This window comes from Mercenaria mercenaria, chromosome 7 (genome assembly GCF_021730395.1).
Source record: "Mercenaria mercenaria strain notata chromosome 7, MADL_Memer_1, whole genome shotgun sequence".
NCBI lineage: Eukaryota > Metazoa > Mollusca > Bivalvia > Venerida > Veneridae > Mercenaria > Mercenaria mercenaria.
The window spans coordinates 56,518,452-56,580,091 of NC_069367.1; the positions used below are offsets into that span (position 1 = coordinate 56,518,452).

General features: G+C 36.6%; 2 protein-coding genes across 2 annotated transcripts; both read left to right on the top strand.

The window, feature by feature from the left end:
- Positions 1–557: 557 nt before the first annotated feature.
- Positions 558–17,720, top strand: LOC128558286 (remodeling and spacing factor 1-like). Its single transcript, XM_053547205.1, has 8 exons — positions 558–705; positions 2,234–2,334; positions 5,955–6,047; positions 9,309–9,443; positions 10,124–10,203; positions 11,145–11,287; positions 15,848–17,599; positions 17,695–17,720. The coding sequence occupies exons 1-8, from the start codon at positions 564–566 to the stop codon at positions 17,718–17,720; spliced, it is 2,472 nt and encodes an 823-aa protein (XP_053403180.1). The 5' UTR covers positions 558–563.
- LOC128558619 (remodeling and spacing factor 1-like) lies at positions 17,673–58,568 on the top strand. The gene is made up of 9 exons (XM_053548464.1): positions 17,673–19,455; positions 24,912–25,035; positions 28,062–28,177; positions 29,520–29,624; positions 33,532–33,611; positions 41,373–41,424; positions 45,076–45,163; positions 47,229–47,469; positions 51,517–58,568. Exons 1-9 carry the CDS (start codon positions 17,725–17,727, stop codon positions 51,638–51,640), a joined length of 2,661 nt encoding a protein of 886 aa, XP_053404439.1. The 5' UTR covers positions 17,673–17,724; the 3' UTR covers positions 51,641–58,568.
- The last annotated feature ends 3,072 nt before the right edge of the window (positions 58,569–61,640 follow it).

Here is a 61,640-nt window from a genome sequence, read left to right on the forward strand (position 1 = left end):
TAACCCAAAATGGCGAATCGATAACACAGAATAATACGGCAGACATGAAAAATAGCTATTTTAAGTGAAACAAGTAAGTTAACAACATCATTTATGCATGTCCTAACACATATATTTGATTCATCTTAAATACTTCCGTAATCCTAGCCTATTCTCATAGGGTTGTCTAGAAATACGGAACTTCCGTAATCCTAGAATCGGAGGCTAGGATTACGGTACCGTAACCCTAGCCACTGCCTAAATTTTACGCTATTAATTCTAAAAAGAAAAAACCCAGTGTACATATATTAAACTTCAGTCGTCAAACTGTGCCGCCAAAATTTTTTTTCAATTTAATGACGGAATTTAACGGAGATTGCCGACGAATCCGTTCCTAGCTTTCTAATAGTGTATTCGAATGAATTTTTATTTGTTGTGCGCATAATTTTCTAAAACATTTTCTTTGAAGTTTATTTTTATATGATTAATGCAAATTCAATATTAAAGAAAAGTGATCGGAGTTCGTTTCAAATTAGATATTTTGCTGAATTCTAGCGTTGATGATTTAGTTACGCATTTTTAAAATGCAGGACTCCGAAAATTACGAGTTGGATCCGAATTTTGCTGTTGTTTGTTCATTTCTCGAACGATTTGGAAAATATTTTGGTGACAGATATGCTGATATTTCCATAGAAGATCTCAAATCATTTTTAGAGGCACCAGAAGGTGAGAAAAATGATGATGTAGAAAATCCAGTTATGTTCAAGGGAGACAATCAAAATTTCATGTTTGTAGAACCGGGCGGGGTATCTTTGGCCGGAATAAATTATAATTTGTATGGGACATTTATCATTAGTGATGCATTGCCATCTATCCACATAATTTAAGTATGAAATGATAATGCCTGAAATGTATTGGCAGACAAAAATTTTGGTCAGTCCTAACACTAGGCCTAACCCAACTAAATTGTGCACCCAGGCTGTTTGATATTTAATAGAGACTAAAATGCCCTCCATGCACAACCCACTTCAAAACAATGCAGAAAGAATATATATTGAAATGTAAATGCTGTACGCAGATTCTGATTGGTCGATAAGGATCAAAACAACGTAAAGTCATATATCATAATATATCATAGCTGAAAAGCAAGGTCAATATTGCGATGTAGTTGGGGATTCATGGCTGGTATAACATGGTTCGCACAGGTCTTGAAAAGTACTTGAATTTGAAACTGCCAAAATCTCCTTGAAAAGTACTTGAATTTTGAAAAAAAAAAACCAGTAAAATTTTGATTGATAAATTGTTCTTGAATTGATGTTCTGCAAATAGAATATCTGTTAAAAATAACAGATCAGACCAAAATATCAAAGAAAAAAACACAAACAAATGACAAACCTATCTTCGACGGGGGCTAACCGACGAGTGAATGATAATATAGTACGGTACCAAGACTGGTTTTAGTAAGTACTCTAAACACACAGCAAAGGTCATTTCGTGGGGATGGGTGGGGGGGGGGGGGGTGACACCTTATGAACCAGTCACTTTATGTAACACTTTGACACTTAGTGTACCACCTATATATTATATAGGAATTGTATCTCATTGTGTAGGCTGCTCTGTCGATATGTGATAATTACCTGTGAAAACAACTTTGATTTAATCAGCTTAAGTCCATAGAATGTTGTAAACATTTCTATGTGCATATAATTTTACCTTATTAATTATGACAATTAACATTTAAATTTAGTAAAAAAACATTTCAAGTAGACATAAAATATAACATTTCGGGGTATTGTCATGGTGTTTATTTTGTAGAAAATCAGTGGAATTCGTCGGGAGTAAAAGAAAAAGAATGCGACAAATGTGATTTTGTAGTCCTTGAAAATGGGGAAAAAATTCTTGAAAAGTACTTCAAAAGTACTTGGAATTTTGTTTTAAAAGTTCTGTATAAACCTTGTATAAGGTAATACTGTGTATTTTTAAGGGATGGCTTATTTAATGATCTGATATTTTATAGTTGCCATCCCTCCAAGCCTTATAATCTGATGCTATTTTTACTTTGTGATCAGATTGTTGTGACTGTTCTGGTACAGACAATGTCAAATTTAGTGGAGAATATTGATCAGGCAACCAAATGAATTAGCTCTGTGGTACAGTACATCAGTTTCCATTGAAACGAGTGATATTGATGATATAAAAGGGTGTAGTTAACTAAGCCCAGAAGTATAATTTCTGTTCAAAATTTTCTTTTCAGTTGATGAAAAGAGTAACTTTGTGAGTTTACATGTTGCCCTGTTTCGTGGGATAGGATTCAACCATTATAGACCTGAGCAATGGTTCAAAGATGTCATCAGGGTATAACCTTGTTATCAATCAAAAATATATATATATTTGTATTATACTATACCAGATTGACGTAGTGCCCTTTTCATTATAAGCATGTTTAAAGGCGCTTGATATAAAGATCATAACAGAAATTCTATGCAGTAATTTTCAAAACATCTGTTGGCAGTCTGAAATTAATTCAAGTATGATGAATGTACCTTAGAACAACATGGCTGACTAGGGCTCTTTGTATCTTTTCATAATAGAAATTTGAATTGTATATTTACATACTTTGTCTTTTTACTGGCCACAGTTTAAGTGTTATCAAAAATATCATAGGACAGTATATTATAATAGAGCAAAACTGTAGCGCAGTATGCAGGGTTCTAGCCAGGCTATTATCGCCTGTCGCGTGCAACATGCCTTCAGGCTTTGAGTTGTCTATTCGACATCCCTTATTTCCCCCGTCATCCCTTAATTGCCAAAGCGACATGTCTTAAACGCATTCCAATAAACACCTCAATTAATCCGATAGTGTATTTGAAAGTTTACCACGTGCTCACCTGATAGTTCAGGTAAAGCGATGTCAGTCAACTTAAGATATACGATAAACCAATGACAGCTTCCTATGTAGAAACGTGTGACGTAAATTTCATCATAGCTCCGCCTTTAAATCCTTTGACAGACGGTATCTTGTGATGTGTACATGAAAGTATTTTAAGATTTTTTATGTAATCAGAAATAATGACAGATGACTTTCAACAATTATTGTCCGAATGTTTTTCGCAATCAAGGAAAGACAAGGGAAGGTACTAAGTCAAAAATGGTGCAACACATTAAAATGATTTTGAACAATTCTTGGCGTAATATTAATGTTTTTCACATGTATGAATTGTGTTTTCTCGAGTGGAATATCGAAAAGACAATGCCAGAATTAATGTTTTCTGTCGTCACTTTCAAAATAGAACTTGACATGTAGAGAAAAGTTTGAAATATTGTGGATTTATTACTTAATAAGTTAATTATTGATGATGCCTGGAAATAAACGTAAATCAGAGAGTGGGACATTGTTAAATATGAACTGTTTCAAGAAGAAAGAGAACAGTGTTTAGTGTTTACTGTTAGTGACTCAGTAATAGAGGAGCAGTGAGATGTGAAAAGCGAGACGAATCTGTGAATGACATTCTTCCTGGACCAGGTACACCTGAGAAAACGGTCACAAATTCAGAATCCTACCCAGCCACGCCAGATGGCCAAAGGAAATCGGGCATTGATCCAAAATGGAAACAACCATTTCCCTGGATGACAGTCTCAGAGAATGGTAATTTAAATCAATTTCAGTAATCCCAAAAATACTGAACGGTCTATTGAATGTATCATATCATATGTATCACACGATCTGTGAACGTATTTTAAAAAAGTGCAAACTATCAGTTGTTAAACAAATTATAAGAATACCACATTTTATTTTTCAAATCTGATTCCTTTGGGGGGGGAAATATTGGACATGGATACTTAGAAAATAGGGAGGAAGAGTTGGTGACTAACTAGAAATTAAGTTGTCATGGCTTTACACACGGGTCTATGTTTTATGTGTTTGTGTCTTTTTTACATATAAGTTTTTGAAATTCATTAAAAAAAACATTTAGATCTCTTATCATAGCAGTGACGGATCCCTTTGGCTATGCAAAAAACAAAATTGTTTTAAATTCTTTACTTCAGGCAAAGGTATGTTGTGTTCAGTATGTGTAAAGCACCAGAGAAGACCAAAGAAGTGTGTTCCTGATAGAGCCGTGTGGGTGGACATTCCATGTACTTCAATAAGGCGATCATCTTTATTAAATCATAAGGACTCGGACTCGCACAAGAAAGCAGTGGTATTTGAAGTTGCAGAAGCAAAAACAGGTGGTGGGATCGAGGCTTGTTTTGTGAGAGAAGAAAACGTGAACTGTGAGGCAATGACAGCATCTATGACACTGCTTTACTTTCTGTGTAAGGAGGAAATTCCCCACACCACCAAACACAAATCTTTAGTTGATGTAGCTAAGACATTAGGAATGGATGTTCTAAATAGTTTGGAGAAGGGGGATAACGCCAAGAACACAAAATTGATACGTTTATGTTGTCATTCAGCAAATAAATTCCACAGGAATAGAAGACTGAAACTTTAATGTGCAGTGCTAAAATTGTGTTGTTGTATTTAAAGTAAAATAAATAGTGAACATTTTCAGAAACTTAAAATGGATAAGTTTACATTGTCATTCAGCAAATAAACTCCAGGGGAATTTTTTATGATACATTATCTCTATTTGTTCTTGTTGAGCATGTAAATGATGCTTATATATGAAGTTATTAAACATTGAAAATAACACTATGTTTTTCACTCTGAAATGCACCAGAATGCACCAAAATGAGTTGTAGTAATACAAATTTTTCTGGGGGTGACCCCCCATACCACCCCCACCCCCAACCCCTTTGTCGTCTACGCTCTTTTCAAAAATACCCTTCAGCAACATCATGCCTTCAGAAAATCCTGGCTAGAACCCTGATATGCATCATAATATATTAAAATAATTATCTGAAAGTGAACTCCATCATACAGCTGTACATGTTTCTATGTGCCAGTCTGCTAAAAAGTTTTAATACTAAAATTAACACAGATAAATTTCAATAAACTTCACTTGAATTAGCTGCTGTTGTTAGAGGTATAATTAAGTCGTGCCATGAGAAAACCAACATAGTGCGTTTGCGACCAGCATGGATCCAGACCAGCCTGCGCATCCGCACAGTCTGGTCAGGATCCATGCTATTCGCTTTCAAACCTATTGCATTTAAAGAAACTGTTAGCTAACAGCATACATCCTGACCAGGCTGCGTGTATGCGCAGGCTAGTCTGGATCTATGCTGGTCACAAGTGCACCATGTAGGTTTTCTCATGGCGTGGCTCAGTTATATCCATTAACATGTGGGCAGGTATACACAAGTAATCCAGTAACCTGTCTGGTTATCAGTCAGTAACATGCCACTGATTTGCTCTAACAAATCTATATGTAGATGCACAAAAAATAAGTTGTGATTTTGTTATCTTTGTGCTTTATTGTCTGCAAAGGAACATGGTTTTCTTCCAACTGCTGTATTACAAAGAACACAAGGTATATGACATACAGAGTAACCTTGATAGAAAGCTATTTTTTTTAGTGTTCTTTGAAAGTACAGTTATTTACATCACTAAAAATGCAAAACACACAGTGCTAGGATTTGTCAGTTTGCGGATTGTTTATGCAGATTGTTTAAATGATAGCTGCTGCAGAGAGTGATTGTTAAATAGCAGTTCAAAGATATTTATTTTTCCTTTTGAATGCATACATTTTGTATCCTTGTACATGTAAATGAGCTACGGTTATACTATATTGATGATTAAAGAAAAAGTAAAAATCAAGATTATAGGAGTCGTGCCATGAGAAAACCAACATAGTGGCTTTGCGACCAGCATGGATCCAGACCAGCCTGCGCATCCGCGCAGTCTGGTCAGGATCCATGCTGTTCGCTAACAGTTTCTCCAATTCCAATAGGCTTTAAAAGCGAACAACATGGAGCCTGACCAGACTATGTTGGTTTTCTCATGGCACAGCTCATATATTTATTTTCAGTTTAGCAGAGATTTTCCTGATGGTGATGATGTACTTATCAAGGACAAGGGTTATGCCAACATTCCAATCTCTGCAAAGCTTCGCATTTTAAAGGTAATTGAGTAGTCACTACCCCTGTATATGTTGAACAACTCTTGCAGCTCTACTGGGAAGATAATGCAAGAAAATTTAAGACAAAGTGCAATTACTTACGTGCCATTTTGTTGTTTGGTTTTTCTTATCAAATGATCTTTAGGGGTATCAGATTGTTGCTATATAACAGTATTTCCTGTCCAGTGTATTCCTCTGCAGCCGCTGGCTGGAATTTAGAGAAACTAAATGGGAAGCTTCATTTTCATGAGGAGATGGGCGTATTATCTACGTGTTCTGGTCAGATTTTTCACTGTGATTTTGCTCTATGATTATTCAGCATCAGTAAACTAGAAAGCCTTCCTTATTTGAAGTATTTCTTTGGTCAAAGTTCAGTGAAAATTCAAAGGAAGCTATACTCTCAAGCAGAATACACATATCTTCATGTCAAGGGCAGATGATTTTTCACCAGTTACTACACCTTGATAATTCAACATAAATATACAGGCTATATATACATCACCATGTCTTGTCTAGAAACAAGCTCTTGCTGGAATTCAGTGAAAGTTCATAAACTTGAATCCTTACTCTCGACTGTGGATGTACATGTAAATATTATCTTCATGTTTTGGTTAGATGACTTTTCCCTGAGTTATTGCCCATTGATTATTCAACATTAGTAAACTGTTACTGTAGCACTATCATTGTTCAGACTATTCCTCAGCAACCCTTGGCTGATTCTCAGTGAAACTTCATAGGAAGCTTCAGCCTCAAGAGGAGATGCACCATATACTTTGTGCCTGGTTTTTAGCTCACCTGTCACAAAGTGACAAGTTGAGCTTTTGTGATCGCGCAGTGTCCGTCGTCCGTCCGTGAGTGCGTGCGTCCGTAAACTTTTGCTTGTGACCACTCTAGAGGTCACATTTTTCTTGGGATCTTTATGAAAGTTGGTCAGAATGTTCATCTTTATGATATCTAGGTCAAGTTCGAAACTGGGTCACATGCCGTCAAAAACTAGGTCAGTAGGTCTAAAAATAGAAAAACCTTGTGACCTCTCTAGAGGCCATATAGTTCACAAGGTCTTCATGAAAATTGGTCAGAATGTTCACCTTGATGATATCTAGGTCAAGTTCGAAACTGGGTCACGTGCGGTCAAAAACTAGGTCAGTAGGTCTAAACATAGAAAAACCTTGTGACCTCTCTAGAGGCCATATTTTTCACAAGATCTTCATGAAAATTGGTCAGAACATTCACCTTGATGACATCTAGATCAAGTTCGAAACTGGGTCACGTGCCTTCAAAAACTAGGTCAATAGGTCAAATAATAGAAAAATCTTGTGACCTCTCTAAGGGCCATATTTTTCACGGGATCTCTATGAAAGTTGGTCTGAATGTTCATCTTGATGATATCTAGGTCAAGTTTGAAACTGGGTCACGTGTGGTCAAAAACTAGGTCAGTAGGTCTAAAAATAGAAAAACCTTGTGACCTCTCTAGAGGCCATATATTTCAAAGATCTTCATGAAAATTGGTCAGAATGTTCACCTTGATGATATCTAGGTCAAGTTCGAAACTGGGTCACGTGCCATCAAAAACTAGGTCAGTAGGTCAAATAATAGAAAAACCTTGTGACCTCTCTAGAGGCCATACTTTTCATGGGATCTGTATGAAAGTTGGTCTGAATGTTCATCTTGATGATATCTAGGTCAAGTTCGAAAGTAGGTCACGTGCCTTCAAAAACTAGGTCAGTAGGTCAAATAATAGAAAAACCTTGTGACCTCTCTAAAGGCCATATTTTTCATGGGATCTGTATGAAAATTGGTCTGAGTGTTCATCTTGATGATATCTAGGTCAAGATCGAAACGGTCATGTACGTCAAAAACTAGGTCAGTAGGTCTAAAAATAGAAAAACCTTGCGACCTCTCTAGAGGCCATACTTTTGAATGGATCTCCATAAAAATTGGTCAGAATGTTCACCTTGATGATATCTAGGTCAAGTTTGAAACTGGATCATGTGCCTTAAAAAACTAGGTCAGTAGGTCAAATAATAAAAAAACCTTGTGACCTCTCTAGAGGCCATACTTTTCATGGGATCTGTATGAAAGTTGGTCTGAATGTTCATCTTGATGATATCTAGGTCAAATTTGAAACTGGGTCAACTGCGATAAAAAAACTAGGTCAGTAGGTCTAAAATTATTAAAATCTTTTGACCTCTCTAGAGGCCATATTTTTCAATGGATCTTCATGAAAATTGATCTGAATGTTCAGCTTGATGATATCTAGGCAGTTTCAAAACTGGGTCACGTGCGGTCAAAAACTAGGCCAGTAGGTATAAAAATAGAAAAACCTTGTGACCTCTCTAGAGGCCATATTTTTCATGAGATCTTCATGAAAATTAGTGAGAATGTTCACCATGATGATATCTAGGTAAAATTCAAAACAGGGTCACGTACCTTCGAAAACTAGGTCAAATAATAGAAAAATCTTGTGACCTCTCTAGAGACCATATTTTTCAATGGATCTTCATGAAAATTGGTCAGAATTTTTATCTTGATAATATCTAGGTCAAGTTCAAAACTGGGTCACATGAGCTCAAAAACTAGGTCACTATGTCAAATAATAGAAAAAACGACGTCATACTCAAAACTGGGTCATGTGGGAAGAGATGAGCGATTCAGGACCATCATGGTCCTCTTGTTTGAACAACTACTTGGTGGAGTTCTTAGAAACTTCTTCAGAAGCTTCACTGTTAAGAAGAGATAATGGACCGAGTTGATGAATTGTGCTCTTGAAATGCAATAAGCATCTGTCAGTTTTACCAGTATCGTCTTGTTTTTAAATATTTCGTCTTAAGTAAGGACATTGTCTTCAAAATTAAAGAATTCTGTTCAGAATGTTCATTTCTCAACTATACACAAAGAATTAGGCATTGTACTCATAGTAATCATTTTCATACATTTATTTTGCATTCAACAACAAAGTTGTACCTTTGAAAACTTTTGATATGGTTTAAAAGTTACCATTTTATGGGTATGTCATTGACACTAAAAGTTACCAGAAGTAGAGTTCATTTCATTTGAAGACAAAATCTAAAATGTAGAAGAAAAATGCAGAGTAATGTATCAGTGATAACAGTTTCCAACCAAAATAATAAATATATCTATCTCAGTACCTTATGTAATGTGTAGCAAAATACTACAATGTTGTATGTACTGAATATATAATGAAACACTATAAACTTAGATGTTGCTATTACTGTGTTTATTTACATTCTCTAAATGTTACAGAATCTTTGTGAGGATCAGTTTGAGTACAATGATCGTTTTAACAGACATGTCAATGAGGAACTGGAAGAGGGGTCCAATCTTCGTCATGAACCAGTTGGAAAAGATAAACTTGGTCGATCTTATTGGTTTATGCTGGTACAACTTTATTGATCTTTTGTTTTACTTCTTCTGTTTATGATACTGTTACTTAGTATTTACTTGAGTATTTCGTATTGATTTTATATAAGCTTGACCATTCTATGAATTACCATCAACAGCGGTTTTTTTTCTTCTTTATAAAGTACTCTTAAAAGGACCTTTTCCCAATTGAAAAATGCAATCTTTTTTTCCCAATTATCATCCAAAAATTCCCCAAATGACCAAATTAAGTTTGCATTTTGATGATTATACAGAAGGAAAACTTAGTTACAATTGACATTCACCATGATTTATCCATTTAAACAGGTTTTTTTAATGCTATTTACATGGAAATAAAGGGAGAGGCATTCTAAATGATGTTATTAATTAACTATAAAAATTCCCAATCTGAGTAAAAACCCTGCTATTTTTCCCAGTTTATCCGGTACCGGACCTTTTCCCAAAAGGGAAAAAAAAAACACTGCTTAATATGCCTCAAAGAAATGTTTAAATAGCAGAGATGTCATATTTGATAAGCTAGAGAGGTTGAATGCTTATAAATTTGGAAATTGACTGTTTTGTCATTTAATTAAGGTAGGGTTATTAGCCCTGTACTGAAGTTAAGTTTTGTGTAGTGAATGTTGCAAATATTTAACAGTATACATTTCACTTTTATGTTGGTTTATATTTATATGTAGGACAAGGAAGGTGGCCTACGACTGTTCAGGGGATGGCGAAATGACTTGACTAAAGATGAAACTTGGAACATAGTTTGCTGGTAACAGATATAACTATTTTGCTTATTATTTAAAAAAAAAATACTTTTTTGAGGACTTTGGTTTGTTTTTATTCTTTATGAAATATTAGTCAAATCCATCATAAGGAAGTGGTGTTCACTGCTCAATCTGTAGGGTTGTTGAGTTGAGCCCCATTGTGATCGCAACTTCACCCTTTCATATGACACCAGTATTGGATTTCCAGGACTGTAGAGTGATAAATAATGTTTGAAATTGTTTTCACAGTCAAGTTAAAATTAGTATAAACTGAACTAAATTCAAGATACTTTCGTATAAAGCTGACTTGTTGATTTACAATTTGAAGGATAAAGAAAGCTATAATTGTGCTCACGTTGGTTTTGCTGTTGCCAGTGTATTTAGCTTCGAAGTTTTACGGCAAGCTTAACAATTTCTTTGTCTTCTTTATTGCTGCCCCTATAACCATCGTACTTTGCAGAAGGTTTGGTCTTAGTAAGGGACAAATGTCTTGTGGGTAAGGATCAGGGACTGCCAGATTTTAAGACTCTATCACCAGTGTTAGCTGCAGGTGGGAATAACTGGCACAATGGTATCTGTTTTGGCAGTAATAAGGCTGTACAGAATTAACGCATAAACAGTTACTCGCGAGTCAGATATATACATCTGCCCATAAAACTAGTGATTGAATATTTTTCTTGCATGCCATACTTGACAAATAACAGTAGAATTAAGTTCAAACAAAACACTTTCTTGGAGCAATCTTTTTACGTTAGCTTATTCACAAAGCATGAGAACTTCATGTCCATAAGCAGGAAGTATATCATGAGGTTACAAAAATAAAAGCAACTTAATAGGTCCTATTTCATTTTATCATCTGCAGTGAAACATTTACTGGTATGATTTTATGTAAAACAACTGTTTGAATTCAGTTCTTACTGAACAACATAAAAGATTTATTCTTCAGTGAGGTTGATGAACTGGAAAAGTTGATAGAGGCTTTGGAAGATGCTGACAGTTTAAAACAGATGGACCCTCCAGTACAAAAGCGTCCTGATATGTCTCCACAGAAAAAAATCTCTCCAAAAGATCTTCTTTCCACTGCCACAGGTAAAACTAATGTAGATGAGTTAAAATTGAGCCTAGTTTACAATGATGTTGCAAGATGTGTTATATCATCCTATAGAGTACTGTGATTAACCGCACTATCACTTTTGGTGGAAATGTTGTGTATGTAGAACTCAGTGTTGCAGCTGGACATTAATAATGGGGTGCTCTCCTCCCTTCTAGATTTGACCCTTCCATTGACTCCCAGCACTCTACAGTCAGTTAACATGTAGAGTTACCCAGTTTTTACAATTTGCTCGTGTTATTAAAGTCAGTGAATCTTTAAATACCATAAAAGGTATTTTGGGCGCAAAAGATTACACTGTCTTTGGATATGCTTTCCTCTGTTTTTAGCTCACATGTCACAAAGTGACAATGTGAGCTTTTGTGATCACGCAGCGTCCGTCGTCCGTCCGTGCATGCGTAAACTTTTGCTTGTGACCACTCTAGAGGCTATATTTTTCATGGGATCTTTATGAAAGTTGGTCAGAATGTTTATCTTGATGATATCTAGATCAAATTCGAAACTGGGTCAACTGCGGTCAAAAACTAGGTCAGTAGGTCTAAAAATAGAAAAACCTTGTGACCTCTCTAGAGGCCATACTTTTAAATGGATCTTCATGAAAATTTGTCAGAATGTTCACCTTGACGATATCTAGGTCAAGTTCGAAACTGGGTCACATGCCATCAATAACTAGGTCAGTAGGTCAAATAATAAAAAATCTTGTGACCTCTCTAGAGGCCATATTTTTCAATGGATCTTCATGAAAATTGGTTAGAATTTTTATCTTGATGATATCTAGGTCAGATTCAACACTGGGTCACATGAGCTCAAAAACTAGGTCACAGTGTCAAATTATAGAAAAAAACGACATCATACTCTGTTTAAAACTGGGTCATGTGGGGACAGGTGAGCGATTCAGGACCATCATGGTCCTCTTGTTATCTCATCTGTCACATAGTGACAAGGTGAGCTTTTATGATCACCCTTCGTCCGTCGTCAGTCCGTGTGTCCATCAACAATTTCTTGTCTGCACGATAGTGGTTTCATTTATAATTTTATTTTAACCAAACTTGCACACAACTTGTATCACCATAAGATCACGGTTCCTTTCTTGAACTGGCCAGATCCCATTATGGGTTCCAGAGTTATGGCTCCTGAAAGGGCCAAAATTAGCTATTTTGACCTTGTCTGCACAATAGCAGCTTTATTTATAATTTGATTTTTACCAAACTTGCACACAACTTGTATCACCATAAGATCTCGGTTCCTTTCTTGAACTGGCCAGATCCCATTATGGGTTCTAGAGTTATGGCCCCTGATATGGCCAGAATTAACTATTTTGACCTTGTCTGCACAATAGCAGCTTCATTTATGATTTGAATTTAATCAAACTTGCACACAACTTGTGTCACCATAAGATCTCGGTTCCTTTCTTGAACCGACCAGATTCCGTAATGGGTTCCAGAGTTATGGCCCCTGAAAGGGCCAAAATTAGCTATTTTGGCCTTGTCTGCACAATAGCAGCTTCATTTATGATTTGATTTTAACCAAACTTGCACACAACTTGTATCACCACAAGATCTTGCTTCCTTTCTTCAACTGGCCAGATTCCTTCATGGGTTCCAGAGTTATGGCCCCTTAAAGGTCCAAAATTGGCTATTTTGGCTTTTGCAGCCATATAGAGACTTCATTTATGGTTTTATTTGATACAAACTTCCAAAATATCTTCAACAACAATAAATCTTGGATTCCATGACAAATCAGATCCAATCATAGGTTCCAGTTATTTTATATCTGATTACCTCCCCTAAAGTCGCCATATGACTTAAAATGTGTCGGTGCGACGTTAAACCCAACAAAAAAAAATGATTACCTCCCCTGATTGTAATCAAAATGGATTTTAATTATGATTTATATCGGTAAGTACTTACAGGACTTATTTGAAATTTCATTATTGTTATTAGTTGGACTGAGACAATCAGGGTAGATAACTATGGACTGATTTTATGTCAAATTACCTCCCTTTATTTCAAATTAAAATTGTTATATCTCCATAACTAATGAAGATACTGATCTGAAATTTCATTTATGTCAACAGATTTATTTGGTAGATCCTTCTTTTGTCCACTTACAATATTTTTTTTTTATTACTTCCCTTTTACGTTACTATAAATAACTTATTTTTAGTAACTTTTTTACTATTGGCCATAGGGAAAACACGAGACCAGTTGTCTGTGGTACAACATGGATGGTACCTCCAATTTTTAGGTGTATTTTAACGTATCTATACCTTGTAAGATTTTTTTTTTTGGTTAAATTTCTTCCCTTTGTTGCTCCTGTCCTTTGGACTTAGATGTTTTTTCTGAGGACCTTCTTGTCCTCAAGTGCAATGATAACAGGTGAGCGATATAGGGCCATCATGGCCCTCTTGTTGAATTCTAGCTGTAGCACTGGGGAAGCAACTCTTAAAAAAAAAAGTGGAGCATTGGCCATTATCATTTGATAGACCACCCTTGTTTCTGATCAGAAGACTGTAGCTAAGGAGTTTACAATGGCCAGATTTCAATTGCTTGTGATAGTAGACAGCCCCTGTTGTTTTAGGGAACGGAAGGTCAATGATCAAGGTCACATTGCATCAAGACTGAAAACATACTTTGGCCTGCAGTCATCAAACTATATAGAATGATTACCTGAGGTTAGTAGATGATGATCTCTTTAGTTTTTTGGGGGTTAGTATGTCAAAGTTCAAAGATCAGGATGAACTTGAGATTTCTCATTAACTAGAAAAAGCCTTGGCCTACAGTCCACAAACATGATTGGACAATAGCCAGTAGTCAGTAAAGTACACAAAGTTACATACCCACTTGCTCCGACAGGTCATCATGGGGGCATATGTGTCTAACAAAGTGATCTCTGGATAAAAAATGAGACGGGTCACCATGGGGTCTATAAGATATTTGTAAAAAATGCATGTAATCATCTTCCTGTCAAAGTTAAAACCATTTTTTGGGGGGAAAGGCATAGTTATGCTTCATCTGTTTGACAGTATTGATACAAAAAATATTTTGAATGAATGAATTTGAAAGACTTTAAATATACTCTATTGCACATTGCTTTGACAGGTATTTTTTTTATGTCCCCGAAGGGAGGCATATTAGTTTTCAACTGTCCGTCTGTTAGTTTGTTAGTCACAACGTTAACTTTTGAAGGCACTTTACTCACGAACCACTGCACCCAGGACCTTCAGACTTCACATGCTGATAGTACTTACTGAGTACACCACCCCAACTGACTTTGGGGTCTCCAGGTCAAAGGTCAAGGTCACAGGGGCCAACGTTAACTTTTTGCATGAAGGCACTTTACCTCGCGAACCACTGCACCCAGGACCTTCAAACTTTACTTGCCGATAGTACTTTATGAGTACACCAACCCTACTGACTTTGGGGTCACCAGGTCAAAGGTCAAGGTCACAGGGGCCAACGTTAACTTTTTGCATGAAGGCACTTTACTCGCGAACCACTTCACCAAGGACTTTCAAACTTCACATGCTGATAGTACTTACTGAGTACACCACCCCAACTGACTTTGGGGTCTCCAGGTCAAAGGTCAAGGTCAAGGTCACAGGGGCCAACGTTAACTTTTTGCATGAAGGCACTTTACCTCGCGAACCACTGCACCCAGGACCTTCAAACTTTACTTGCCGATAGTACTTTATGAGTACACCAACCCTACTGACTTTGGGGTCACCAGGTCAAAGGTCAAGGTCACAGGGGCCAACGTTAACTTTTTGCATGAAGGCACTTTACTCGCGAACCACTTCACCCAGGACATTCAAACTTCACATGCTGATAGTACTTATTGAGTACACCACCCCTACTGACTTTGGGGTCACCAGGTCAAAGGTCAATGTGCTGTGGGGGCATTTGTCACCATTAGTGACAGCTCTTTTTTTTTTTCTTTTTTTTTTATTTTGTTTGGTTTAACGTCGCACCGACACAATTTTAAGTCATATGGCGACTTTCCAGCTTTAATGGTGGAAGAAGACCCCAGGTGCCCCTCCGTGCACAATTTCATCGCGAGCAGGCACCTGGGTAGAACCACCGACCTTCCGTAAGCCAGCTGGATGGCTTCCTCACGTGAAGAATTCTATGCCCCCAAATGAGGTTTCGAACCCACATCGATGAGGGGCAAAATGGTTTGAAGTCAACGACTCTAACCACTTGGCCACGGAGGCCCCTTGACAGGCATTTTTGACATTTTGTAATAGAGGTGAATGTGCAGGTATTAGACTCTACCTTTGCTACCTACTCTGGCCGCAAAGGTAGAGTCAATTATGTCCAGCATGATCATGGTTATAGTCTTGGTGTTTGAGGTTAAGCTCATACATTGCTTGAAACTGAAATTTACTCAGTGACAATGGGGGCATCAAGTTGAATAGCAAATGATACATTAAGCACAATTCTTCAAATTGATATCACTAGCAATAATAATTTGAAATTTATCAGCCTTTGGTTTTACTAACTTTTGTCATAGATGTAAATTATCTATGTTTTGAACAGAGGATGCTGCCAATGTGATGTATTTCTCAAGCATTATGAGCTCTCCGCGATTTTATAAACCTCCAAAAGCAAGAACGAAAGCTCAGATTCTACAGGATGAGCGGAAGTTTGATTTACCCCACTGTGATGTTGAAATAACGAGACTTAGTAAGAGACAGCTAAGGAAATATAAGAAACAGAACAAACCATCTCTGACAGCTAAAAACAAATCTCAGGACAGTAAAAACAAATCTCCTCTAACTGATAAGATAAATTGTGACAATGAGAAATTGAACATGGAGGATTCTCCAGTAAAAGAGGACTTGCACACTTACTCAGAACAGACAGGTAACTCCTCTGAAAATCTCAATACTGATACTGAAATTACAGCGGGTGATAATCGTGGCAATTCTAGTTCAAACAAAGAGAGAGACTGTGAAAATAGCGAAAGAGCAGATGTTGAAAATAAAATTGCAGCAAATGTTTCTAAAGAAAGGACTTCTGAAGAAAATGATAGACGTGCTATAGATCTTGTAAATGATTCTTCAGAGATGGAAAAAGAAATTGTTTGTGACAAAATATCAAACAGAAATGATGCCAGCGATTCTAGTGAAGTAGATAAATGTGATAGAGTTCTGTCTGATAAAAAGGTAATTTCTAATTGTGGAAAAGAAAACAAAGAAGTGGAACCCTTATGTGATAAAAGTACCTGTCAAGCTAAATCAGGTACATGTGTATGCATAGAAGGCAGAACTGATTCTAGACATAAAGGTAAATGTAACACAGAGGTAGCCCAACCTGTTGAAAATGAGATACAGAAACTTGAGAAACAAACCAGGGAAAATGTTAGTGCTGAGAAAGAGGAAAGTCGTGTTTCATTGATAAATAATAAGGGAGATGCATGTAGTCAGCAAGACGTAGCGAACATCATTGACCAAAAAAAGACGCATGTCATTGATGATACATTTAATCAAAAAGATAGTTCTGGTTCTGGCAAACATAATAAAGTTCCTGAGGATGACAAAAATGTGTTTGACAATGCTATTCAAGACCTAATACAGTTGGAAGGCAAACCTTTAAACGAGTTCAAATGTGAAAATGGGAAGAACAATAAAGCATTTATTAAAGAAGTCTCAGAGAAGAATGATATCAAAAATGTGAAAAGATTTCTTGAGGGGGAACAAGTAGACAATAAACAAGACCTGAAAGGAACGTGTGAACCAGACAGCGATCGCTCTATAGATAATGATAAACAAGTTATTGATCATGCTTTAAAAGATCTGATGCAGTTGGAAGAGATGATTAATCAGGGTAGTCCTTCAAGTACATGTTTATCTCCAGCTAGTTCAAATGATCTCAGTTTATCAAAAGGGGAAAACAGAACTCCAAAAACTATTTCTTCTAAGGAAAATGAAAGTACCTCTGTAGAAAACACTGTAACTTCTGTTGATGAAGAGAGTGAAAAGTTTAGTAGTAAAAAGATTTTACCATCAAGGAATGATGCAAATAATGATGAGAAATCAAGTTCAGCGGAACATGATGACTTAGTATGTAAGGCTGATGAATCTAAATCAAATAGTGGTACAGAAAATAAAGATAATGAAGAGGGAAAACTAAAAGATGAAGATGTATCAACTGATAAGTTATGTGATACAAGGAAAAGCAATGATAGAGAGAAAAAATTAACAGACAGTATTAAATCCTCTAAAATAGAGGAAGGATTGGAAGTTCAAGACAGTTCTGTGAAAACTTTATGTAATGGAATATGTGACCGTGAAAATTCAGACCACTCACTTGCTTGCCAAGACGAAATTGTTGATGATAAGGAAGTGGTGAGAGATGTAAGTGACAAAGGTTTTCAATGCCAGAAAGCCCAGAAGAAGTTGGATGCTAAGACAATGGCCAACGAAGAAAAGCCCGAGCTGAGCACAAAGATTAAACAAACCTGCCATAACTATAAAGAAGAATTGCCTGTCCTAACTAAAATGTTGAATGTGATTGAAGGTAAAAATGTAGTTAAAAGTGAAGAAAAATCTGAAACTGCTGGGCAGACAGTGCCTGTAAAAACTGAAAATATGAAAATGATTAACAGCAAAGAAAATGTCTTGAATGGAGAAAATATAAAGGAAACTGTACAAATTGATGAAAAGAAACCATTGTCAATGATGGTTGGAGAGGAAATGATTCAGATTGAAGTAGCATCAAATAACTCAGATGAGGAAAGTGAATCAGAAACTCAAAAGAATGTGAATAACTCTGCTCCAGTATCTGATAAGTCAGTGAAACTAGAAGGAGATCACATTTCAGGAACAGCTAAACATACTGGTAGTTCAATGAAAGAAAATGTTGGTAAACATGAAAAAACGGTGAAAGTATCAGAAGTTGTGCAAAACAGAGTTTCAGAATATCTTAAGCAGTCACTCCAGTCGAGTAAGTTGAAAGCGAAAAGTGGACAAGAGTTACCTCATGCTCCTGTAATAGACTTAACTGCAGAAAAACAAATGGTAAAAGCACTCTATACTCCTAAGTCTAGTGCAATAAATACGTCGATGCCAAATATCGTTTTATTACCTGCAGGAAATAGTTCCCATCTTCCTGTAAATCAAAGATCACTACTTGTAAGCACTACACCAGCAGTGCCAGTATCAAATGTTCAGACAACAGTCTCATCAGTTGCTGACCTTTTAAGAACTATATATGTTCCAACTTCCGTACCTTCGACAATGCGCACTACTTTACCTGCAAGTGGGGTTCAGTTTAAGACGTTAAACTCAGTGCTTGCCAGCCCAGTAGTGTCCTCCAGAAGTAGCACTTACCCAGTCATTGGAAATATGCCAGGTCTAAGAATGATTTTACAAAATAAACCGAGTGGAGGTCCAGTAACATTACCTTATATACAAACGAATGCTCCAAGAATTATTTATGCTCCTTCACCTCGACCTACTATTATTACTTTGCAAAAGCCAGGAATTGTAGGTTCTAGTCATATTATACAAGGAAAATCCATGCAAAATAGTTCTACACCAAAACAAGGTAATGATACTGCTGTGAAGTCATTACTTGCCAAAAGTCTTGCAACTCCTCTGAATCAGAACTTACAGACAGCAAAAATGAACACAGTTGTACAACCGAATGTTGTGAATAAGGGAATCATTCCAACTACAGTTTTACAGTCCAGTGATATGAAAAAGAAAGAGCCAACTGTTTCAGTTCATAATGTGACAATAGTTATAGGAAGGGATGGAGTGCATTATGATAAAGCAACAGGAAAACCCTACGTATATCCTCCTGACCAGAAGTATGTGATTGCTGGGCCTAAGGGTAAATTCTATGACAGAGCAACTGGTTATGAGGTGAATGTTCCACATTCAGAAAACCTCAAACATGTGCCAGGTACAGTTTATTTAGCATCTGGAGTCTCTTTTACACAAGAGGCATTGAAAAAGATTATGGCTAAGAAAAGAGCAAAAACTAAAAAAGTGAAAAAACAAAAAGAAGAAATAACCACTTCTGATGAAGAGTTTGAAAAAATGTTGGATCTCGAAAAATCAAGTGGGGATGAAAATGATGACACCAACTATGATTATGAAAAGATCTCGCAACATGTCAGGGCAGCTAAAGATAAAAAGGTAAGAAAGGTGTTTATTGTTGTAATTATTGTACTTTAGAAATGAAGTCCATGGATTAAATGAGTCATCTTTAGGTAGATTTGGTGAACTTTTAAACCAGAAATTAAAAAAAACTTCATTCACATGGTCAGAGTTTTGTAGTCTGAATTCCCATTAGAAGAATTAGTAAATGGTGATATTCAAATCACAAAAAATATAATAAAAAACATTTGACCCCTTTTTAGCTCACCTGAGCCCAAGGCTCATGGTGAGCTATTGTGACCGCTCAAAACTGGCGTGCGTCGTCCGTCCGTCAACATTTCCCTAAAAAATCTTCTTGAAAACCACAGGGCAGAATTACACCAAACATCACAGGAATGATCCTTGGATGGCCCCCTTACAAAATTGTTCAAAGAATTGAATTCCATGCAGAACTCTGGTTGCCATGGCAACCGAAAGGAAATTTTTAAAAAATCTTCTTGTCCAAAACCACAGGGCCTAGTGCTTTGATATCTAGTGTGTAGCATCATCTAGTGGTCCTCTACCAAAATTATTCAAATTATCCCCCTAGGGTCAAATATGGCCCCACCCCAGGAGTCACATTGTTAATATAGAGTTATATAGGGAAAACTTTGAAAATCTTCTTATACAAAACCACATGGCCTAGGGCTTTGATATTTGGTATGTAGCATCATCTAGTAGTCCTCTAATAAGATGGTTTAAATTATCCCTCTAGGGTCAGATATGGCCCCGCCCCAGGGGTCACATGGTTTATATAGAGTTATATAGGGAAAACTTTGAAAATCTTCTTGTACAAAACCACATGGCCTTGGGCTTTGATATTTGGTGTGGAGCATCATCTAGTGGTCCTCTAGTAAGATTTTTCAAGTTATCTCCCTAGGGTCAAATATGGCCCCGCCCCGGGAGTCACAAGTTTTAATAAGAAAAAAAGTTAAAAAATCTTCTTGTCTGAAACCACAACTCTTAGACCTTTGATATTTAGTTTGTACTATTGTCTTATGATACTCAACCAAAAGTGTTCAAGTTGTTCCCCTGGGGTGAAAAGCAGCCCTGCCCTGAGGGTCCCAAGTTTTATATAGACTTATATAGGAAAAAGCTTTAAAAATCTTCTTGTCAGAAACCATACAACCTAGGCTTTTGATATTTTGTATGATGCATTGTCTAGTAGTCATCTACCAAAATTGTTCAAATTATGCCCCTGGATTAAAAGTGACCCTGCCCTGGGGTCACTTAGTTATATAGGAAAAATACTTAAAGAATCATCTGATCCTATTTCCGAGACTATTCAATTATAATTACTTGATGACCCCAACTAATATGATGTCATTTGATTTTGACCTTGACCTACTGACCTACTTTCTTGCTTTTTAAGATACAGCCTTGAAATATTGATGACATACACAGTTTTGCACACAAATGGTAAAACAATTTCATTGATTATAAATGTGACCTACTGACTTTCTTAATATTTTATCATTAGTTTGGCATTTGAAACATGTAGCTCATATTACTCAGGTAAGCGATCCAGGGTCATCATGGCCCTCTTGTTAAATATATAATATGTTATTGCACTGGCCCTGAATGAATACATATCAACAGCAAGTCACATCACACAGAATAAACAGGTTCCTTTGTTCCCGCTGTCATCAGCATGAATGCAAAGAAAAAGTTATCAGACAGGTCTTGCCCAGTATCTGATGCAAGTATCAAAAAATGTGCCGTGTATTAAACCCCCAACTGGGATATAAAAGCAGGAAGATGGCACTGGGGCAGGTTTCTTTATAAAATATGCATGGTAAACATCAGAGAACCCTTTTTTGAAATCCTGAAAGAACGCCTGAATGAAAAAATTTTAAAGCATGCACATTTATACTTTGATATGTATCATTTCTATTGGTGCATTTAATTTTTTCAAAAAATGTCTAGAAAGTATACTTATAGATTTTTTTTTAAATCTCAACTATCAAAAATTTGAATTTCCCGGGAGGGGCTTAGAGGTCATAACCTCAGAGAGCAGAGAAATGTAAACAGAATATGCACGTGGCTTTGTTTATCAACAAAAATACTGCAGCAGAAGATTATTCACTACATTCACAGTCACCTGTTTACCTGCTTTTTTATCACCTTTGTGTTTATCTCAGAAAATGGTTTACACTTATTATGTGCATGAAGTGAATAAATACTTGTTATATAACTAGTACATGTAGTACATAAGTGTTTATTTACTGTAATTTCTGACTGTTCTGTTTCCACAGTAACTATTTTCCATTTTCCCCACTCAATGCATTATATTCAATTGAATTTGGGAATAATCTAGTATGAAAGTCCAGTTGCAAAGTGCTACAAACTTATCAGTAAATTTGATGCCATGAATATGTATTGTTTTGACAGTCCTCCCTAATTGCCTATTATCTTGACTTTCTTGATAATACATTGACTGAAACAGGCCTCCAAAAATTCTGCCAAATTTTCATTTCATGTCTTGACACTGTGTTTCACAGTCCTGGTGTTACATTCATCTTGATTAATTTGGATTTAATTAAATAATTTCTCAAACGAAACAACATATCAAATGGGAATAAATTTTGCTTTGTTGACTGGAATGATAACATTGATAGGGAATCTACTTCCTATAGAACAATGTCTTTTAAAAGAAATCCCACAAAACTTATCAAGTACCTGTGAAGAAAAGAAAAACTAGTGATTTTAAAGAAAATATTTACAAAAATTGGATTAATAACATTTACAACTGAAAACAGCAAGTAAGTTGCATGCTCTTCTGTATTTTGAAAGATCGTCTGCTACAAGCTACCTGTATTTACAATGGTTATTTTTAGCTACTGCTTCTGAGTAACAAAATGTAGCTCCTCCCACTATTTTCTGTCTGCCCCGGTAGGAAATGTTAGGGAATATAGTGATTCAAAATTTCAGAGTTTTAGATTTAAAACAAATATGTATAATTTTCCAGTTTTACTACTCGCGATATTTATTAGCCACTTTGATCGCAAATTTGCCAGTTGGATCAAGTGGTGATTGACAGCATTGGCCCTCTGTATGTGACATTTTTAGCTCGCGTGTCACATAGTGACAAGGTGAGCTTTTGTGATCACATTTCGTCCGTCTGTTCGTGCGTCCATCCGTCAGCAATTTCTGTCTGCATGATAGTGGTTTCATTTATGATTTTATTAGCTCACCTGTCACATAGTGACAAGGTGAGCTTTTGTGATCACCATTCGTCCGTCGTCAGTCCGTGCGTGCATGCGTCCATCCGTCAACAATTCTTGTCTGCACGATAGTGGTTTCATTTATGATTTTATTTTAACCAAACTTGCACACAACTTGTATCACCATAAGATCTTGGTTCCTTTTTTGAACTGGCCAGGTCCCGTTATGGGTTCCAGAGTTATGGCCCCTGAAAGGGCCAAAATCAGCTGTTTTGACCTTGTCTGCACAATAGCAGCTTTATTTATAATTTGATTTTTACCAAACTGGCACACAACTTGTATCACCATAAGATCTTGGTTCCTTTCTTGAACTGGCCAGATTCCATTATAGGTTCCAGAGTTATGGCCCCTGAAAGGGCCAGAATTAGCTATTTTGACCCTGTAGCAGCTACATTTGTGATTTTGTTTTAACCAAACTTGCACACAACTTGTATCACTATAAGATCTTGGTTTCTTTTTTGAACTGGCTAGATTCCATTATTGGTTCCGGAGTTACGGCCCCTGACAGGGCCAGAATTAGCAATTTTTAGGTGTATTTTAACATATCTATACCTTGTAAGATTTTTTTTTTCTTTTTGGTTAAATTTCTGCCCTTTGTTGTTCCTGTCCTTTGGACTTAGTTATTTTTCCGAGGACTTTCTTGTCCTCAAGTGCAATGATAACAGGTGAGCGATATAGGGCCATCATGGCCCTCTTGTTTAATGTTGATCTTAATTATCACATGATTCAAAATTAACTGTTTCATACTTTCTGTCATGGACTTGTATATACCAATAACATTTGTTATAAAAAACTCTGTAATTTTGCCTTGGAATACATATATGTATATTAACACATTTTAGAATACATATTTTTTTAGCTCACCTGTCACAAAGTGACAAGGTGGGCTATTGTGACCGCTTGATGTCCATCGTGCGTAGTGCATAGTCAGTCGACCGTCAAGAATTTCTAAAAAAAAATCTTCTTCTTGAAAACCACTGGGCATAATTACACCAAACAGCACAGGAATGATCCTTGGATGGCCCCCTTTCAAATTTGTTCAAAGAATTGAATTTCATGCAGAACTCTGGTTGCCATGGCAACCGAAAGGAAAAACTTCAAAAATCTTCTTCTCAAAAACCAGAAGCCCTAGAGCTTAGATATTTGGTGTGAAGCATTGCCTGGTGGACCTCTACCAAATTTATTCAAATCATGACCCCCAGGGTCAAAATTGACCCTGTCCCAGGGGTCACTTGATTTTACATAGAAAAATCTTCTTCTCAAAAACCAGAAGCCCTAGAGCTTAGATATTTGACATGTAGCATTGCCTAGTGGACCTCTACTAAAATTGTTCAAATTATAACCCCGGGGTCAAAATTGACTCTGCCCTAGGAGTCACTTGATTTTACATAGATTTCTAAAGGATAATTTTCAAAAAATATAAAAAAAAATAAATAAACCAGAAGGCCTAGAGATTAGATATTTAACATGTAGCATTGCCTAGTGGACCTCTACAAAATTTGTTCAAATCATGACCCCGAGGTCTCTTGATTTTACATAGGAAAATCTTCAAAAAATTTCTAAAAATTAACCAGAAGGCCTAGATCTTAGATATTTGACATGTAGCATTAGCTAGTCATGGTAGTAGACTTCAGCAAAATTTGTTCAGATCATGACCTCAAGGGTCATATTTGACCCCGCCACATGGAGTAACTTGATTATTTGGTTATACATAGAAAAATCTTTAAAATTTCTAAAAATAAACCAGAAGGCCTAGAACTTAGATATTTCACATGTAGCATTGCCTAGTGGACCTCTACAAAATGTGTTCAAATCTTGACCCAGCCCCAGGGGTTACTTGATTGTACATAGGAAAATCTTCATAAATTTGCATAAAATAAACCAGAAGGCCTAGATCTTAGATATTTGATATGTAACATTGCCTAGTAGATTTCTACAAACTTTGTTCAAATCATGACCTTCGGGTTAAAATTGGCCCTGCCCCAGGGGTTACTTGATTGTACATCAGAAAATCTTACAAAATAATTCTAAAAATCATCAGTTTGACATTTGAAACATGTAGCTCATATTACTCAGGTGAGCGATCCAGGGTCATCATGACCCTCTTGTTTAAAATTCTATCAATTTCACTTCAGTACACAAAAAATAAGCAAGTTAAATTATTGCAATATGGTAACCTGTGTAAGGTCTGCATCATTAATACCTAAATATAATTGTTTGTGATTGATGTAGTTACCAGCAAGAAGGGCGTCGCTGAAAACATCTGACAGCGAGAAAGAGGAGGATAATGGGAGTAATGTGGAGAATGTACCAGTTAAACTCGGCAGAAACGCTAAACGTGCTGCAGCAAGAAAATGTAAGTGTTTTTAGCTCGACTATTCATAGAATAGTAGAGCTATTGGACTCGCCCATGCGTTGACATCCGCGTCCCGATTTGGTTAAGTTTTTGTATGTAAGCTGGTATTTCAGCAACCACTTGTTGGAATGGATTGAAACTTCACACACTTATTCACTGTGATAAACTGACTTACACTGCACAGGTTCCATAACTCTATTTTGCTTTTTTACAAAATTATGCCCCTTTTTTGACTTGAATTTTTGGTTAAGGTTTTGTATATAAGCTGGTATCTCAGTAACCATTTGTGGGAATGGATTGAAACTTCACACACTTATTTACTGCGATAAACTGACTTACATTGCACAGGTTCCATAACTCTGTTTTGCTTTTTTACAAAATTATGCCCCTTTTTCGACTTAGAATTTTTTGGTTAAGGTTTTGTATGTAAGCTGGTATCTCAGTACTTACTAATTGGAATGGATTAAAAATTCACACACTTGTTCACTGTCATGATCTGACATGCACAAAGCAGGTCCCATAACTCTATTTTGCTTTTTTACAAAATTATGCCCATTTTTCAACATAGAAATTTTTGGTTAAGTTTTTGTATGTAAGCTGGTATCTCAGTATCCACTAATGGAAAAGGATTGAAACTTCACATGCTTGTTCACTGTCATGATGTGACATGCAGTGCAAAGGGTCAATAACTCAACTTTGCATTTTACAAAATTATGCCCCTTTTTAAACTTAGGAGTTTTGGGTTAAATTCTTATATGTAAGCTGGTATCTCAGTACCCACTAATGGGAATGGATTGAAACTTCACACACTTGTCCACTGTCATGAGCTGATAAGCACTATGCAGGTTCCATAACCCTATTTTGCTTTTTTTAAATTATGCCCCTTTTTCGACTTTCGTATTCAATCAATCGACAAGGCTGTTGAATAGTCGAGCGTTGCTGTCCTCCGACAGCTCTTGTTTGCTTAGATATCAAAAATCCAATTACAAGTTTGTTGTGGCAGAAATAATTTCAAATAGAACGAAACTTATTACTTAAAATTTATCATGGCTCTTGCTGCAACAATTGTGGGATTTGTATATTGTGACTTGTATTTTTTTTCTACAGTTAACATGGTTAACACAGAGGAAAAAGTTACTAGTTTGGATTAATGTATTGAAAGTTTGGCATGGCCTATCAATAGCTTAGAGAACAAACAAGGTTGGGATTGCATATAGGATCATTTGGGTTCAGTTCAGTTCAGCAGAACTTAATTAATTTGCATACTGTGAAATCATTTAATTTCGTCGGCACGAAATTTCGTGGTTTTGGCCAAAACGGCTGTTTCGTGGGGACGTAAATTCGTGGATTTTCAATTTTTGAAAACAAAAAATCATAATTTCCACAAGAATAGATCTACTAGTACTTCTGTACTTACATATGAAGCCTACCCGTGTCAAACATCGCTACCATGGTTACCGAATTTGCAATCTACGCCGCGGGAGATTAGCGAGTGATCTATGATGATGTGCCAATTAACGACCGCGTTATCTATAATTATACGACCCCTAATTTGCAAAACTTTTTAAAACTGTGAAATATTCAATAAGAACAGTCGGCGCCGATTAAAAAGTGTCAAAACCATAGCACCTTGCACAACTAGCATTCATAATTGAAACAAATATAAAATTGATCATTGATCATTTGATCGTGTTTTAAACAAAAACTTGTTATTGTACTGCAAATTAAAACGAACTGTTATAGCTTTAAATAATGTTGTTTTTATTCCGTAGTACTAGTGTAACTATAGTACTAGTAGTCCTTACACAATCTATTATAAACTGGTCCGATGTTTTTTTTCTTGTTTTTTTTTTTTTGAAAAATGAATGCGCATCTGCATCTAAAATTACAAGCTGTTGAACTTGTGCAGGTGTTATTTCCTGCTGAAAAACGTGTAATAGGTATTAATGCATCTGACGTAAATCTAGAAATTAATTTATAATATTTAATAGTTCCAAAGTCGTAGTATTTTACTACATGTCAGTAAAAATAAGGCTAGTGTATGCACATTGCATAGCCAGACCGAAAAAATCAAAGAACAGTCGTATTATAGTGCGGGTTGGCACGAGACGCTACATCAAACTTCCATATTTAGTATCTACTTTCAGTTTGACAAGCATGTCATAAACATACCACGGGTACATTTCATTTAGAAATAGTCGGTTTTGTTTCCAAGCATACTTATGTTTATCGTTGATGTAGCCTCCATAAACTACACGAAAGCTGTAGGTTAGTACTACCACATGCATACAACTACAGGTCAGATCGAACAGCTATGGTGTCTTTTTTGACGACTTTGCGTACAATTAAAAATTATTGTGGGCACAATTTGTTCGTTGGGACTTAAATTCGTGGTTGAGCTCAACCACGAAATCCACGAAAATTAATCCCCCATGAATAATAATGATTTCACAGTACTTTGAAAATTCCGCTGTTGCATAGTGATCTACTTTGTTGTCTATTTGTACCTTTTGGAGTGCAGAAATTTTGAGAGTAGTGGTTGAGTAATGGTTCAAATCCAGGTCTTTTTTTTTTCAATTTTCTTTTAGTTAAGAAGTAATTTAGATGTCATAGTGTCATGGTTAAAGTCACATTAACTGAAAAAAGAAGATTTTTTTTCGCTGTGATCATAAGCAGGGTGGTTTCAAGTTAATAACTTTAGTATAGATTGACATGTATTCTTAGCAAACTTGTACGAAGTTCTTTTTTGGATTAGTTACTAAAAATAGAAAATGTTTTGTTGTTTTTTTATTTTAAAAAAAACCCCACTATTTTTGTGGAATTTCCATGTCTCTTGCTATGCGATTTATTACACTAAAATGTAGTTAATTTCACAAATATATGCAGGCAAATGAAAATTTGAAGTGTGTTTTATACAAGAACAACTGTATGTAAAAGGAGCACTACACAGAGTCTACCTAGCATTCCCTGGTGACCAGATTGTTTATATATTCTAGGTATAACTATTGCGATTATTGGTTATTTAGGTACTAATTATGCGGAATCATTAGGACAGTTAAATTTCACCGAAGAAATCATTGAAGAAGAAGCAGCAGTGGAAGAGCCATGTAAAGCGTGCAATAAAAATGAGGACCCTTCAACCGTAAGTACATTGATAATACTTGTCATCCCAGATTCTGGCTGCATCCAAATACTTGTTTGGGAAGTATTAGAGTAACAAATAAGCTGTTGAAATTAATCTTTTTTTTTTTTATTTACATTATACTGTTATCATGGTTATAAGAAATTAACATTTCAAAAGTGACGTCCACCCATAATACAGTGTACAATTTCATGTCTGCTCTGTAACTCTTGAACCCCTTGAAGGATTTCAAAGAAACTTGACACAAATGTTCACCACACCGAGATGATGTGCAGAGCGCATGTTTTGGATGTCTCGCTTCAAGGTCAAGGTCACACTTAGGGGTCAAAGGTCATATATGACTGCTTTGTGTATATTGCTTTGCTTTGCACTGCTCTTTTTTGTACCCCCCGACAACAAAGTTGTAAGGGGGGTATACTGGTTTCAGGTTGTCTGTCTGTCTGTCTGTCCGTCTGGCCATCTGTCCGTAGATGCAATCTTGTGCGCACCATCTCTCCTTATCCCCTTGACAGAATTTAATGAAACTTCACACAAGTGATCAGTACCAACAGTAGTTGTGCATTGGGCATGTTAGGTTCTTTTAGAAAAAAAAATTTGCAGAGTTATGGGACTTTGTTTTTTGTTACTATACTATATACATAGACACAATCTTGTGCGCACCATCTCTCCTCATCCTCTTCACACAATTTAATGAAACTTCACACAAGTGATCAGTAACAACAGTAGTTGTGCATGGGGCATGTTAGGTTCTTTCAGCGACAAAAATTGCAGTGTTATGGGACTTTGTTTTATGCAGTTTTGTGCGTGCCTAATCTACCAAACCCTTGCACACAATTTAATGAAACTTCACACAAGTGATCAGTACCAACCCTAGTTGTGCATGGTGCATGTTACATTCTTTTAGATAAATATTCTGCATAGTTATGGGACTTTGTTTTTTGTTACTATACTGTATACATACAGTCTATATATACATACAGTCCACATAATTATGCAATCTTGTCTGCGTCAAATTGCAATGTACTGTGTCAGTACATGCGGGGGGAGGTGGGGGGGTGGGTACATTCATCACCTTTAGTGATAGCTCTAGTTTTATTTGGCAGATCCCTTTTTTGTTCACTTACAATAAAAAAAATTGAATTACTTCCCTTTTATGTTACTATAAAGAGCTTATTTTAAAACTTTTTTTAATTTTGGCCATAGGAAAAAACCAAGACCACTTTTCTGTGGTACAGTATGGATGGTACCTCAAATGCTTAGGTGTATTTTGACATATCTGTACCTGGTTAGAAGTTTTTGTGGAATTTTTTGGAAGATGTGGCTCATGTGTTCTGTATTTCAGATTTTACTCTGTGATAAATGTGATGGCAGCTATCATATGTCGTGTCTCTCACCACCCCTGTCACTTGTGCCTTTAGAAGACTGGTTTTGTCCACAGTGTGAACATGTAAGTTAACATTTAGCAGACTGGTATTGGTTTTACTCTAAGCAGATGTAGTAGCAGAAGAGCATCATTATTTAACTTTAAAATTAGACTGACTTGCTGTACAGTCAAACCTGTGTTTAATAGCCAGCCAATGGAAGCCAAGTTGAAGCTAATGAAAATGTCAATTTTAAAAATTAACTGACGTCTTCTTAAGACAAATGGTTCCTTAGTACAGATGACTGCAAAAGCAGGGCTAACTGTAATGCTGTATGTTTGGATTGCAGTATTTTTTGTCAAGTTTATACATACAAATGTTGACAAAACTTTACATCAGTGTAGCTGATGTTACATCAGCAAAATACCACAGGAACATGATTTTACATTCTAGGTGAAAGCATGGTAAATTAGAGATTATGTTCTTTCAATTCAAGTACTGTATAGCTGGTTAATTCTGTGGGCAAAACATTCTGCGGTTTTGTCCTAAAATGGGCCTAGTTTATTTCTGCAATTTTTAGCTTGACTATACGAAGTATAAGGAGAGCTATCCTACTCGCCCGGCGTCGGCGTCGGCGTCTTTCCGCGTCCCCACCTTGGTTAAAGTTTTGGTGCACTTTCTCTTTTTTTCAACTTATCTCTGTAATTACTTGATGGATTTGATTCAAACTTGAAATACTTATTCCTCATCATCATCCACATCATCTGACATAAGGGCCATAACTCTGGCTCCAATATTTCATGAATTATCCCCCCTTTTCACTTAGATTTTCAGGTTAAAGTTTTGATGCACTTTCACTCTGTCTCTGTTATTACTGAATGGATTTGATTCAAACTTAAAATAATTGTTCAACATCATCACCCACATCATATGACACAAGGTGCATAACCCTGGCACCATTTTTTTAGCTCACCTGTCACAAAGTGACAAGGTGAGCTTTTGTGATCGAGCGGTGTCCGTCGTCCGTGCGTCCGTAAACTTTTCCTTGTGACATCTCTAGAGGTCACATTTTTCATGGGATCTTTATGAAAGTCGGTCAGAATGTTCATCTTGGTAAATTCTAGGTGAAGTTCGAAACTGGGTCACGTGCCATCAAAAACTAGGTCAGTAGGTCTAAAAATAGAAAAACCTTGTGACCTCTCTAGAGGCCATAATTTTCAATGGATCTTCATGAAAATTGGTCAGAATGTTCACCTTGATGATATCTAGGTCAGTTTTGAAACTGGGTCACGTGCGGTCAAAAACTAGGTCAGTAGGTCTAAAAATAGAAAAACCTTGTGACCCCTCTAGAGGCCATATATTTCACAGAATCTTCATGAAAATTGGTCAGAATGTTCACCTTGATGATATCTAGCTCAGTTTTGAAACTGGGTCATGTGCCTTCAAAAACTAGGTCAGGCGGTCTAAAAATAGAAAAACCTTGTGACCTCTCTAGAGGCCATATATTTCACAAGATCTTCATGAAAATTGGTCAGAGCGTTCACCTTGATGATATCTAGGTCAAGTTCGAAACTGGGTCACGTGCGGTCAAAAACTAGGTCAGTAGGTCTAAAAATAGAAAAACCTTGTGACCTTTCTAGAGGCCATATATTTCACAAGATCTTCATGAAAATTGGTCAGAATGTTCACCTTGATGATATCTAGGTCAAGTTCGAAACTGGGTCACGTGCCATCAAAAACTAGGTCAGTAGGTCAAATAATAGAAAAATCTTGTGACCTCTCTAAAGGCCATATTTTTCATGGGATCTGTATGAAAGTTGGTCTGGATGTTCATCTTGATGATGTCTAGGTCAATTTCGAAACTCGGTCACGTGCGGTCAAAAACTAGGTCAGTAGTTCTAAAAATAGAAAAACCTTGTGACCTCTCTAGAGGCCATATATTTCATGAAATCTTCATGAAAATTGGTCAAAATGTTCACCTTGATGATATCTAAATCAAGTTCGAAAGTGGGTCACGTGCCGTCAAAAACTAGGTCAGTAGGTCAAATAATGGAAAAACCTTGAGACCTCTCTAGAGGCCATATTTTTCAATGGATCTTCATGAAAGTTGGTCTGAATGTTCATCTTGATGATATCTAGGTCAAGTTCGAAACAGGGTCATGTGCGGTCAAAAACTACGTCAGTAGGTCTAAAAATAGAAAAACCTTGTGACCTCTCTAGAGGCCATACTTGTGAATGGATCTCCATAAAAATTGGTCAGAATGTTCATTTTGATGATATCTAAATCAAGTTCGAAAGTGGGTCACTTGCCATCAAAAAGTAGGTCAGAAGGTCAAATAATGAAAAAACGTTGTGACCTCTCTAGAGGCCATATTTTTCATGGGATCTGTATGAAAGTTGGTCTGAATGTTTATCTTGATGATATCTAGATCAAGTTTTAAACTGGGTCAACTGCGATCAAAAGTAAGGTCAGTAGGTCTTGAAATAGTAAAACCTTGTGACCTCTCTAGAGGCCATACCCTTGAATGGATCTTCATGAAAATTGGTCAGAATGTTCACCTTGATGATATCTAGGTCAGGTTTGAAACTGGGTCACGTGCCTTAAAAAACTAGGTCAATAGGTCAAACAATAGAAAAACCTTGTGACCTCTCTAGAGACCATATTTTTCAATGGATCTTCATGAAAATTGGTCAGAATTTTTATCTTGCTAATATCTAGGTCAGGTTCAAAACTGGGTCACATGAGCTCAAAAACTAGGTCACTATGTCAAATAATAGAAAAAACGACGTCATACTCAAAACTGGATCATGTGGGAAGAGGTGAGCGATTCAGGACCATCATGGTCCTCTTGTTTATGAATTATTCCACCTTTTTACTTAGAATTTCAGGTTAAAGTTTTGGTGCACTTTCACTCTACCTCTGTTATAACTGAATGGATTTGATTCAAACTTAAAATAGTTGTTCAGCATCATCACCCACATCATATGACACAAGATGCATAACTCTAGCATCAATTTTTCATGAATTATTCCCCTTTTTACTTAGAATTTCAGGTTAAAGTTTTATGCACTTTCACTCTATCTCTGGTATTTCTGAATGGATCTGATTCAGACTTAAACAATTGTTCAGCATCATTACCCTTATCATATGACACAAGGTGCATAACTCTGGGACCAATTTTTCATGAATTATTTCCCCTTTTTACTTAGAATTTTAGGTTAAAGTTTTGATGCACTTTTACTCTGTCTCTGTTATTACTGAATGGATTTGATTCAAACTTAAAATGGTTGTTCAACATCATCACCCACACCATATGACGCAAGGTGCATAACTCTGGCGCCAGTTTTTCATTAATTATTCCTCCTTTTTACTTAGAATTTTAGGTTAAAGTTTTGATGCACTTCCACTCTGTCTCTTTTATTACTGAATGGATTTGATTCTAACTTAAAATAGTTGTTCAACATCATCACCCACGCTATATGACACAAGCTGCATAACTCTGGCACCAATATTTAATGAATTATGCCCCTTTTTGCTCAGGATATACTTATATAGCGTTTTGATACATTTTATCTTTACCTCTCTTATTACTTTAAGTTGATATTTTTGACATAGACTCAGGCTATTGTGCAATATCTTCATCCACAATTGGAGTCATTAAACACTCCAGTGACAGCTCTAGTTTCCTCAGATGTGCCCATTTTCACTATCCAGCATCGAAATAGTCGAGCGCGCTGTCTCCTGTGACAGCTCTTGTTATTTCTGCGACATTCGAGAAAAGCAGGAATTAATTTTGCGGTTTGCATAAATCGGAAGTTATATACGGTATATATATATGGTATACCATGTCTGACATCAAACTAATAAATGTTAATAGTACTTTCAAAAATTGTAGCTTTTCTGTTCAATTAAATGTGGATAGATATGAATAAAAGATGTGGTCATGCAAAACCAGTTATGATGATAGCTATTAATGAATGTCTGTTTTGTAGAATATGCTGATTGAGAGCCTAAGAGAGAAAGTGAAAGAAGTGAAAAAAGCTAAAAGGAGATTCAGCCGAGGACAAGACAGGTATAGTCAATTAACATTCATGACCTGTTCTGGTCTTAATGTCATTTTAGAGCAAGTTGTTTATAATTGAAGTTGATTGTTGTGGAATTGCTGTCAAAATTTTCTGTATCTGTATTTTTTAACTCACCTTATTTCTGAAAAATACTTTTTGAATTCTCTAGCAGAATATTGACATATATCTGCTCCATACTATCTTAACCATTTGAAAAGATTTTCATAAAGCTTGTTAACCTTATCAATACAACATGCAGGATTCACCACCCATGCCTGTAGGTTGAAGGTCAAGGTCACATTTTTAGGTCAAAGGCCATTTAATTTTCCTGTTTCAAATCGATATATGGTGGTATTAATCACATTCAGTGATAGCTCTACAAATCTACTCCAGACTAAATTAAATTAAATTAGATTAAAATAATAAATCCGTCACCTCAATGCAACAAAGTCATATCTTATTATATATTTATAATAAGATACGACTTTGTTGCGTTGAGGTGACTGTATGAGTAGAAATCAGCTTCAGGTGAGTGGAACCGATTTTAAAATAATTTTACACAAATGGTTTTTGTGTGACCCTCTTCCAAGATTGTTCAAATTATTCTGATTCATCAAAAAAACACGGCTGCCAGGGGGCGTGGTCACTTTTCTTCTCTGAATCAATAATAGGTAGAGCCTTAATATTTGGCATGTAATATCAGATTTGTAATGTCTACCATAATTGTTCAAATTATTGCTGTAGGGTCAAAAGTGTGTGTGACATGTGTATAATATAGGCTAATATAAAAGGAACCTGGGACCTCCGTGGCCGAGTGGTTATTAGGTCGCTGACTTCAAATCACTTGCCCCTCATCGATGTGGGTTGAGCCTCACTCGGGGCGTTGAATTCTTCATGTGAGGAAGCCATCCAGCTGGCTTACGGAAGGTCGGTGGTTCTACCCAGGTGCCCGCTCGTGATGAAATAATGCATGGAGGGGCACCTGGGGTCTTCCTCCACCATTAAAGCTGGAAAGTCGCCATATGAAGGGCCAGAATTAGCTATTTTGACCTTGTCTGCACAATAGCAGCTTCATTTATGATTTGAATTTAACCAAACTTGCACACAACTTGTATCACCATAAAATCTTGGTTCCTTTCTTGAACTGGCGAGATTCCATTATGGGTTCCAGAGTGATGGCCCCTGAAACGGCCAAAATTAGCTATTTTGACCTTGTCTGCACAATAGCAGCTTCATTTATGATTTGAATTTAATCAAGCTTGCACAAAACTTGTGTCACCATAAGATCTCGATTCCTTTCTTGATCTGGCCAGATCCCACAATGGGTTCCAGAGTTATGGCCCCTGAAAGGGCCAAAATTAGCTATTTTGACCTTGTCTGCACAATAGCAGCTTCATTTATGATTTGATTTTAACCAAACTTGCACACAACTTGTATCACCACGAGATCTTGCTTCCTTTCTTCAACTTGCCAGATTCCATCATGGGTTCCAGCGTTATGGCCCCTTAAAGGTCCAGAATTGGCTATTTTGGCTTTTGCAGCAATATAGAGACTTCATTTATGGTTTTATGTGATACAAACTTCCAAAATATCTTCAACAACAATAAATCTTGGATTCCATCACAAATCAGATCCAGTCGTAGGTTCCAGAGTTATTTTATATCTGATTACCTCCCCTGATTGTAATCAAAATGGATTTATATCAGTAAGTACTTATAGGACTTATTTGAAATTTCATTATTGTTATTAGTTGGACAGAGACAATCAGGGTAGGTAACTATGGACTGGTTTTTTGTCAAATTACCTCCCTTTATTTCAAATTAAAATGGGTATATCTCCATAACTAATGAAGATACTGGTCTGAAATTTCATTTATGTCAACAGATTTATTTGGCAGATCCTTCTTTTGTTAGCTCACCAGTCACAAAGTGACAAGGTGAGCTTTTGTGATCGTGCGGTGTCCGGCGTCCGTCGTCCGTGCGTCCGTCCGTGCGTAAACTTTTCCTTGTGACATCTCTAGAGGTCACATTTTTTGTGGGATCTTTATGAAAGTTGGTCAGAATGTTCATCTTGATGATATCTAGGTCAAGTTCGAAACTGGGTCACGTGCCGTCAAAAACTAGGTCAGTAGGTCTAAAAATAGAAAAACCTTGTGACCTCTCTAGAGGCCATATATTTCACAAGATCTTCATGAAAATTGGTCAGAATGTTCACCTTGATGATATCTAGGTTAAGTTCGAAACTGGGTCACGTGGGGTCAAAAACTAGGTCAGTAGGTCTAAAAATAGAAAAACCTTGTGACTTCTCTAGAGGCCATATTTTTCATGAGATCTTCATGAATATTGGTCAGAATGTTCACCTTGATGATGTCTAGGTCAAGTTCGAAACTGGGTCACGTGGGGTCAAAAACTAGGTCATTAGGTCTAAAAATAGAATAACCTTGTGACCTCTCTAGAGGCCATATTTCTCAATGGATCTTCATGAAGATTGGTCAGAATTTTCACCTTGATGATATCTAGGTCAAGTTCGAAACTGGGTCACGTGGGGTTAAAAACTAGGTCAGTAGATCTAAAAATAGAAAAACCTTGTGACCTCTCTAGAGGCCATATTTTTCATGAGATCTTCATGAATATTGGTCAGAATGTTCACCTTGATGATATCTAGGTCAAGTTCGAAACTGGGTCATGTGGGGTCAAAAACTAGGTCAGTAGGTCTAAAAATAGAAAAACCTTGTGACCTCGCTAGAGGCCATATTTCTCAATGGATCTTCATGAAAATTGGTCAGAATGTTCACCTTGATGATATCTAGGTAAAGTTCGAAAGTGGGTCATGTGCGGTCAAAAACTAGGTCAGTAGGTCTAAAAATAGAAAAACCTTGTGACCTCTCTAGAGGCCATATTTTTCAATGGATCTTCATGAAAATTAGTCAGAATGTTTACCTTGATGATATCTAAGTCAAGTTCAAAACTGGATCACGTGGGGTTAAAAACTAGGTCAGTAGATCTAAAAATAGAAAAACCTTGTGACCTCTCTAGAGGCCATATTTTTCATGAGATCTTCATGAATATTGGTCAGAATGTTCACCTTGATGATATCTAGGTCAAGTTTGAAACTGGGTCACGTGGGGTCAAAAACTAGGTCAGTAGGTCTAAAAATAGAAAAACCTTGTGACCTCTCTAGAGGCCATATTTCTCAATGGATCTTCATGAAAATTGGTGAGAATGTTCAGCTTGATGATATCTAGGTCAGTTTCGTAACTGGGTCACGTGCGGTCAAAAAATAGGTCAGTAGGTCGAAAAATAGAAAACCTTGTGACCTCTCTAGAGGCCATATTTTTCACGAGATCTTCATGAAAATTGGTGAGAATGTTGACCTTGATGATATCTAGGTCAAGTTTAAAAGTGGGTCACGTGCCTTCAAAAACTAGGTCATAAGGTCAAATAATAGAAAAACCTTGTGACCTCTCTAGAGGCCATATTTTTCAATGGATCTTCATGAAAATTGGTCAGAATTTTTTATCTTGATGATATCTAGGTCACATGTGCTCAAAAACTAGGTCACTATGTCAAATAATAGAAATAACGACGTCATAATCAGTTCAACACTGGGTCATGTGGGGATAGGTGAGCGATTCAGGACCACCATGGTCCTCTTGTTCACTTACAATATTTATTTTTATGCCCCCGAAGGGAGGCATATTAGTTTTCAACTGTCCATCCGTTCGTTCGTTCGTTCGTTAGTTAGTTAGTAAGTTTGTTCGTCACAACGTTAACTTTTTGCATGAAGGCACTTTACTCGCGAACCACTTCACCCAGGACCTTCAAACTTCACTTGCTGATAGTACTTACTGAGTACACCACCCCTACTGACTTTGGGGTCACCAGGTCAAAGTCACAGGGGCCAATGTTAACTTTTTGCATGAAGGCACTTTACTCGCGAACCACTGCACCCAGGACCTTCAAACTTCACATGCTGATAGTACTTATTGAGTACACCACCCCCACTGACTTTGGGGTCACCAGATCAAAGGTCACAGGGGCCAACGTTATATTTTTGCATGAAGGCACTTTACTCGCGAACCACTGCACCCAGGACCTTCAAACTTCACGTGCTGATAGTACTTATTGAGTACACCACTTGTACTGACTTTGGGGTCACCAGGTCAAAGGTCAAGGTCACAGGGGCCAACATTAACTTTTTGCATGAAGGCACTTACTCGCAAACCACTTCACCCAGGACCTTCAAACTTTACATGCTGATAGTATACCAGCCCTTCTGACTTAGGGGTCACCAGGTCAAAGGTCAAGGTCACAGGGGCCAACGTTATATTTTTGCATGAAGGCACTTTACTCGCGAACCACTGCACCCAGGACCTTCAAACTTCACATGCTGATAGTACTTATTGAGTACACCACTCATACTGACTTTGGGGTCACCAGGTCAAAGGTCAAGGTCACAGGGGCCAACATTAACTTTTTGCATGAAGGCACTTTACATGCGAACCACTGCACCCATGACCTTCAAACTTCACATGCTGAACGTACTTATTGAGTTCACCACCCCTGCTGACTTTGGGATTACCAGGTCAAAGGTCAAGGTGCTGCGGGGGGCATTTGTCACCATTAGTGACATCTCTTGTTTTAATTACTTCCCTTTTACGTTACTATAAATAGCTTATTTTTAGTAACTTTTTATGCCCCCAAAGGGAGGCATATAGTTTTTGAACCGTCTGTCCGTCTGTCAGTCTGTCCGCAATTTTCGTGTCCGGTCCATATCTTTGTCAATGGATGGATTTTCAAATAACTTGGCATGAATGTGTACCACAGTAAGACGACGTGTCGCACGCAAGACCCAGGTCTGTAGCTCAAAGGTCAAGGTCACACTTAGATGTTAAAGATCATTTTTCATGATGTGCATTCGTGTCCGGTCCATATCTTTGTCATCCATGGATGGATTTTCAAATAACTTGGCATGAATGTGTACCACAGTAAGACGACGTGTCGCGCACAAGACCCAGGTCCGTAACTCAAAGGTCAAGGTCACACTTAGACGTTAAAGGTCATTTTTCATGATAGTGCATTCGTGTCCGGTCCATATCTTTGTCATCCATGGATGGATTTTTAGCTCACCTGTCACAAAGTGACAAGGTGAGCTTTTGTGATCGTGCGGTGTCCGTCGTCCGTCCGTGCGTACGTGCGTCCGTGCGTCCGTCCGTAAACTTTTGCTTGTGACCACTCTAGAGGTCACATTTTTCATGGGATCTTTATGAAAGTTGGTCAGAATGTTCATCTTGATGATATTTAGGTCAAGTTTGAAACTGGGTCACGTTCCATCAAAAACTAGGTCAGTAGGTCTAAAAATAGAAAAACCTTGTGACCTCTCTAGAGGCCATATATTTCACAAGATCTTCATGAAAATTGGTCAGAATGTTCACCTTGATGATATCTAGGTCAAGTTCGAAACTGGGTCACGTGCCATCAAAAACTAGGTCAGTAGGTCAAATAATAGAAAAACCTTGTGACCTGTCTAAAGGCCATATTTTTCATGTGATCTGTATGAAAGTTGGTCTGAATGGTCATCTTGATGATATCTAGATCAAGTTCGAAACTGGGTCACGTGCGATCAAAAACTAGGTCAGTAGGGCTAAAAATAGAAAAACCTTGTGACCTCTCTAGAGGCCATATATTTCATGAGATCTTCATGAAAATTGGTCAGAATGTTCATCTTGATGATATCTAGGTCAAGTTCGAAAGTGGGTCACGTGCCATCAAAAACTAGGTCAGTAGGTCAAATAATAGAAAAACCTTGTGACCTCTCTAGAGGCCATATTTTTCATGGGATCTGTATGAAAGTTGGTCAGAATGTTCATCTTGATGATATCTAGGTCAAGTTCGAAAGTGGGTCACGTGCCGTCAAAAACTAGGTCAGTAGGTCAAATAATAGAAAAACCTTGTGACCTCTCTAGATGCCATATTTTTCATGGGATCTGTATGAAAATTGGTCTGAATGTTCATCTTGATGATATCTAGGTCAAGTTCGAAACAGGGTCATGTGCGGTCAAAAACTACGTCAGTAGGTCTAAAAATAGAAAAACCTTGTGACCTCTCTAGAGGCCATACTTGTGAATGGATCTCCATAAAAATTGGTCAGAATGTTCACCTTGATGATATCTAGGTCAAGTTTGAAATTGGGTCATGTGCCCTAAAAAACTAGGTCAGTAGGTCAAATAATAAAAAAACCTTGTGACCTCTCTAGAGGCCATACTTTTCATGGGATCTGTATGAAAGTTGGTCTGAATGTTCATCTTGATGATATCTAGGTCAAGTTTGAAACTGGGTCAACTGCTATCAAAAACTAGGTCAGTAGGTCTAAAATTATTAAAATCTTTTGACCTCTCTAGAGGCCATATTTTTCAATGGATCTTCATGAAAATTGATCTGAATATTCACCTTGATGATATCTAGGTCAGTTTCGAAACTGGGTCACCCACGGTCAAAAACTAGGCCAGTAGGTATAAAAATAGAAAAACCTTGTGACCTCTCTAGAGGCCATATTTTTCATGAGATCTTCATGAAAATTAGTGAGAATGTTCACCTTGATGATATCTATGTAAAGTTCAAAACAGGGTCACGTACCTTCGAAAACTAGGTCAATAGGTCAAATAATAGAAAAACCTTGTGACCTCTCTAGAGACCATATTTTTCAATGGATCTTCATGAAAATTGGTCAGAATTTTTATCTTGATAATATCTAGGTCAAGTTCAAAACTGGGTCACATGAGCTCAAAAACTAGGTCACTATGTCAAATAATAGAAAAAATGACGTCATACTCAAAACTGGGTCATGTGGGAAGAGGTGAGCGATTCAGGACCATCATGGTCCTCTTGTTAAATAACTTGGCATGAATGTGTACCACAGTAAGACGACGTGTCGCGCGCAAGACCCAGGTCCGTAGCTCAAAGGTCAAGGTCACACTTAGACGTTAAAGGTCATATTTCATGATAGTGCATTGATGGGCGTGTCCGGTCCATATCTTTGTCATCCATGCATGGATTTTAAAATTATTGGGCATGAATGTGTACCACAGTAAGTAAACGTGTCGCGCGCAAGACCCAGGTCCGTAGCTCAAAGGTCAAGGTCACACTTAGACGTTAATGGTCATATTTCATTGATGGGCATGTCCGGTCCATATCTTTGTCATTCATGCATGGATTTTAAAATTATTGGGCATGAATGTGTACCACAGTAAGACGACGTGTCGCGCGCAAGACTCAGGTCCGTAGGTCAAAGGTCCTAAACTCTAACATCGGCCATAACTATTCATTCAAAGTGCTATCGGGGGCATGTGTCATCCCATGGAGACAGCTCTTGTTTATTATTGGCCATAGGGAAAAACCGAGACCACTTTTATGTGGTACAACATGGATGGTACCTCCAATTTTTAGGTGTATTTTGACATATCTATACCTTGTAAGAATTTTTTTTTCTTTTTGGTTAAATTTCTTCCCTTTGTTGTTCCTGTCCTTTGGACTTTGATATTTTACTGAGGACCTTCTTGTCCTCAAGTGCAACGATGACAGGTGAGCGATATAGGGCCATCATGGCCCTCTTGTTTTTAATTGCAGTTACTAATAATTAAAAATACTTCCTTAATTTTGAGCAAAGATTCATCACTTATATCTGCAGGATTGCTTCTTGAAATATGTAAACATTTTTATCTTGTTTTGTAAACAGATTCAGTTACAGAATTGTTTTTTTTTATATTTTAGAATATCAGTGAAAACCTTTAGTATTGACTCGGAAAATATTTTGGAAGTTGAGGTAAGTTGATAATAAGTAGAAATAAGAAGAATGCTTTTGATATTAATTAAGTTGAATAAATAACATACTGATTATTCAACATGTATGCAATCTTACTTCTGTTATTTCAAAGACGAGTCCAGAGCCATTGCCACCGTCTGATAAGGAATTTTATTTTTCAGTTTATCAAAGCATACAGTGCCTAAGGTTGAGCTATTGTGATCACTGTCTTACTGAAAGAATATCTATAGCTCTATAACTTCTTAATTGTTATAGGCAAAACATACATTTTGAATCTGGTTTGAAATTTGCCACATTTTCTACTTGCAATGTTTGAGGTGTAGTTTAAACCAGCATTATCGTTCATCTGTGTTTAGCATGACCAAGCTAAGAATTATCACCCTCTTGTCCAACCATTGGAATTCCCTATAAAATGACACTTTATGTAGTATGACCATGTCGAACGTGATCAACAGCCAGTAGGAAAGTCAACACAATGCCCTGTAACACTCACTAAATCTCTTATCTCTTATGTAGTAAAGCAACAAGTTTTGTTCAACTAAACTGCTGCATACAAAGTCCCAATTAGTAGTATGATCTAAACATTGAAAAAAAATGTGATATAGCCATTTGAATTGGTTTTTTTTTTTTAAGTAAATCTTTTGTTAGCGACAGTCCTAATTTGCACAGAACTGCCAGATATAGAAATATTTTGTGCATCTGTGACGGAAAATTAATTTTACATTTATTGTCAAAACCCTCCCATAGCAGCTTTATCAATATGAACTTGCTGTTGTTATAAAAGAATGTCACTTCCTATTTGGTGTAATCAGTCCTACATAGATGGTATTCCAATGACTATATCTTCTTTGTTTCTTGTAGAATTTTGATACTTCCTCAGTGTTAATTTTTCACCTACTTCTGTCTAATTATTTATGGAGCTGTCTTTATAAAATTCATATATTTGGCCACAATCTGAGACAAGTTTGTTAATGTGCATGTTTAGTGGCATAGTTAAGGCCAGAATATAGAGAATATTAGGTTACTGTCTTATAAATTTAAATTTATTAAGTGAGTCGGAGAAAATATAAAAGTCGAGGCTCTGCCGAGACTTTTATTTTTTCGTAGACGAACTTAATAGCGAGCTCGAAGAGCAGGCCCAAAGGGCCTGCTCGAGAATCGAGCTTTACGGTAACGCAAGTATACTTTCACACTTGGTGATGGATTTGAAAAGTTTCGTCGGAAGTTTTAAAAAAGCGCACCCTAGCGGACTGGTGCTCACAGGAAGTAGTTCTTTCCGGAGTGAATACAGAACTTCATTCAATTGCTAAAAAATATTCATCACTCAACAATAATGAAAGAATGATTTCCAGTTGTTTGAAAAAAATAATATTTGTATTTAAAAGATCAAGCATCGGCCAGAAAATGGAAAAAAATGTCATTAATAAGCAGAAAGAAACGGGAACGCGGTAATGACGTCACCGTGACACCGGCTTCCCTGGTGTTTTTGCAACGTATGATATTCACTGTTATAGGCATGGTGACACTAAATGTAGATTTTTTTCAAGTGAATATGTTCTCCTGAATTCTTGTGACTAGTGAATAGTTTCTTTGTGACAAATAAATGATGCATAATATTTTTAGCTAAATCCGATTTCTTTGAGCTCGCTTTGAGGCTTTGCCTTATTTCATATTAAATTTAGATTTATAAGACAGTAACCTAATGTTCTATTTATCCTACCTTCTGATCTAAAATCATTCTTTAATTAAAATTCAAAATTTACCACCAACTAGATCCGAGTCTGTCTTGCACAGAAATTAATACGCCCCACCATTACACAAACAGGTCTTTAAAATAAAAATATTATAAAATTAGAGCCGAAAAACAAAGGCTAACCTTGTTCTGCTTTGTGTCTGACTTCTCTGTTCTGCTGAACATTAAAGAATAATTTTAATTTGCTGCCAAGTGAAGTTTTGTCCGAAGTTCAGTTGAATGTCGGATTGCCCATCCTCACCAAGCAAACGATTGACGAGACTTTTATACACGCCATATCGCCGCTTGACAAAACGAATAGGCAAACCGTTTCCTCGATGATTTTATTCAATAACACTCCATTACAGATGCAATATATTCCTAGATTGACGAGTAGAAAGCTAAAATTCTGAACAAACGCTATACATGAGTCACTTTCCGTTTCTCCGAGCGTTTCCGTTATAAAAACTTTTTGTAGTAATTGCAAGTACGGTATGCATACACTATACATTTGTGATGGTCTCACATACCTAATAAAAGCGCGTTTATGAAAATAATTGCATAAATAGAGAATCTATGTCTTTTAACAGTTATGCTCAAAAACAAGATGGCGTCGTTTTAAAAAAAAAATCCAAAAAGTAGTCCGCCAAGCTTTATTTAGTCACTGACCAAATAAAGCAAAATTTATCTGACCCCTTGATTTTTGCCTTTATTTTGCATGAAGGTAGGATAAATTAGCATATTTCACTTTATTAACACTCTAGAGACTTCATTCATGGAGCTAGCACACATACAAACATGGCAGCAAACTCACAGACAAGTTACATTACAGGCAGCTTAGCATAAGTAATACAGGAGTTTTTGCCCTGAATTTAGTAAAAATTGCTATTTAGCATAGCTTAGGACGTTTCCTGTTTCTTGGTGTTAGACCAGTTTTTACCTGACTGATATATAGAATGAAAAAGAATAAAAATGGATTGGTAGAGAAAACATACTAAAGTCTTTTCCAATCCCAGTTTGCACCTTGCATACACATGGTTGGTGAAAAAAAATTCTGGCATAAATACTGATAGTGTTTGGCAGACATTTTGTGCAGAGTTATCACACGTTTTCCAGTCTTAGATGCATTGAAGCTTATAACGATCCATCAGTTATAAGCAAATTATGATAATACTGTGTGTAGGGCACCGAAATGTCACATGGATTAGCAACCGTGATGTAGGGGAAGAAGTTGCAATGAAAAAAATGTCATGGCAGTTTTATCCTTGTTGGTATTTCTTTTCAGAAAAAACAGAAATGTAAACAAAGTAAGGGTCAGGTATAACAAACGATTAGATATAAAACAGAATGACTTTTGTCTTGATGATTTCTTACAGTTACTGATAAATCATATTTAATGCATGACACACTAATTTCTTTATTCTGTTTAGTACTATATATCTGTGACAGCTAATGCTGAATTGTGGTAGGATGTGATTTCGTGATTGAACTTCCAAAATTTCTGAAGTCTGAAGCCCTACTATTACTCTAAAGTATGTTACTTGTACAAGTATTCAGGTAATCAATATAGGGCCAACATGGTCCCTTTGCTCCTGTTTACTGGGAAATGGGCTCTAGAGCATATGGCATTTTCTCCATCAGCAAAAGCTTTAAAAGCCTAAATTATGACAGTGTTACACTAAATCTAACACAATTGAGCCTCGCCATGAGAAAACCAACATAGTGGCTTTGCGACCAGCATGGATCCAGACCAGACTTCATGGATGCGCAAGCTGGTCTGGATCCATGCTGGTCGCGCAAGCTGGTCTGGATCCATGCTGGTCGCAAAGCCACTATGTTGGTTTTCTCATGGCACGGCTCATATGTATACCTTTACATGTTTAGTCTTTCTGATGTAAATGAACATTGTTATATTGTAGAGACGATCTTGTCGCACCAAGAGAGAGGTCAGTTACAATGAGGCCAACTATGATAAGATGATTCAGAAAGCTGTCAAAGAGATGAACAGTATGTACAATTTTGATAAAATGCATTTTGTGATTCACTTTCTGCCCTTAACCTTTAGCCTGCTGACAGTAAGTGATTTTGCCGTTGCAACCAGTGCAGACCAAGATAAGCAGGCATGTCCATTCAAGTCTTCCACTGAATATGACTTGGCCTAAGTCTTCCTTTTACATTACCTGGTTTGGTCTAAGTCTTATAAAGATATAGCCTGAAAGCTTGGCTTGGCTCATGTCTTCCATCGATATAACATAGCTGGGCTCAAGTCTTTCACTGATGTGATATGGCTTGGCCTAAGTCTTCCTCAAATAAAAACATGGAGAGGTTCTGTCTTCTACTGGTATGCCTATGACAAAGACTTGCATGGTTGAAGTCATGTTTTTAAATAACATGACTTAAGTTATTTACAGATATACATGTATATTAAAAAAGAAAAACTTTTAAAACTTGTTCATCTTGAGTCATTAGTCTTTTTTTAGCTTTAAATATTGCAATTACTTTCTGTTTATTCTGTTTAAAATTTCGGCTACAGTTTTCATCCAATTCAAATGGAAATTGATATATGTCGTCAACATGAAATAGACATATATATCGAGGACATTGTATCTGATTATTTGATTTTAAGTTACGGCTCTTTTTTTTTTTTTTTTTTATGCCCCCAGAGGTGGGCATATTAAAATTGCACTGTCTGTCCGTCCTTGCGTGTGTGCATGCGTCCGTCCGTGCATCTGGTAAATTCTTATCCAGGCTGTAACTCTTCCATCCATAAAGGAATTTTGAAATAACTTGGCATAAATGTTCACCGTAATGAGACGAATTGTCATGCGCAAGACCCAGACCCCTAGCTCCAAGGTCAAGGTCACACTTAGAGGTCAAAAGTTAACATGGTCTGTTTTGTGTCCGGTCCATAACTCTGTCATTCATTAAGGGATTTTGAAATTACTTGGCATAAATGTTCACCCTAATGAGACGACGTGTCGTGATCAAGACCCAGACACCTAGCTCCAAGGTCTGCCATCCATGAAGGGATTTGAAAGAACATGGCATATATGTTTACCATAATGAGATGACGTGTCATGCGCAAGTCCCAGACCCCAAGCTCCAAGGTTAAGGTCTTACTTAAAAGTCAAAGGTTAACAGGGTATGTTTCGTGTCTGGTCCATAACTCTGTCATTCATTAAGGGATTTTGAAATTATTTGGCATAAATGTTCACCCTAATGAGACAACGTGTCATGAGCAAGACACCTAGCTCTAAGGTCAAGGTCACACTTAGAGGTCAAAGGTTAACTTGGACTGTTTCATGTCTGGTCCATAACTCTGCCATTGATGAAGGGATTTTGAAATTACTTGGCATAAATGTTCCCTATAATGAGGTGAAGTGTCATGTGCAAGACCCAGACCCCTAGCACGCATGGTATCATTGTCAGCAAGCATGGTATCATTGTCAGCAAGCGTGGTATCATTGTCAACAAGCGTGTTAAAGGTGCCAGCATGCATGATTACTATACCAGTAAGCACAATGTGAGTGTCAGTGAGTAAATTGTAACAGTCAGCAGGCATTGTGTAATATTTACCTAAATATCATTCCATAGATGTACATTTCCTGTAAAATGGAATTTTATGATAGAAGTGAAAAGTTTTCATCAATTAGTAGACTTATTTTTTCAACTTCCATGTTGTAGTTATTCCCAGTGCTAAACAAATATCCATGCATACCAGACAGATTTTTTTTGTGTTTTTGCTGGTGCTGGAAAAAACTCACCTTACACTAGGGGTTGTAAGATGACTCTCATGCTGAAATTTATGAATAAATGCATAAATTCATATGCTACTATAAAATTATAAATAGTGCTTAAAAGAAAAAAAAAGTTCTATCAGTTGAAGAATATGGCATGCAAGAAAAAGAATCTATCACTAGATAAAGGTGCGAATTGAAATATCTGGCTTTCTGGTAAATATTTCACAGTAACTCGTCAATGCCTCGTTACCGCCTAAACAGTTACCGGAGTGCCAGATATTTACATCCACTTTCAACCAGTGAAAGATTCTTATAATGTTCTAATTTTCCAGAACCAAAAGAGGACAGAAGTTCATCTGATAGCTCTGATAGTGAAACAGAAAGTGATACCAAACAAACGTCCAAACCTGATCATAAGCAGCAGAAGAAAGGGAAGGCTACAAAGAGGCAGAGGGACGGCACTAGGAAGTCAAGGCGGGTGAAGAAATCCAGTTCATCAGGCAAGAGTAAAGCAAAGAGAAGAAAATTGACAAGTTTAGAGGATGACAGTGGTGGCAGTAGCACTGAATATTTGTAAGTGTTTAGTTCTTATTGCTTTGCCTGCTCATGGTTTTTATGCCACCCCTTCGAAATAGGAGGGGTATATTGTTTTGCAGATGTTGGTATGTCTGTCAGTCGGTCAGTATGTAGACCAATCCGTTTCCAGATGATAATTCAAGAATGCTTGGGCCTAGGATAATGAAAGTTGATAGGGAGATTGGTCATAACCAGCAGACGACCCCTATTGATTTTGAGATCATTAGGTCAAAGGTCAAGGTCACAGTGACCTAGAACAGTTAAATGGTTTCAGGATGATAAATCAAGAACGCTTAAATCTAGGATCATGAAAATTGACAGGAAAGTTGATCATGACCAGCAGATGACCCCTATTGATTCTGAGATCAATAGGTCAAAGGTCAAGGTCACAGTGACACGGAACAATTAAACGGTTTCCGGATGATAACTCATAAATGCTTCGGCGTAGGATCATGAAAGTTGACAGGGAGATTGGTCATGTCCAGCAGATGACCCCTATTGATTCTAAGGTCAGTAGGTCAGAGGTCAAGGTCACAGTGAACAGTTAAACAGTTTCTGAATGATAACTCAAGAAGGCTTGGGCCTAGGATCATGAAAATTGATGTAGAGGTTGATCATGACCAGCAGATGACCCCTATTGATTTTGAGGTCAGTAGGTCAAAGGTCAAGGTCACAGTGACTCAGAACAGTTATATGGTTTCCGGACAATAACTTGAGAATGCTTGGGCCTAGGATAATGAAACTTGATAGGAAGGTTGATCATGAACAGCGAATGACCCCTATTGATTTTGAGGTCAGTAGGTCTAAGGTCAGGGTCACAGTGACCCAGAACAGTTAAACGGTTTCTGGATGATAACTCAAGAACCCTTGGGACTAGGATCATGAAACTTAATAGGAAGGTTGATCATGACCAGCAGATGACCTCTATTTATTTTAAGTTCAATAGGTCAAAGATCAAGGTCACATTTACCCGGAACAGTAGAACTTTTGTATGCAATGACCAAATAATTTCTGTTCCTTGTGCAATTACTGAATGCATCATGGGGGGCATTTCATGTTCTACGAGCTCTTGTTTTCAGTGATTTGAATATGTAATAAAAGAATGTTAATTAAAAATAAGAGCTTGGGGCCAGTTGTTTGAAACATTAACCGGCTGTTAAACTAACCGCTGGTTAAATTTTGATACAGAACACTAGTCTTGGTGGGAAACACTAGTATGATGTTTTGACTTTATTGTAAAGAATTTTCAAATTTCATAATTCTTAACTCATACATTTGTTTTTCTAAGTCTTCTAAAATGTCGAAAACTAACCCTAAAAGTTAATCAACTCTTAGCTTAATGCCCTGTCAAAGTTTCGAACAAAGGGCCCAAATGTGATTGTCAGAGGTTGAGATGTAAATTGTTTCCTAACATAAACCATGAGTCTTTAAATGCAGGACAATCTATAGACTAGCATCAGTCATTAGAGTCCTTTAAGATAAAAATCTCTGCCATAAAATACTCTCAAATAGCACTTTCTGAAGAAAAAAATTACAGTATCTTATCTCTGACTCTAATGACTGGACAAGTGCAATCTGAACTGGGCTGGGTTCAGCCCAGCTTATAATCACCATAAAATTTGAAATCATTACAAATTTATTCATGATGTAACATAACACTTGGTTGACTCCAGTACCACGGATCATAGAACCCTTAATGGCCTTCACAGTTTGTATAATGATGTGCTTGCCAATGAGTACTTTTTATTAAGTCTCCCACCACACAGTGGTGTGGGAGACATATTGATTTACTCCAGTCTGTCTGTGTGTCTGTCGTCACAAAGCTTGTCCGCACTCCACTGAAGTCAAACATTTCTTGTCCAATCTTCAACAAACGAACAAAATGTGTTTGACCATAAGACCTCAGCCAAGTTTGATAACTAGCCAAATCGGTCCAGGCATTTTGGTGTTGCGGCCCTTGAATTACCGAAATATCGGCCTTTTTATACGCCTGAAGGGACGTATTATGTTATGACGCTGGTGTCAGTCCATCTGTCCGTTAGCAATTTCCTATCTGCTCTGTAACTCCTGAACACCTTGAAGTATTCCAAGGAAACTTGACACAAATGTTCACCACACCAGGATGACGTGCAGAGCGCATGTTTTGGATGTCTTGCTTCAAGGTCCCATTTAGGAGTCATCAGTTTGTTTCGTGTCCGCTCTGTAATTCTTGAACTGCTTGAAGGATTTAAAAAAAAATTGACACAAATGTTCACCACACTGAGACTACGTGCAGAGCGCATGTTCCGGATGACTTGCTTCAGGGTCATACCCCAGTCACACATACGGCACGGATAGCTATGTCTAGCTACGGATAGAAATGTAGTAGTCCGTATCGATCCGTACCTGAGCCATATGTATTGGTACGAACTGATACGAATTACTACTTTAAGGTACGGCTCAGGTACGGATTGATACGGATTACTACGTTTCTATCCGTGGCTAGACGTAGCTATCCGCAGACCCAGTCACACATATGGCGCGGATAGCTACGGATAGAAACATAGTAGTCCGTATCGATCCGTACCTGAGCCGTACGGATTGGTACAAACTGATACAAATTACTACTTTAAGGTACAGCTCAGATACGGATCGATACGGATTACTACGTTTCTATCCGTGGCTAGACGTAGCTATCCGCACCGTATGTGTGACTGGGGTATCAAGGTCACACTTAGGGGTCAAATATATATGACTTTGCTTTGTTATTATTTGGCAGATCCCTCTTTCGTTCACATGCAATAAAAAATTTTTGAATTACTTCCATTTAACGTTACTGTAAATAGCTTATTTTGAAACTTTCTTATTATTGGCTATAGAGAAAAAACAGGACCACTTTTCTGTGGTACAACATGGATGGTATATCCAATTTTAGGTGTATTTTACCTTTACCTTGTAAAAAAAAACATTTTGTGGACTTAGAATTTTTTCGAATTTCTTCCCTTTGTTGTTCCTGTCCTTTGCGCTTCACACTTCAAGTCCTTTAAATTTTGCTCCCGTCCTCTGATGTAACCCTTCTGAAACTTCGGGTGTATATTGCCCCGCTTGTTGGAGCTCTTGGTACTCTTGTCTGCACTCTAAGTCGAACATTTCTCGTCCGATCTTCACCAAACTTGAACAAAATGTGTTTGACCATAAGGTCTCGGCCATGTTCGATAACTAGCCAAATCAGTTCAGGCATTTTGGAGTTACAGCCCTTAAATTATAGTGAGTAAACAGTATATAAAGACTGACTTGCTGTTTAGATGATTAGCCATTTTTTTTTAGATATTCACTTTTCTCAAAAGCAGCTCTAGTTACCAGATGAATATTAGAGGTGTTAATCAACTTTACTTTAATAAACTTTCATAAATGTATAATCCTTAAAACGTAAATAAAGTAGATATGAGTATTTAAAACAAACAAAAAATATCAATAGATTATTGTTATGTTTAACTTAATCATGCTTTAGATGCAGTTACAGTAATTTCCTGTAACTAATTAATACTTCACCTGTATGTAGAAAAAATATTTATGATAACACCAACCAAATATCAGTTATTAAAGGCACTGGCCTGTAGATCATACGATAACAAAAGAAAGATAAAAAATTTAGGTATCAATAAATTAATGTAATACTTGTTAAGAAAGCTTTGAAACTTAATTACTGACAGACTATATGTTTTGGAGGAAAATCAAACATCTGGTACAGGTAATTTGAAACAGTTCAACTAATCTTGTTGCCGGTCAGTTTAGGGTGGCTACTTACAGGTGGTACTAATAGTTCTTCAAGAAGTTATATAGAATACAGAATCACATTTTATAAGTCTGTTGGGATAAGCCTATAGAGAGAAAAGGGTTTTCTGAGAAATTATCAGTGTCAATATGAAGAAAGAATAGACTTTATTACAGATTACTTGATCTCAACAGACTTATCTCTGTATTTATTTTTACTGTCCATTATGTATAAGTTTGGACAAATCCACAGACAACATTAAACCAGAAATCATGTCCTTACTTTTTCAGGGAGTCAGAGGGTAGTGAAAGTTCTGACACAGAGGGACCTGCTCCGGATCAAGAGGACATGGCAGTGGGAGGGATCTACTTCACATCATCAGGACGTAAAACTAAGAATGTTTCATACACTTGAAATGTCTCCAATATGTATAGTTTGCAGTGTTAGAAGAAACCATGGAGAATAAACTATGTTACAGACGAGTGGCAGTGTAGCTGCAGGACAAGAAAACTTGTCCCATGAACTTGTTTGAATGGTTGTATATTAGCGTGGAAATGTTACTAGTGACCATATTTTACAGACTTTTATACATTTAAAGTTGTTGACATTGGATATTCAAAGAATTGATTCTTATGGAATGATGAACCACAATGTGCTGGGTAGTAAGATGCTTCAAACAATGTTTAAGAACATAATATTTCCTAATTGAATATTGTTAACAAGGGATTTTTTTCCCACTTTCAGTGCATCACTTTCATCTACATATTAAGTAGTAAATACTGAGATGGAATAGATAGTTTTGGAAACTGGTTGGTTTTATATAAATTACAAATTGATTAGATTTTACATTCCAGTTATTTTATGGTTCTTTTACCAATGTGTTAAAATTTTATTGTACCAGCCAGTTAAGATAAGTATACTTTATACTTTCAAGCAGATTAATTTGTCTATTTGGATGATTGTTATACTTTATTCTAACACGATCTGCAGCAATTGGTATATAAACATATAGCAAAATCGCCTATACATGAATCTACGATAAAATATGGTTGGCTGTTACATTTCACCCCCTATGATTGTGAAATAGGAGATTCTTCTTCAGTTACATTACATACAAATTATTTCAAGGCCAAACAGTTGAAAACAACATCTCAAAAACGTAAATATGATAAAATGTCATATTGACTTATGTGTAGGACCGTAAAACACGTTTTGATCTCTACAAGCGAATTCAATTAGCTTAATTAAGATTCAGCGGTGACGTCATAAATGTATGACATAAAGTTTGACGTCATAATGGTGTGACGTCATATAAAGTTAAGCTCGTAACTTGTAACACAGGGTCAACTCGCTTTATTTGACGATTCTCTTTATAATTAGTTTGCGAGCTGTTAGATTACTAAATTATAAATACTTCTCAAAATTCTGATAAAAAGGAAACAAATATCTATATGTTACATTGGCTATGTAACTTTTTCTAACCATAGGGGGTAAATTGTAACAGCATATGACCCGAATGACGTATTACGCTGAAAATGTAGTACTGTAAAATGCGAATTATTTGCGTTGTTAGAATCGAAATAATAAATATGTTCCAATAATTTTATCAATTAATAAAACATGGGCAGTCGTTTGGATGCAGATAATTAAATCACTCGTGCTACGCACTCGTGATTTAATTATTACGCATCCAAACTCCTGCCCATATTTTATTAACTGATAAAATATAGGAACAGATTTATTATTTCTTAAGTTTACTTCAAATGAACATTGTTTAATTGCTAACTGCATTAATTTTTTCCATTAATTATTTCTTACTGCCAGTTATTAGTCAGAAGGTTTACATATAGAAATCGTACTGTCCACCTGTGTATGCTTGTCAGGCCAAACTACATTAATTTTTGTATTAGCTTCTGCTTTTAAAGTGTTCAAGGGATCTCAGTGAAAAGCATGAGTAGAGGATGTATCACACACAAGAGTTTGGTCTGTACCATCAAGCTGAAGGTCACACATACAAAGAGCATTAACCCTGTGCATCAGCTGTACAATTTAGGGTATGATTACTTCGCAAATGGATTTCTTCATATTTATTTTAGTTGTGTTTTGAAAAGATCTGATAACCAATACAACAAAATTTAAGCCTAGAGTTTCACCATAGCATAAGATGAATCTAATATTTGAGATGCTGTTTCATTTATTAGTCAGCTTACTTTGAGTGCTTAAAGTCTTGTCAGACAAGTGCTGAGTGTCTGAAGTTTATTGTTTTCTGTTGTTTAAACTTTTTTGTTTAGGTTTTTTCTGTAGTTAAGTTGTTCCCTGTAGTGTTACCATGGTTATTGAAAAATAGGTGTATTTATATTCCCATCATGTATATAACTAGTAGATACCCAGGCTTTTGTTAAGAATAAGTTAAAAACTGAGGTCGTACAAAGATTATGGCTTCTTTTATATAGCAATAATGCCCTTGACCCACCACTTAAAATCCATATCGTATAACTACATCAGTTCATTTCTCACTAGGGCCTTGACAAGGTATATGGCAATACCCTGACTTGCTTTATGGCAAGACCTTGACCTTGAATATCACAAGACCTTTAACTGGTAAATAGTAAGACTTTATTTTGTGTCGGATATGGTATAACATTTAAGACTATCTAGCTATTTGCCAGCAAAAATTAGTTCTTATGCAAAACAAACAGACACCTGTAAAAATTAATTTATTGAAGTAATAAAATTTAAATATGTAATCAAATATTACATTTCGTTCACTAATTGAATTAATGTAGATGCAAGTACATAATTATAAACTACATTTTAATTTGATAGCTAAAACATATCTAATTACAATACATGCAAAGAATATATGAGCAGAATCAGTTATAAGGCATATGAATCTCAAGTTGTATTAAGAATGTCTGAAAGTAATCATACTCATAAAATACCAGTGCAAAGAACAGGCAAAATTGGAGGTTTGCCTCTCCCCATCCCCCACACCAAAAAAATAAACAAATTTAAACAATTAGTTAAAGAAATAAATTTCACAGCTGGAAACTTAAACCAAATTTAAATCCTAGTGCACAAAATTTTATAGGAACATACCTTGTCTTAATATAAGTAAAAGCTATTTGATTTTGAGCTAACTGTAAGACGAATGGACATTGTCGTAAACCACTTAGTTGATTCTTTTAAGCTCATCTGACTTTTTGAAAAAAAAGATGAGTTATTGTCATCACTTGATCGGCATCGGCTTTGCCTGGTCAAGTTTTATGTTTAGGTCAGCTTTTCTCATATCAAAGGCATTGCTTTGAAACTTGCAGCACTTGTTTACCATCATATGCTGACCCTGTACAGCAAGAAACATAACTCCATCCTGCTTTTTGCAAGAATTATTGCCCCTTTTGGACTTAGAAAATCAGATTTCTTGGTTAAGTTTTATGTTAAGGTAAGCTTTTCTCCTAAATTATCAAAGCTATTGCTTTGAAACTTGCAACAGTTGTTCACCATCATAAGCTGACCCTGTACAGCAACTAACATAACTCCAGCCTGCTTTTTGCAAGAATTGGGCCTCTTTTGGACTTAGAAAATATCAGATTTATTGGCTAAGTTTACTTTTCTCCTAAACTATCAAAGCTATTGCTTTGAAACTTGCAACAGTTGTTCACCATCAGAAGCTGAGTCTGTATAGCAAGAAACATAACTCCATCTTGCTTTTTGCAAGAGTTATGGCCCTTTTTGGACTTAGAAAATCATGAGTAGGACAATATTTCTATTATACAGAGACAAAAAAATCAGATGAGCATCTGCACCTGCAAGGCAGTGCTCTTGTTTTCATTACTTCCACCATTATTCAGAAATTGATTACTGGAGGATAATATGTTGTATAGTTACTTTTTTTGTTCTTTTCAAATATAACAAGCTTGCATTATTGTATGGATATAGAATTGACTTTTTTCGCAAAAGAAATTGATCAGCCAAACCCAGGAATTTCTGACAGTGCTCTCTGTATTGCTGCTATACTAGAGGGTATTACATGAGTCTTTTCATATTGAATTTACTAAACAAGTTGAAATAAATACGAGGCTCTGCTGAGCATTTTATTGAACAATTTTAATTAACTCAATTTGGCAAGACACAAATGTAATGTTCTTTTGATCACATGTAAGCTTTTCCTGCTAAAACGTCAAAATTTCTTCTTTCTTAACCTATTATAGACAAAATAAATTTGACAAACATCTCCTATACATAAAGCTTTATTTTACTAGTGTAATACCAAATTTATGTAATGGCTTTATTTCTCATCAAACGTATGATAATATGTTTCACGCAATACATTATGATGTTCACTTAAATACTTTTTGTTGCACTGTCATTTATATCATACCAACTAAAGAAATATTACATGTATGTATTTTATTATTTGTAAGATATTTTTGGTTACTGTACATGTAGAAATAATAGATGTCTGTTATTAATCCCATACCAGTCACAAGACCAGAGACTTTAGGACTGTCCTTTTCTGTCATTACAGCTAGTTTTCGTGTCCAGTCTATGTCTGCTGTCCATCAAGGGGTTATAATATTACTTTACACAGATGTTCCTACAGCAAGTCGATGAATAATGCGCAACACCCAGACCCCTAGCTTGAAGGTCACACTGAGGGTAAAGTCAAGAGAGTTTTTTCCTGTCACTTCAACAACTCGACCATCCATCAGGGGATTTTATACTGCTAGCTCTATAACAAATGACAGGTCATGCACAACTTCCAGTCACTTTCAGTGCTGTGCTTAGGGTAAATTTTCTTGGTAGTTTTTATTAGGGTATGAAATACATTGGCTTTTTCAAAGTGTGTGAAACCTGAAGACCTGCACAGGTACTATATAAACACAACAAAGTATTTCGTGCCATAATGGAAATTAAGTTGGTTTATCCAGAAGTAATGTCAATTTGTCCGTTGTACATTTATTCATCGTTGTATTATTATAGAAATTAGATCATGTAAGCTAATTTGGCTATAAATACATGGATGAATATTGTATTCTAGAGTTATTTAGTTTTAATTATATAGATCTTCAAAGCTCACCCCAGATGACATTTTGCCACATGAAAAAAGGGTTTCTTTTATGAACAATAAAAGACAACCACCAGTTGCATTCAAAACAACACACCTGTGTAGATTAAAGTTCTTAGGTAGAAATATTTGTTGATTTCTTTCCATTATACACCTTTTTATTGATCCAGTGACATTACTTTTGGATCTACCCTCATATTTAACCATAAATTATATATTGTACCTATTGATTTACCTTTCCCACACCATTGTTGCATACTTATAAAGTTTTTGGTCTCTATAATGACAAAAAAGTCAGCTAACAGAGACTGTAGCAATGTTCTTACATAGCAAGTACATTATATGACTGACCTCTGGTATGTTTTTGTGCTTGTAAATTTATATGGGAATTGGAATGAACAGTGAATTTATGTGGGAATTGGAACGAACAGTGAATTTATGTGGGAATTGGAACAAACAGTGAATTTATTTGGGAATTGGAACAGTGAATTTATGTGGGAATTGGAACGAACAGTGAATTTATGTTGGGATTGGAACGAACAGTGAATTTATGTGGGAATTGGAACAAACAGTGAATTTATGTGGGAATTGGAACAAACAGTGAATTTATGAGGGAATTAGAATAAACAGTGAATTTATGAGGGAATTAGAATGAACAGTGAATTTATTAGGGAATTGAATTGCTTCAGCTGCATACAGCAAGGAAAAATCATTTGGACAACAAATGTTGAATAATTTAATTGACATGAGTTTAATGCTGAAGCATCTGTTAGCTATTATTAACTTTGTCATATCAAAGGGAATTGTATAGTATCAAAGATTTCTCACACAAAGCAAGCTTTGTCTGCATGGAGCTAGGTGGTGACCAATTTTTATCAAAGCATTATGAATTCATTTAATGCTGAAGTTATCTATAAATATAGTTTTCAAAATGCTAGAAGTTAGTCTAGTTTTATTATTTGACCTGTTTATTTCTTTTAATTACCAGAAAGGTCTAGTTGTCAAAGTCACTAACTTTGAATTATTCATCACTGCTGCTGGCCAGAAAATACTGCACAGTAGAATTCTTTGAAAACTGGAGGGGATTTAGAAAAAAATGCAAATTTTGCTTTAAATCATTGCCTTTTGATACACATTTTGCAAAGTTTGACAGCTGTGATATAAGTGATAAGTTAGCACTAGAAGAAACATGCGGTCATACTACTTTGTTTTAGGCAAATTGGGTGCATAAACAAAATATACTGATTCTTGTGCACTGTTGATTCAGGTAACTGTGTCAATGTACTGGTATGTGGAAATTTTAAAAGTTCTCTATCCCAGTTTCAAAATGATTTCACAGAGATGTTTCTTGGTTGACCCTGAACCTCTTCAACTGTTATGATTTATGATCATGGATGTCTTTGGATTGAACTTTTTCACAAATTTGTTGATGGAAAAAAATGATGCAGCACAAGTGATTCTTCTATTGACCTTTTTTACTACTTACATAGATTCACAGTATTTGATTTGAAACATGTGTAAAAAAAAGACACAGCTCTTACTAGGCCATTCTGTTTTCATACTTGCTTATTTACTAATTTCACCTAGAACTCTGATGAGCAATATATCAAAATTTAAGATCCACCTTTTCAGTGACAAGATTAATTCTTCTTCTTGTTTCTTTAAGTATACTTTTCATAATAGGACAGTATCAGTCATATTTGAAGTCACTGTAAAGGATTCCAAGGGTGGTCATAAAGGTATCTTTATTAGTAATGAACCCATCTTCAAAAAATATTTTGATGGGGCTTTTTCCATTGTTGGCGTAAATTTGAAAGTATGGAAGATTTCTGAAGTATAAAAGAATTCCTTCTATCACATCTTTAGATTAATATACAATCAAACCTATGTTAATAACCACCTCTGAATAGAGACCACCTGGCTCTAAAGACCACATGTTTTGTTTCCCATTTTAACATTTACAGTGTATTTTAACCTGCAAATAAAGACCACCTCCCAATAAAGACCACATTTTGGCTATCCCAAGGGTGGTCTTTATAGACAGGTTTGACTGTATTGCATTTATATGAATTTTGGGACACAAAAATCCACATGTTTGGATGTTGAAGATTAAACAATATGGTCATGACAGAGCACTTGTTTCAACATTGTTATTATACAATAGAGGGGATATTGTTGTTGATTTATTGAATTTTAAAGATTCTTACATGTTCTTCTTTTACTATAAACATACAAACATGTTAAGTGGTTTTTTTTCTGATGTTTGTATTGTTTAATATGATTATGTTCATGTTTACATCTTTATCACAAATTAAAAGAAATTGAACATTTCTCATGTTTATTTGATTTGTAAGTATTTACTAATATAACCCATCACATCAGATTTAAGTTAAGTGTGACATACTAGCACACCTGACAGAAATTGTAAATAGTTTTAAATGCACATCAATTGCGCGTGCCTCACACCTACTTTGTACAGTCACCATGTACGACAATGCTCCAGAATGAGCCCCGTACATTAACGGAAGAAGAAGTAGCACTCGGACCAGATCCTGTCGACTAGCTCAACCGACTGGAGGTGGCAAGTTCAGTCCCATAGTCTTTGATGTATTTTTTGCAAATTAATGCAGGAAACACGTAAAAGTTTAGTCCCTGACTCCCTCTGTCTGATTTCCAGTCACCTCCGCTAGAATGATATTTAGGTGTATACAGAACTTGTTATCCCTCACGGAGGGATATAGTTTTGGCGTTATCCGTCCAGAGCCATATCTCTGGAGTGGTTTCGAATATATAAATAAAACCATATACATGTTCACTACTATAAGGAGCCATATCTTGTAAGTGGTTTCGAATATATAAGTAAAACTTCATATACATGTTCACTACTGTAGGGAAATATGGCATGTCTTTCAGTCAGATTGCCCGAGTAACACTAGAGTTATGGCCCTTAGTAGTTTGTAGTGTTAACTATATACTATAGGGTTCTATAAATATGGCAATTTCTGCTTCATAACTTGTGACATATTTGACCTAGAACTATAAAATTTAAAATGAATTTCGATCTCACCATGATGTGGTTAGTCACACACAATTTCGTCAGGATCTCTAGTAACCAAAGTTATTGCCCATTAATTTTAAAAATCCACATATTTGTATATAACAAACTAACCAATTGGTCGAAATTTATTAAACTTCTTTCATTTTTTTCCATGAACATTTATTATCGACATGTGAAGTTGTATACACCCCTCACCCCTGTCACCACCTCCGCCATGGTCACCACCCTTTCATGAAAATTTATCAACATGTTCAGTTTTACCCTTCTCTCACCTCGCTCCTCCACCCAGTGACCCCCACCACCCGACCATGCACCCTTTCTTTGCCTTTCCTCACCAAAAACCCTTTCGGCGATGGATACCAATTCATCGAACTTCGCTTGTGTTCCAGCTGTGCCTGGTGTATGTCACAAATACTTGAGCCTTGGATATTTCTTGTCCGCATCATATCTGCTAAACCTTTGACATATTCATGACGCTTTGACGAAATTTTCATCTTTAGACAAAATGCAGAACCTTAGTTCTGAAGTTCCTGCTCAAGGTACAGTTTGATGTGGTTTCTGCACTATGTCTTCTTAACCTCTTAAATGACATGATGATGCATGAAAATGTGGTGCTATGTTAATTTCATGAAGATGACGTACAGAACATAATGTTCAAATTTGTCTGCTCAATGTCACACTTGAAGGTAAAATGTTTGATGCTTGGATTTTTATATACACACGATCTCTGCTAAACCCCTGGAAGTGTATTTATGAAACATTTACGCTACGATAATCTCGGAATATAAGGCTGTTACAGAGCTACCTGTGTAGGACAGGGTTTTTCTTGCCTACCTAGTGGGGGGAAAACAAGGATATCCATGGAGTAGATCACATTAACATTTCCCCATGGAAAAGACGAAGCATTATGACGTCATACTCTGACTGGCAGGCATGTAAGGTTCTTATATCCTAACCCGAGGGACAACGTGGAATGGAAAACTAAACGCTGGATATGTTTTTTATCCTCACTGTCCCAAGGGTTATTCTTGTAGGCAAACAGAGGTGTAATTTCTTGCCTGCCGTTAATATCATTGCAACATTGTTAACAATATTATAATGTGAAAATCGTGCATACAGTTTAGTGTGTGTGTATGTGTGTTCTTTTTCAACAGTTTTTCAGTCATATAAACGACGGTGTTATGACGGTATATAACCTAACTATGCGCGTGTGTAGATTATCTCTTTCCACCGTTCAAAGGTAACGTATAGCCTACCTTTTCGCACCAGGTAGGCAAGAAAAGAGCCCATGTTCCAGTGGTACCTGTTCAAGGTCAGTGCCACAATTGAAGGTTTAAATATTTGAGCAATGAATTTTGTGTGTGAACCCCTTGAAGGATATTTATGAAATGTGCAGTGCCTATATTCCAGTTGTGCCCGCCCAAGTTAATGTCAAGGTGAAGTTCGAACCTTTGAGTTTGTGTCCTGTCTGTATCTTCCTGAAGGATATAGTAGCACTGGTTGGATTTTTATCTAATAAAGACCTCTGGTAGAACATATGATCCACTTTCGTCTGCATAAGGTCATCGTCAAGACATGTTCCAGTTATTCAGGCATAGTGCCAATGTCACAATCCAAGGTCAAAATGTATTGCTGCTTTCATGTCCAGTTCATTGAAAGAAATTTATAAAACTTTAAATATTCGCCGCAACAGTCAAGGTGTTTAACCCATGTTCCAACTGCCCTACTCCAATGCCCCTGAAGGTCAAAAGCTCCAGCATGCTTTATTTTTCACCCAGTTTACTCGTAATTTATACCAGGCATTGTTTATATTAACATTTAATTATATAACTGAAAATAATATATATGTCATTGCACCATACTGAACTAACACATAATAGTTTTCCTTGTTCTGGGATAGACGGAATTTATTATAAGTTACGTTATCATTTCAGCCTGAACTTCTGTATGAGCTTCTTTCGCTGAGTAATTAGGGTTACTGACATCGAATCACTTGCCCCTTACCGCTGTTAATTCAAAATCACGTTTAGGGTGTTTCTTCCACTTGAGCTAGGAATTCACCAAGCTGGTTTACGGATGGCATATGGTTTTACTCGGGTGCACCATAGTGCATGAAATACTGTTCGAATGGTCAACTAGTCCACCCCTTTTCCACGCGCCACCTGTCCCTGTCCCGATGGCCAGTAATTTGGGACCGGTTTCTCCGTCCATGCCTTGAGCACTCCAAGAGCACTTGGAATCCTCCAATATTAAAAGCCAGTCCTCAATTTACCTAAATTACGTTGGTT

What these genes read in the sequence shown, in the direction of transcription:
- LOC128558286 (XM_053547205.1), top strand. Translation starts at nt 564, where the DNA reads ATGCAGGACTCCGAAAATTACGAGTTGGATCCGAATTTTGCTGTTGTT. An exon ending in CAAAGCTTCGCATTTTAAAG is followed by an intron (nt 6,048 to 9,308) that starts GTAATTGAGTAG and finishes TAAATGTTACAG; the next exon opens with AATCTTTGTGAGGATCAGTT. An exon ending in ATGTAATGGAATATGTGACC is followed by an intron (nt 17,600 to 17,694) that starts GTGAAAATTCAG and finishes TTTCAATGCCAG; the next exon opens with AAAGCCCAGAAGAAGTTGGA.
- LOC128558619 (XM_053548464.1), top strand. Translation starts at nt 17,725, where the DNA reads ATGGCCAACGAAGAAAAGCCCGAGCTGAGCACAAAGATTAAACAAACC. An exon ending in AAAATGAGGACCCTTCAACC is followed by an intron (nt 28,178 to 29,519) that starts GTAAGTACATTG and finishes TCTGTATTTCAG; the next exon opens with ATTTTACTCTGTGATAAATG. An exon ending in TTCAGCCGAGGACAAGACAG is followed by an intron (nt 33,612 to 41,372) that starts GTATAGTCAATT and finishes TTTATATTTTAG; the next exon opens with AATATCAGTGAAAACCTTTA.